The 65,021-nt window shown below is 46.2% G+C and overlaps 3 protein-coding genes across 6 annotated transcripts; 1 reads left to right on the top strand and 2 right to left on the bottom strand.

The window, feature by feature from the left end:
* Positions 1-6,046: 6,046 nt before the first annotated feature.
* LOC135264002 (G protein-activated inward rectifier potassium channel 4-like) lies at positions 6,047-34,681 on the bottom strand. The gene is made up of 4 exons (XM_064352556.1): positions 33,637-34,681; positions 13,208-13,290; positions 11,533-12,406; positions 6,047-6,529 (listed from the first exon to the last, which is right to left on the bottom strand). The coding sequence occupies exons 2-4, from the start codon at positions 13,268-13,270 to the stop codon at positions 6,171-6,173; spliced, it is 1,296 nt and encodes a 431-aa protein (XP_064208626.1). The 5' UTR covers positions 13,271-13,290; positions 33,637-34,681; the 3' UTR covers positions 6,047-6,170.
* Positions 27,079-32,762, top strand: kcnj1b (potassium inwardly rectifying channel subfamily J member 1b). 2 transcript variants are annotated; one of them, XM_064352557.1, is made up of 2 exons: positions 27,079-27,201; positions 30,248-32,762. In XM_064352557.1, the coding sequence occupies exon 2, from the start codon at positions 30,257-30,259 to the stop codon at positions 31,409-31,411; it is 1,155 nt and encodes a 384-aa protein (XP_064208627.1). In that variant the 5' UTR covers positions 27,079-27,201; positions 30,248-30,256; the 3' UTR covers positions 31,412-32,762. The 2 variants fall into 2 exon arrangements, with proteins under 2 accessions (XP_064208627.1, XP_064208630.1); XM_064352560.1 differs by lacking the exon at positions 27,079-27,201 and adding an exon at positions 29,050-29,249.
* A 176-nt stretch (positions 34,682-34,857) lies between the features above and the next one.
* LOC135264000 (Friend leukemia integration 1 transcription factor-like) lies at positions 34,858-56,730 on the bottom strand. 3 transcript variants are annotated; one of them, XM_064352554.1, is made up of 10 exons: positions 56,416-56,730; positions 55,867-56,100; positions 51,033-51,250; positions 50,527-50,678; positions 49,383-49,586; positions 43,902-43,970; positions 37,819-37,881; positions 37,438-37,497; positions 37,273-37,320; positions 34,858-36,952 (listed from the first exon to the last, which is right to left on the bottom strand). In XM_064352554.1, exons 2-10 carry the CDS (start codon positions 55,882-55,884, stop codon positions 36,426-36,428), a joined length of 1,359 nt encoding a protein of 452 aa, XP_064208624.1. In that variant the 5' UTR covers positions 55,885-56,100; positions 56,416-56,730; the 3' UTR covers positions 34,858-36,425. The 3 variants fall into 3 exon arrangements, with proteins under 3 accessions (XP_064208624.1, XP_064208623.1, XP_064208625.1); XM_064352553.1 differs by having other exon boundaries at positions 55,867-56,730; XM_064352555.1 differs by lacking the exons at positions 55,867-56,100; positions 56,416-56,730 and adding an exon at positions 55,768-55,818.
* Positions 56,731-65,021: the final 8,291 nt, after the last annotated feature.

Raw genomic sequence — 65,021 nt, 5'->3', positions numbered from 1 at the left:
GATGTTCTGTTCTTGTAACACGTTAGTTAATGACAAATGCGGTTTCCCGCGTCGTTTGACAGTCTGCATAATTTAGAGCAGAAGGAGATTTCGCTGTCGAGAAACATTCTCAAGAACAATATGACGTCCACGTGCCCCCCCGTCTTCCATTTGGTTGCTTAGAAACGTGTATTAACCTGTTTATATTATCTAAGTGCAGAATGGCTGTACAGTAAAATGTCCAGTGTTAATTCAACTCCTTAACAGAAAACATTTGATTTGGAATGTGGGACCAAATGTTAGGTTATCTATTAAGCGTTGAATTAACACATGTGTGGATGTGAATTGAAGATCTCTTCAATTCCATTTAATACCAGTTGCCTGGTATTAAAATCTTAGTGTCTGTTTTGGATATTGGACAATCAATCTTAGGGAAAGGTCTTAGGAAATGTCCACATCCAAGCATCTTCAACATACAGTATGAAGGCACAAGGATACCTCTTCTTACAAGAGTCATAGCAATTAGATTTAACAAGGAGTGTTGAGTCCTTACCCTTGATTGCGTTGGAAAAGCCTCAGCAGGGTATATTTCAATTAGCCTATAATTAACAAATTAGTGATTTGGCAGACATTTTAGGCTAAGCAACTTGCAAAATGGAAAGAAAACACCACAAAGAGCTAGAGATACAGGCTTACAAAAATGAGCACCAAAAAACTCAACTGATTATTTTACAATCCGAAAAATGTTACCAAAGTTAACAGGTTACTTGGGGTCATTACTAATAGTGTAATTTTTTGACAGTGCTGCATCAATTCATCTTTTAAAATCAATGTAAGTATGTTGTGTTTTTTCATCTACCACTTAATTTTTTTTCTGTTTGTATCATTACTCTCATTCAGTCATTCCATTTGCAACTCTTTTCATTTTGCAATGCATATTATGTAGTACTCTAACACAGTGCTTCGTCAATAGCAACCTAAGAAGACAGTAAAATTTGATTGATCAACTCTCTGACTGCATCGATTGATTACATATTGCTATTGAAAAACTCAGCCCGAGTCTTACTGGGCTACGTTGCAGGCTATTGGTGTGCTGGAACGCAACGCTACGGCATCAGTCCTGCGTGTAAATCTGTAATTTACATGCTCTGTAAACGAAGTGCAGCGTTATTAAGGCGTGGAAGGATGCCGGGTCAACCGGAAACCGACGCAACGCCCACGATTTTAAAACCCGAACGGCATCAGCGCTCCCTGAACCTAAAGCGCTGTTGCTTTTAATGGTTGCAGCCGGCAAAACACAGGACACGCGCGCTAGAAGGTCAGAGCAATGCCCGCCGGTCCGTTTCCCCGCAAGGAAACTCGGGGTGTGTGACGGGTCCAGATCACCAGCGGACCCGCCTCCAAAGGACGCCCACTGTTTCTGCTAACCGCGTAGAACACCCTCGAGAAAGACTGCAGCAGCTACGGCTAAGATTAGTCCACCGTTGCAGTTAATCACTCCACACACTCTCCTTCACCGCTCTCTCTCTCTCTCTCCCTGTCAATTTGAGTGATTCAATTTCAAGGTGCTTCATTGGCATGACATGCACTGTGCTGCCAGAGCAAGAGTTACACAGAACAACAGTAATAGCAAAACAAAAATCAGCTCTACAGCCTACAATCTCTCTCCTTCACTCTCTCTTTCTCGCACTCATTTTTACTATTCTACAGGCATTCCATTTGCTGTAAGACTCAGGGGTACTGCCAACATTGGCCCAGGACAGCCGCTGGGCTTCTGCCGTTCTGCAGTGACCAGTACAGACCCAAGAAATCGAGTGAGATTAGTCAACTGTGCCGTCAGCATCTTTAATTGATCAAGTAAAGTGCTGAGAAACAGCATCTCTCTAAGACCGGGGTCCCCAGCCACACCGACTCCATCAGCTGACCTCTCATCTTAACGAGTTCCCATATGAACTGAAAAAACACAAACACGCACATGCATGTAGATGTGGTGCAGCCGCCATGGCTAAATCCACCCCAGGGCCAGGGCTGCTGCAGAGCCATTGACCGTGCTCATTCCACCTTGATTCAGCACCTTGGAGAGCACCTGACCTTTGTCCTACACCTACAGGATCTGGCAACGCACCTGCTGGAAATTAACGATTAACCAACAGCAGGCAGCTTCCTGTCAGAGTTCTCAGAACTCTGACAGGAATATCAGAATATCCAGAGGGTTGCCAGTTCTGCCTACCTTGTGTCTGATTTTGCACTCACTTGCAGGATCAAAATGGCATTGAAATGTTGCAAAAAATAAAATAAAATGATAGGATTAAAAAAATTAAAATAGCATTAAGGACTCATAAGGTGCAGAACCTCAGTAATGTATAGACCTCAGTATTTGTTGAACGAAGCCATATTATTTTTCTTGGTTGAAATAACTGCCAAGGTTTTGTGATATTAAGGATAATTTTGGCCCATACTATTTTATGTCTTTGGCTTGTTTGCCGAGACGGATGATGTCATGTTGGCTTGGGACATTTGGAAATCAGCCTTGTAGCCTTGTTTTGGATACTGCTTAATTTTTTGGTGCTTTTTTCTGTTATATGTTCTGTAGAGCTAACTGTTAAAGAGGAGCATTTCTTAGCTGGCATTAATTACAGATACAGGAAGGCAGTGTGCTGTAAAGTCCTACTGCTCCCTTTTCATTCCACACTATAGCACTGCCCTCTACACACACACACACACACACACACACACACACACACGAGCACACACACAAATGCAAACCGACACATGTACACACACATACATGCACACACACAAACATATTCTGATCTTGAGCTTAGACATATTTTTCTTCAAAACTGCAACTATGTTTTTATTTCAGACTGTTTGAATGTATAACTTTTCTGACCTTAAAGCTGGAACCTCATGGAATTGTGAAAAACAAGCTTTCTTTTTCTAATGTGGATTTATGATATATTTATTAGTTTTTTTCTTTTTCTTTAATGAATTATACAAAATTGGGTTTTAGGAGTGTACTCTGGGCAATAATTGATATGCTTGGAGGCTCTTGTCTTGGGAGCCTTGTATTTCTGTACATTATGTGCTTATATTTTACATAATATCAGTGTACTACGGCTGAAATTGAATTGCCCCTCCAACCCTTAGACTACAAGCTCAGCCAAACGATAAATTAAATTCCACGAACAGTGCTTAAACGCATGATTAGCCTCTAACAAATGAGCAACGCTCGAAAGTAATCAATGCATTCTTGGTTACTAGAAAAGGGAGACGGACCTATAGAACTTAAATAAATCAAAAGTGTTTTACACGTGAGAAATGACGCGTCAAGTTGATCACGCCTAAAATATTTTATTTTATATATTTTATTTTATTTTTCCCAGAAAAGACGTAGCCTACTCTAGGTTCCCGTCGCATCATAAAATATGAAATAGTTTCATTAAAGATAAATGATCTTTTATTTTATTCTTCCTGTGCAGTGTCCTGAGAATTGAGTTGGAAATGAAAGAACGTCAGGCCTACACCAGGCAGCCTTCATTCTACCCGCATCCTTTCCCTTCATCTCGCGAGTTTATGGAGTGGAGTGGATTTATCTATACAGTATATCCAACGGTCGTGAGAGGCGCTTTTAAATCATTACAAAAATAGCATTGTTCTTTTTGCCTCTTATTTTCTCTAACAGTCTTCACTGGTCAACCCCCGCTTTGCTTTAACATTCAGTTTGTGGGCGAATCTAAATTGGCGATACTAGATTCTTTTTAGTTATACAGGCTGGCTGTTCGTCTCTTACTGCTGTGGCCCAGAAGTCTCTCTTTTGGAGAAGCCTCCTCCGCTCGACTTGATGTCGTGGCCCTCAGCGTCATACACTTCTCGTGTTAGACTTTTGCAATGAATAACGCGTATGTACAAAGCGCTGTAGACTATGGGCAAACAATGTTTCAAACGCAGCCGATATGCCTCGCTTGGCTTCATCAGCTCAGCAACTGCATCCATTTGTTTTACCGTTGCCCGGGGTTACGGCCTTGCGTGTATTCCACACGGTCCCGGTTTTTTAAAAATCCTGGCTGAACCGGACTTTCTTCAAATTAGAATGGTAAACGTCGTGATAATTTCGGAATAATTACAGCAGTATCCACTTAGCGCTTTCTCTGAGCTGCAAGCACAGTTGGAGAAGATACATTGCAAATCGAACCGCGGGTGTGGAAACTTCGTCAATCAGCTAGCTGCTTCTGGAAAACATCCCCTGCTCCGGGTACTTGCCTTCCTCATTATCACCCTCCAGATTGCGTATAGATTTGAAAGCCAGCATTTACGGCCGCCTTGCGAACGGTGCCAGGAATTCCCTTGCCATCGTTCACTGCCAAGCCCGCTCACGGCTTTCTGGTTATGCGGTCTACATCCAAAGCACCACCACTTTACGGCTACTTTGGTATTCATATAGAACACAGGGTCATTTTTTGGCACAAGGACAAAAACTATTTTAATGCCCGATGGAAACTGTACATTTTAGAAACATCTAAGTCATCTGCAAATTTGGGTCTTGCAATTAAGTCCCATTTACTTGTCTTTAATTGTTTGCCTGCATGCTTCTTCTTGAAAATTGTGGTTGTTCGGTCTTTAATACATTTATATTGGCGGCAGTGCGTGGCTGTTGTACATGAACTGAGGACATCAACAGTTTCCACTGAAATTCCGCATTAGCATTTCGATGGGGAAAAAAAGTCATATTGTTACACAGTGTTAGACGTTGACGCGTGTGAATCGATCATCTTTAATGAGCCAGCTAATTGGACTTTTTGACAACAGAAGACAGAGGAGAACTTAACCCTACAGTTTTAGGCAACATGTTTACTTATTGAGTGAAAGCTTATTTCTTTTTTTTTTGGCAGCCTGCATTTTTATGCGATACGGCATTTTAAAAAGGCATAAAATAATCTCTATACGTTTTTATTACCCTTTCTTTAAAACATATGTACATATAGTAGGGTCTTAGTCAACATCTTCTTGAACATTATTTGTAAAAAGCTTTCACTGGATATTTGAAAGCTATGAAAATACCCTGTTCTTTAAAATGGTATGCCAAACTTACCTGGACAGTGAAAACCGTTAGGAAAGAAAAGTCAAACATATGTTCCACAATATATAGATTAACAAAAAAGCATTGTGCATGACAGTAAACCAAAACTGGCAATGTCACAAACGACACGGATATGGATGTATAATCCCTAAATCGGAATTTCATCTCAGAGACTCACGCGGGGAAACTCAATTGTAATGCCAGGAAGCCGCCCGGGAGTGAAACTGCACAATAGCTGAAGCCATACGGACACATACATAAATTACATAATGTGATGACGAAAGGAACCTTATGAAATGTGACAACGAATCTACAAGCATATTTTATCCCCGCCTCCATCTACGCTACTTCCTGAAAGATAGACCAGCCGCAAGTGGTTGACAGGAGGCACTGAATTTCCAGGCCATTTTCTGCTGCGCGCGGATTTGCGGACAGCTGCGGCTGTGCCAATAATTTCACAATAAAATACCTAGTGACCGTTAAATGTCCGTCAGCACCATGTAGTCTGAGTCGTGTCACCGGCAGTAACCCGTGCAGGAACATCGCCAGTCGGTTCGATTCACAGTGGAAGTTTCCAGGCCTCTCCAGGAAGTTCGCCCACCAGTTACGGTCAAGCTGGACGTTTCCATAGTGATCCCACCGAGCACTATAGCTGGAGACCATCGCTTTGGAGTAGGAGTCCCTCGCTCGTGGTAATCCAGTGTGTGTGCGGCGTGGGCAAAATCCCACGTGTGGTCAACGGATACTCCGCTGAACGTTTCGGAGACGATTTTGTGCGTCTTTATTGGGAATCGGTTGCGTCACGTGATGGATCCTCATTCAGAAAGATAACTGCTCCAACTCACCAGCAGAGGTGCGCCCTTCTTGTCCTCCTCACAACCCTTCCAGTCCGTACAATTTGAATGGTCAAAAGTTGGCCAAGACCACTCGAACAGTTCAAAGGCCCTCCTCCCGCCCGTATATCCCATCCTCCAATCAGAGGCTCTGTAACAACCCGGGATCTCAAAACAACCAATCGCCGCCAAGTTAAGAATGAAGCTGCCTGAGGCTTTTCCCCCCTCTGTGATGGAGCCCGCCATACGCCCAGCGGTGCGTTGCCGCGGCGTCACGCCTAAAGCCCCAGCGTAGCGGCCGAACCGTTGGTCCCCTCCCTCAGGCCTCCTCCCCCCTCCCCGTCCTCCTCCCGCAGGGGGTCGGGGGTGCACAGCAGGTCCTGGTGGTGGCTTTTGGTGGTATGGGAGTGGGTGTGGGTGGGGAGGGAGAGGTGGGGGAGGAGCAGTCGGTCTCGCATCCCGCCCCCGGCCGCCAGCTCCCTGGCGCTGCAGGAGGGGGTGCTGGTCTCGTAGATCTCGTGGAAGTTGTTGTAGTCCACTTCGTAGAAGCCGTTCTCCAGGGAGAGGACCGGGGTGAAGCGGTAACCCCAAAGCACCTCGGTGTCCAGGTAGGAGCTCCGGGCCTGACAGGTCATACCTGCACAGAGATTGGGGGACAGGGAGGGATGAACCCCAAAAAAGAAAAATGAACAATTCTGTCATAGCTGAGGAATGAAAAAATGTTCATTCAAGACGTTAGGGAGTACTGCATTAAAAATGACCCATCAGCAAAAAACTTTAATCTAAATAGTTATTTTCATCACAATAGAAAAAAAAACTGTCTACACATCAAGGCAGCCATTCAAAGTCAGATCCATTGATTAGCCTTTAGATGTAAGTTTTATTTTCTTGCAGTTTCGCATTAATTCAACTCCCAAAAGAGTGCTTTAATTAGTTTCTAACCCACACAACCTTGAGAAGCTGTTTGCGTCAATGCAGTCTTACACTGTAAGTGTGGTGTGGGGGGGGGCGGGGTTGGATTGTGTTTTCACTCGATGCTTGCCAACAGTTCAAGGATACTGCGTAATCCTTTGTCTGCTTATGGGCAAGTGTTGGGTCAGGAAGTAAATAAAGCTGACACTGCGGAATCACAAAAAAAAGTTCCTTTTAAAGAAGGACGAGGCGACGAGGAACGGAAAAAGGAAAACTTGGAAAATATTGGAATTTTATTCCTGACTTTGGAAAATTGGAAAATATTCCCGATTTACACAAAGTGCACGGAGCACTTTTTCAACAATACAGTATTTAACGATGGATAATTAAAATGGGTTTAGCCGTGCCCAAGTGCACCGTCTAATTTGAAGGCAAACAATGACATAAACACTGAAAGGGTCATTCTCCCTCTATCGCCGCTAACAGAATCGCCCGCTTTTAAAAAAGCTCTCTTTGATGAGAAGTGGCAGTAAATGCGTTTTTGAAGAACACCTGGACGGTAAAGGTCAAGCTGAAGGACGTGTGAATACAGAGTTATTAACGAGAGACATTTTCAACCATTCATGTCCTTATGAAATAGGAAAAGAGAAAGCGTTCTTCCCCAGAAATACGCTTGTGAAATATATCTCTTTTTCAACCCGATTCAATCCGATTCAACCGCTCAATGATTCAAGGAAATGCCAGTGGATGGCCGTGTAATGCTAAGGGAACTGTAATTAAGTGTAAGGCTGTAGGTTTGATTCACAGGTTGGGTGCTGTCATTGTGCCATTTAAACAAGGTATTTTACCTCAATCGTTTCAGTAAAATATGCAGCTGTATAAATGAATTGTAATGTATGCGAAAGGATATGTCACTCTGGATAAGAGCGTGTGCTCAGTGTAACTAAGAAAAGTTGCACATGCTTTCCGCGCTACAGATGTAATGTACAGACAGGCATGTTTCAAACCCTATTGGTTTTGCGTCAGGAGTGTGCATGCCTTGTTATTTTTAAACTAATCTCGCACTTTACTAATTGGGTGTTTGCGTAGCACCTTGACCATACCATTCAGGGATTCAGTGTGTTCTTTTCTATTAAAAAGAAGCCACCTTTAGCCACCAAATCCAATTTAGTTTTGATCGGAATATGTAGTAGTAGCTAGGGGATTTTCCAGTTTCTAGGATATCTTTACTCAGATGTCTGAAAATACGGTATTTAGAAGCTGTCTGTGGATTTGACAGTTGCAGGCCTCCTCTCTGACAGGAATTTGATTGCCTTGTTTAACGAAAACATTTCAAAGTGTCAAAAGGAATGACGGAGCCTTACGAAACATTGGAAGCGGGAGCTGAAGAGCTGAAAGCTGTTGAAAAGTGCTGTCGTATGACGATCGTATTCCGTGCTGATCAAAACACGTTTTGTTTCTACTCATTTAGTATCCATTGCAGCATTTGTCACAGAAGCTTACTGAAGTAAATAATTTTACTGTGTGTTTGTGTGCGTGCGCGCGTGCGTGTGCGTGCATTCACGCATGCATTTGTGTGTGTCTGTGTGATGTGTGTGTGTGCATTTTTGTGTGATGTGTGTGCATGCATTTTTGTGTGTGCGTGTGCATGCATGTGTGTGTGTGTGCGTGCGCGCACGCGTGTGCGTTTTCTGGTTAAGCTAAAGCTAATCTCTTGATGAATTTTAAGAGGGTTGAAAACACATGCCATGTGTTCTTCCATATACTTTCCCCCTTGTACATATTTGAACGCAGCGCAGGTCTGGCTCACTGTCATATGCTTCTTCTTTTGGTCTATATTGAATGAGCAGGCATCCATTCTCCGGAATTTTGGAACAACAGTGATTTCACTTGTCAGTCTACAGGTTCCCCACATTAAAAAAAGTAAAAGACTTTCTCCGTGAATCATTTAGCGTTTGCAATTAATCTGAAAACGAAAAGCATTAGGCTATTTGAAAACTGATCAGGCTGATTAAAAGTCAAAGAATCTGAATATTGCTCGTTCATTCTCCATGGCAAGTGCAGCTATTTCTGACATAATGTGCCTCTAAAATGGTAAGTCCTCCCTCTAATTAGGAATAATTAACAGCTTGTTACAATTCAGGAATTTTAATTATGGTAGGGAAAGAAAACAGTGTGCCCAGGGGAGGGGGATACTGACCAAATCGGGAAAACCTTGATGTAGAGTCAATGTTCAGCTCAGGGAAATGATAAGCCAAGCCAGGTTTTTGTTAATGAACTTCTGTTGTTTACGCTAAGCAATGGACGCTGAGGGACTATTTGTGCTTTTTTGCAATAATATCCCCGCAGTAATGAATTCCCTGGGAAGGAGAAACAACGCATGGAAAAGAATATCGGGGAGTAATTTCATAGTCCTTTAGGGATTTGCACGCGGCAGAAGCCAACTCAATTACAGGCAAATAAACAAACATCACATAAAATGCAAATACATTGAATATTTAATTCTGATTACATGCCACGCAAACGTGATTAGCATTTTGTTGTAAGAACCAATGCGTTCATAGGCCATTCCAATTTCTTTGATGCAGAACTTGACACGCGAACGTGGCGACAAGTAGGACGTGATCTTATAGCATAGCCCGCAGGAAACTGACTCACAAAATAAGAAATAAATGAACTGTGGCATCATTATGCAGAGTCCAAGGCCTGTATTTATAAAGCACCTCAAACACTGTTCTATAATCAGTTTAGTCCATATTCTCATAATGGATAAGGTTAGGAAGTGCATTTGAATAACCTGATCCTAGGTCTGTACTCGTCCTCTTAGACGCTTTGTTAATAGGGGGATACCTTCTCTTCCTTAGTCTATTCGTGTAATATGCTAACCAGTCTCCATGTATCAAACACACGGCTTGTTCATAAATGCACAAAAAAGGTCACAGAATAAAAGTCATCGGCGAGAGCCTGTCACATATTTCTCTTTGAGGCCGAGGCTCCTCCTTTTTAATCTGTAGACATTTTAAGAGCCGGACGGAATGATTCCCAGCTTGCAAAGGCATCTGGGAAGGAAGCACTAATTGTGTTCCCAAAATTCCCAGCTGGAGTCCCCCCATTTATAAGGCATGAAGAGAGACCCCCCAGTGATTCAATCACAGGCAATCGCCAAGGTTACACAAGCCAAGCATGATGAGCTCGCGCTAATCAAGCGGAAGTTTCACGTCTATCTCAACCTCCAACGTCAATGGTTAGGGGAGTTAGGGGATTCCATTAAAATAAAATAAAAAATAAATAACGTTTCGGGCTGTAGCGTCAGAAACATTCGGAAGCATAAACAGTTCTCTCAATCCAAATTAAAGTTCTTGTAGACCTACTTGTTCCTGACAAATGTAACCAATATCGCACGGAATATTGAAGAGATGCATCATGCATCGTATTCAAATGAGAACAAACGCTGGCAGCTGGCTTCGAACAAAGACTAATAAATTGCTTAAACGGCATCTTTTGGCTGATTATTCTAATGAGTCCCTGACCGTGTATCAGAAACGCGGAATTAAAAAAGCAATTAGCGCACAGGGTTAAATCAGAATAGATTATCCTCTTCCTTTTATGCTCCTTGCTATAAATAAACAGATTCTCAGATCAATATTTCATGCACGCCAGCTCTCCAAGAACCTTGGGATCTCATGCAAGTAATCAATCTGTGTATTGGGCAGACGTCCCGACGCAAGGTGTTTCCTCCGCTTTAGTAACATCATGTTCTCGCGTGGTAACAGAACGTCAGTGGCAACACGCCCCTCATGCGTTTTGTTCTCTCAGAAATGATTTCAGGTTTGACGCGTGAATGAATTAAATAAAACCCAAAGCGCGTCTCATTAAACGTCTTCAAGTTTATACATTATGCACAATGACACACGAGTCTGTCTGTCAGGGATTTGCTATTAGCATTAACCCTTCGCAAATTTGCCAGCCTCAATCTATCCCACGCTAACGATGTAAGAACAAATAACTGGCTTCTGTAACGGCTTTGTCATTTGCGCGAAATAAAGCTGAGCTCTGGGTAGGCAACTGCTTTTCAGGAGGATTCAAATGACGAAAATACATTCTAAATTTAATAGCGCTTAAAAATGATTTGATCCAAAGTGAAATCGAGGCCCGAAGGACTCTTTACTGTACTTCACTGCACCTTTTGCCGCAAGGACTATTCATTCAATTTCACTGCAACTGGCAGATCAATACAGGTTTTACATAAATGGCCGTACTAATGTGACATCTCGATAGGAGCGCAGTTTAGGAAATAGGAATTGAGAAACAGTAAACGTATTTATCCAGGACAGAGGGGAGCGTCCATGCGTAGACCTCCCGTTGATTACATCTATACAGGCGCGATCAATCAATCTTTGGGCTGCGGTTGCGTCCGTGAAAACACACCAACGCTCCGCGAGTAACAGGAGCGAACTCAGATATGAGTCCCAAATCTTAGAGCAGGCTCCGTGTCCGTAAACCCTTAGAGAGCTGACAGGAGAGCCGGTTCAAGGATCAGCCTTTTAGCTCATAAAGGAGAGGTTATAACAAGGCTCACCAACCCTGGACCTGGAGAACAACAGGGTCTGCCAGAAACGTGATCCTAGATCACCACCTTCGTTCTGAGGTGTTTTCCTAATATAGACCCTGATCTACAGCCAAACAAATCAGCTGGTACTGTTATAAATAAGCAAAGGCCTAGCTTACCTGTGGCTTCAACCATGCCCTCCAGAATGACCACGATCTCAAACTCCTCCTTCTCCAACTGGGCCTGGGTCCACTCCCAGAAGGGGCTGTTCTCGTTGATCTCGTGCGAGATGATGAGGGGCGAGACCAGGAAGAGGCGGTCGTCGCCCGTGTCGAAGCCGATGTTGATGTCGGTCTGGTTGAGCGGGATGAACTCGCCCTCCTTGGTCTGCTGGGAGCGGATGAGCTTGGCCCGGATGGACGCCTCCACGATGTGCGAGTTGCGCAGGTCGCCCACCCGGAACATCAGGCACAGCTTGTCGTCCCGCAGCGACACCACGGCCTTGTGGGAGAACATCAGCGTCTCCGCCCGCTTCTTGGGCTGCGAGATCTTGACGAACATGCAGCCCACCATGATGGCGTTGACGATGGAGCCCAGGATGGCCTGCACCAGCAGCAGGATGATGCCCTCGGGGCACTCGTTGGTGATGACGCGGTAGCCGTAGCCGATGGTCGTCTCCGTCTCGATGGAGAAGAGGAAGGCCGAGACGAAGCTGTTGAGGTTCTCCACGCAGGGGGTCCAGTCCTCCTCGTCGCCGTGGATCAGGTCGCCGCGGAGATAGGCGATGATCCACCAGAGGAAGCCGAAGAAGAGCCAGGTGACGACGTAGACCAGCGTGAAGATCAGGAGGCTCAGGCGCCACTGGAGGTCCACCAGGGTGGTGAAGAGGTCGCTGAAGTAGCGGTAGGTCTCCTGGACGTTGCCGTGGTGAACGTTGCACTTGCCGTCCTTCTGGACGTACCGTTGCCGGGGTTTCTTCACCGGCTCGGTTATCAGGCGGGTGCGGTCGGTGGCGATCTTCCCCTCCCGGATGTGCCTTGGGAGTTTCTTCATCTAAAAAGAACGTAAATACAGCGGTTAGGGAACTGGGTACAGTGACAGCACGGTGGTTGCAGGTTTGATTCCCAGGTGGGTGCACTGCCCTTGGACCCTTGAGCAAAGTGTTTTGACTGAATTGCTTCAGTGAGTATTCTAAAATACTCACAGAAACTAGAATCTAGTTGAAATAACGCCAAAGAGAGGTTGTATTTGCTAAGGAGTACGGCACTGTCAGCACAAAAGCACAGAATGCAGCAAAAAAAAAAAAAAAAAAAGCTTGGAAAACAAAAATCAAACAAAAAACACCCAAACCTCACATTTCAGTAAATGTTTGTTGGGTATTCAAGGCTGTTCTCCCCTTTCCGCATGGCTTTTCTGTTTGAATGTTTGATAACCTGGTTTTTAATATAAATTGCTTCTATCCTATTTCCCTCTTTGATACTATCATGGTAATGGCTTTCAAGGCTAGAGAATATCTCTACTCTATTCAGGACTAAACTGCTTGTATAAAACACTGCAGGAGTTTCAAAGGATGCAAGGTATTCACACTTCTGATGATTTCCCCAAGTTATTTCTTTAAGCTGCTCAATTTTCTGTACAAATGGGACTCTGGATAGACACAATATACATGTCACACTTACTCACACAGTATCTCTCTCTCTCTCTCTCTCTCTCACACACACACACACATGCACACACACACACACTTACACACATACACACGCATACACACACGCACAGACACGCACGGACACACACACACACACAGGTTTTATAACCTATGTGTGGGAGACCTAGCAGAAGTTTGAGCCTGACCTCTCTCGGGAGCACTCCTATCTCCATACTGTGGTCCATGTGAGCTCGGGAGTCCCCAGCCATTCTCAGCTGCAGCTACAGACCTGGGGGGGGGGGCAGCGAGAGAGGCAGTAAGAGAGAGAAAGCATAGAGGGAGAGAGAGAAGGGGGGAGAGAGGGAGAGAGAGGGGAACGAGAGAGAGAGAGAGTGGGAGAGAGAGGAGGGAGAGGGGGAGAGAGAGAGAGAGAGGGGGGCGAGAGAGAGGCAAAGAGAGAGAGCAAGATATGAGAGACAGAGAGAGGAGGAGAGCGATATATGAGAGAGAGAGGGAGAGAGAGAGAAAGAGAAGAAAAAAGAAAGCAGAGAGAGAGAGAGGCAGAGAGCAAGATAAGAGGGACACAGAGAGCGAGATAAGAGAGACAGAGAGAGAGAGAGGAGAGACAGGGAGAGAGAGCAACAGAGAGTGTGCGCAAGCACAAATAAGAGGGGGAGGGAGATAAGATATTCTCATGCTCTATAAAATATGCTTCATTTACTTACAAGTTAAGCTATACAAAATGCATGGTATGCTCACATGCAATCTAAAATCAATGAGATCCACATTAGATATCCACAGTAACCCAAAGTGGTTACTGATTATGAAATTGTCAATAATTGTATGCTTTTATTAGAGAGAAATGCATTCCTTAAAAGGACATGTTCAGTTTAGCTAATTTCTGCATTAACATGTTTCAGCAAACCAGTGCTGATTCACAGCCTCTCTCTAACAGGATGCTTTCTGTGAGCTCTCAGCCGTGGAGGTGCTAATCTATGGGACAGAATTCAAGTTTGGGCTGCGAGCCTGGAGATGTGGGATTCTGTGTAGCTAGGCCAACACTGCAGGTTTAACCAGTTTTACAAAGTGCTACCCTCAGCGCCCCTCCACTTCCGTCTTCACCTTTTACAGAGTTAAGCACCGGAGTCGGTTACAACCCCAAACTGCTTACCAAAACAATTTCCCTTTCAAACGGAATCTTATTCCGCGTAACTCATGACTGGAGATCATTCCGCAGTTGAGTCACATCGACAGCTACCTCAGCAAACTGACAGCAATCTACAAGTCTAATAAAGCTTTGAGCGTAGCCTCCCAGTGGACAAGGCATTTGTTAATAAGCAATGGGATGCTAATGTGTACCCTCTAGCCGTGAACCATTCAGTCTTCACACTGCTGCTATCATTCAGATGTCTTTATGTTGTACAGTATAATGTCAAATAATAAGAGCATTAAAGCCATTATTATTATTATTAGTAGTAGTAGAAGTAGTAGTAGTGGTTGTTGTTGTAGTACTAGTGGTATTAGTAGGAGTAGTTATAGTAGTAGTAGTAATAGTAGTAATGTACATTAAGGCTTCACAAAACACCAGGGCTTTTGTAAATGTATGCAGCTAATTGATTCTAGTTTAAATATAGTTTTGTCTGATTATGAAACCGTTTTTAAAACTAATTTAGACAACAGCCTTGTGCACAAAAAGCATCCCATCCAACTTATCACAAATGTTATTGACTCTCATAAATGCCTAGAACTGGAGTTAGACTCATAGTCGCTTCTGCGGATAGCGTTGGTAAAAACGACATATTTGTTGCGTAAATCTCAAACGAATGATTCGATGATACAAAACTAATTTCGTTATGGAGACCTTTGTAATTTAAGTTGTACACATAAATCTCTAAAATGTAGAGAAAAAGGAGAAAGGTAAAAGGCTGCGGTGACATGGGGGAACTGTTTACGCACACAGATGCGCATGCAGGCCTGCCTCTGAAAACCGCAGCGCGCATATATCTCCGGTGCTCCGAACCAGCACAAGATGTTTGTGCTGGTTTCGCGGCGGTGACAGCGCCACCAATTTGCTAAGCACTCGGCTGTCACTCGTAAAAGACGGCGGACAAATAGCTCACAACAAACGCGATCCCCTACTCGAGCGATTAACGGCGGCTTTGCGGCGTGGCTGATACCCTAACCACTTTAAACGGAAACGGCGTGCTTCGCGTGCAGCACACGCTGGAAGCATTCTCTCTACATAACAATCCGGTGAGCCCTTCTACACTACCCTGCAGTTACGGAGGGGCGAAATATTTTGCTGCCACAATGGCTAAATGCCGTATCTTTCTTCATGCTACAACCTATTTCTCCTCATCCCAGGGAGGAAGTTTGAGTCTCCAGAAGCCTACGTGAGGCTGTCGTTGCTCTAGGAGTGATGCTAGCCCGCCCGGTCTCTATCGCTGTTGCTCACATAACTGATTAGGATGCAGTTATGTTCTCTCATATATTGGACTACATAACAGCATCTGCTGAACGATTTTCGTGCAGAAGTGCAAGGAACTAAATGAGCGCGCAGTTAAGTGTTCATGTTAAATGAATCCCGACAGAATATATTTTACTCTTATAGAGTGCAATTCCTCTTGGACTCATAGAAACTCCTATAAAACACTGAGCATTTTACTGTGTTCAAGAGGGATGCTGCCTATACTGAATACCCCTGACAATAGTCAGTATTTACACTCTGGATTACCTTTCAAATCTGTAAAATCATGAAATACTGATCTAGTTGAACACTGCAGTGCCATAATAGTTCAGGTGTAGGATGTTTAATACTCATAATTGGTGTACTTAATTTGAATTTTTTATACAGCAGTAACACCATATGAACATTATAGCGCTGTATGATTAACAGAATGAGATGATGAAGCATATTTTAATATGTATGAGTCTATTGATCCTGATGTCTGAGCTTTGGTTTTTTTTTTCTGGTTTTATAACGCAAGACAGGAGAGTCATCAAAACAAACTGCGAAAGCATGAAGCAAAGTGAACTCGCTGCGTATCGCGGCTCTGTATTTCCCACAATGCACCAGCCCACTGGTGAGTTTGCCCTCTCTGCAGTCAGACTCTGGGACACCGCTGTCACTGTACCGCCCCTCCCCCGGACACTACCTCCCTGCCGCTCCCCCCCCCCCCCCATCAACCCCCCCCCCGGCCATATATAACAACCATGCACCCTTAGCCACTGATCAAGCACAAACTGCACAACAGTGCTTGCTGCCCCCCCCCCCTTCCCCCTTCCCGATTATCGTGTTGCTGGGGGTTGCGTGGCGGCGCGGATGACCTCACCGTTTCCCAAAGTGCCCGTGGAGGCTCCCCCTCCCCCCCTCCCCCCCGCGTCTCTCAGAGATCACCTTCCCTGCCCCCGCCGGTCGTGTCCCGTCGACGCTGGAGCCAATCAGGCTAATGAAACGACAGGAGCCACATGGCTGACGGCACAGAAGCGCTGGCTAGCCGCCGTTACTCAGATCCGCTCTGTGGGGCTTCCCTGTCTCCGTCGTGCTCTCGTGTGTGGCTATGGCAGTGTGTGTGTGGGATGTCGTGTGTGTGTGTTTGTGTATGAGTGTGTTTGTGTGTGTTGTTTTGGTGTGTTGTGTGTTTGTGTGTGTGTTTGTGTTGTGTGTTTGTGTGTGTTGTGTGTTTGTGTGTGTATGTATGTGTGTGTTTGTGTGTGTGTGTGTGTGTTTGCGGGCGAGGTTAGGCTCGGGCCTTTTAAAGCGGCACTCACAGATTGTTCAGAGCCAGTGATGGAGGGACCAAGGGCCAGAGGAACCAGAAACATCCATATAATTCTGCTCACTACTCCTACCCCTGCGCTCTAGGTACAAGCGCACACGCGCTTTCTAAAAGGTCTCCTCGTCAGATCGTAATTGTGATTTATCTTTGGAGGGTGGGTGGAGGGGGGGTAGCGGTGAATGTCACATGACCTGATTTAGACCTCATATTCCCTGGCTCCATATTTATCAGTGAAGGTGGGCCAGGAGGGGGAGGGGCCCACACACAGGCCCTGCCGTCCAGTAAGGCACCCTAATTGAGTGCCGACTGTGACGCACGTGAACTTTTACAGGCAGCAGGGCTCCCGTTTTGGCTCCTTAGCAAGGAAACCACTGACGTGGATTCCCAAACCGAGCAAACAAGATTACAGTGGGAGACCGTCAACGTCAGAGTGTTTCCCCTCTTAAAAGGGCCGCCATTGGTGGAGCTGGTTCCTACGGTTACGGAGGGCTGGGATCAAACCGCTCACCGCGTGTGTCCTCGCACTCCCTCGAACCACGGACGGTCAGCCGTGATGGTCAGCAAACGGCAGCATTCGCCTGCTTATGATGTCACAATAGCTTATTGTCCTCATCACTTAAACAGGCAAGCCCAGAGAACGATAGCTGTAATAATCCAGGCACTCTGAGTTCCAAATGACCATAACACACGTGAAACTTGTTTCAGTGTGGTTTGAACAGCATGTACTCTGTATCGGCTGTGCAGTATAGTTACACATCAGCAGTGACACATTCATGGTTAAATAAAAGGTAGGAGAAGGGTAGTGGCAGTATCTTTGCTTTTTCATCCTCAATGTAAGCCTTTTTATAAGCCTCCTAATTTTTATTTTGTTTCCTGTTAACAAGTGCACCTAATCTGATGTGGCAGGTTATTTACTATTTGATAAGATCAGCTGCCATTGGTTTGCTGCTGTACCAATAGGAGTACAAGCTTTTATGAATGTTTTTACAGCTTTGTGCCTCATTTGACGCAATGTGTAATTAAGTGCTGCGAAACTGCAGTATGATGATCATTTAAGAAATTAATTGTGCATTGGTGTAAAAGAAGATAAATCCAACAAGAAATTACCAGAAATGAGTGGAAAAAAATGCTGTGGCAATGTTTGTTCTAAACGCTCGACTAGTTCCCTGACAACACTGCCGCACAATCGAGGCTACTTTTAAACACACTGTCCCCAGAGGATGAGCCATCCCTAAATAAATATCTGCGTTTACAGTGCCGAATGCTCTGATCACTTTGCTTCTGACGTTCAGCCACCGCTTCTCTTCTGTTCGTACGGGGAAAAACAAGCGCTCTGCGCCGATTTTGAAACGTCTGACATTGGACTCGAGCAAGTGTGACACGGAGAGAGAGAAAAAAGATCACAGTTTCAGTCGTTTCCACTACAGTAAGGAAACGAGCCTGCTGTGCAGATTCAATCTGCTCTAATGACAACGCGGCGCTGAAGACGTCTGGCTCTGTTTCAGAGCGAGGGAGATATCCCTCTTAACCCTGCGGTAATTACCGGGGACCCGCTTCCCCTCATCCTCAGTTGCCCCTGGCGTCGCATCGCCGCGGAGACCGTTGCCGAGCGCCACCGGGAATTTACGCCCGGCCAGGCGGCCGCCCCGCGTGCGCCCGTCACTCGGCAACTCCCGCATCGCTCCGCGTAAAAAAAAAAAAAAACTAAGCGCCATAAAAAAAACTTAAGCGTAACGGAGAACTGCGCAAGTGCCCGCCTTGCGCGCACTTTTCAACCGCTCGCGACCGTCTTCGGCCGACGCGACGAACGGCGTGCGGAAAGTGCGAAGGGGCGCATCTCAGCGACGGCAGGGGGGGATAACGAACGAACAGCAGCTCCCCGCTCATCACCGACGGGGAACCCGAACTGCACTTTTTACCCCCCTTCTCCTCGTCCACAGTCCCTTGTTTTTTTTAAGACTTTGACCCAAAGGCGAACACACAGGGTTTACACGCTAATATGATCTAAAGGATTATGCTAGCGAGGACCGATGCCAATTACCGACATTCAGTTACGGGACAAAAGGTTGAACAAAACACAGGAGAGTTACACTGCCACCCCCCACCCCCCCCCAACGCCACCATCAAGTCCTACCTTCAGTTTCCAGCAGAAGCACCCTCCAGGCACCCGGCAGGGCATTTCACGACTGCTTCCCCAGCAAACGGAGCTCCTTTCCTGGGTGTGCGTCGCGCTGCTTCCCCCCCCTCCCCGGGTCCTCTTACGATGCTCTCCCCCCGCTGCGCGTGTGTGAGTACGAACATGCACGTATCTACTCTCCCTCTCTCTCCCTCGCTCTCTCTCTCCCTCTCTCCTGCTCTCTCTAGTACTCCCTCACTTCCACATGGAGCTCTTGTCTCTCAGTGTTTGTCTGAGTGCTCGTGTGTGTGTGTGTGCGTGCGTGCATGTGCGCGCGTGTGTGTCTGCCTCGTAGCCTGCCTCACTCTGCAGAGAGAGAGCGAGAGAGAGGGAGAGAGGAAGAGGGAGAGAGAGAGAGAAAGGAAAGTACAGGGTAGAGGAAGTGATGGAGAAGGAAAGAGATACAGGGGAGGCAGTGTTTAATCGCTAATACTGCAGTCGAACGGAAAGGAAAATTCACCGGGCTGTGGGGGGGGGGAGGAGGGGGGGGGGGTTAGATGGGGTGAGGGAGGGGGGAATAAGGAATGAAGGAGGGACAGAGGGAGGGAGGGAGGAGGGGAACAGGTGCAGGAAGGGTAGAGAGCAGCCGAGGGAACAAGGTCATTTGAGCGATCAGCGCTATCCATCACTGCCCTGTCTCTCACAGAGGTCCATTAAGGAAGTGGGATGCTGTGTGGCGCACCCGCGTTAAACTCCGCTGCACCCTTGCAAGTTCTGCGTGCCGCCCGTTTAGTGATTTATGGCCCCGCGGCACCCTGTCACTGATAAACCCCACCCTCCCCCATTTGCTCTGTGAGACGGGGGAGGGGGGGGCAGTGATTGTGTCAGCTGGTTGATGGGGTAACTAATTGAATGTAACAATCGTCCTCCACTAGGTTCTATCAAAGGGATTGACCATAATGACCTGGAGACCTGGGGAAGGGGGTGGTGGTGGGGGGTGGGGGGGCATTAGGGGGGTTGTCATGAATCCAATTCTCTTGTTGCGAGGCCCCCCCCCGTACCGGTCCCCCGCTCTAATTACGTGCCTGTCGGTCTATTGATCGGACGGGCGGCTGTTTACCATAAATCCCGCGCGGGCCGGCGGCTCCTTCGCACGTTAGCGCGGATTAAAAAGCCCCGGGATCAGGTGCCGGACGAGGGGCGGCGGTTAATTACGGCGCGGGGCGGCGACCTCGTCTGATTGAGCGAGTCCCGCTGCTATGCTACGCTACGCTACACTACGCTACGCTACGCGACGCTACGTGCGGCTTGTCCGCGAGGGGAACGATCGTTCCTCGGTACGGCGGGAGAGAGAGCGCTGGATATGGGTACGACGAGTCCGTTTTTTTTTTAAGACCCCTCACGCCGTCCGTCGAAGGGCCGCCTCGCTGCTGGAAGTTTATTTGAACCTGTTAAAAGCGCCCGTCCCATTGTCGGCTGAGTGAGTTTTGGTCGGCGGGCGTGTGCTGATTGCAGCCAGCTCACACTGACTGGGGCTAAATGCTGTAGGGTATGGGACAGCGCTGCAGGCAGAAATTATTATTTGTAAAAAAGCCCAGAGAGGACTTGTATGGACCGAATATGAGGGAATACATATGGTGAATAATTCAGCATTCTGTTCACACACACACACACACACACAGAGACACACACGTGCTTGCATAGACACACTTAAACGCACACACACTTGCACGCATGCACACATAAATATGCATGCACACATGTGCATGCAATCCATACCCATTCATATGCGCATACAGAGAGAGAGAGACACATTTTTCATTTAGCCTCGCTGGTCCTACTGACTTCATTTACATAGACCCACGCTGATGAGCGTACTTAAACCTTGTTTTTTTTTTTTTTTTTTTTTTAAATGGCACATTTCAATTCAATCACCATCAGATCGCTGCAGTCCACTCGCCTGTCCGATCTGTCAGCCTGTCGAGGCGTGACTGACAGGTGACAGGTACGCTATTGCTCGCTGTGCTTATTCCGGAGGGGTCAGCACTCTGGTGTAGCAGTAGGTGTGTGGATGGCTTAGCGCTGCAAGGTTTCCTGCTACTGTTAGCACAACGGGCTTAGCCCTGTCCCCATGTGCATATCAGACACCGGCGAGGCTAATCAGCTAATGACAAATGGAGCACACATAATGACATGTAATGAATCTAAACATGTCTTTAAACAGGGAAACAGAAATGCTATGTGCTTATATGGATATATATATATATATATATATATATATACATATATATATATATATATATACATATACATATATATATATATATATATATACATATATATATACACATTGCTTTACATTACATTACATTTATTTGGCAGACGCTTTTATCCGAAGCAACGTCAAATAAGTGCATACTGAAGGTCATTGGAACAACTATAAAACACAGGTTCAATAAGGCGCAATAATCATTATGTAACAGTTATTCGTAGCCATGAACACATTAAGTCCAGTTCACACAGTAAGCATAGGCTAGGTCAGAGAGTAATGTTAGGAGTAAGTCAAACTAGGAGGCATGACAACAAGCTACAACATCAAGATAATGATATAAGTGCAATATAAGTGCTGGATGAGGTACATGTATGAAAGTGGTACAGGAGGTACATGTGTAACTTGAAAGCGCTACAGGAACAAAGTGGAAGGATATGAGTGATAAGAGTGATCCTAGATTGAGAGTGCCCTGCAGAGTGGTGATAGTCCAGTTATAGTCTGAAGAGATGCATCTCCAGACCACGGCAGATCCATCCATTGTCTAACCCACTATTCCTGGTCAGGGTCGCGGGGGGGTGCTGGAGCCTGTCCCAGCATGCATTGAGTGAACGGCAGAAATACACCTGGGACAGGCCACCAATCTATCACAGGGCACATATATCATTCACTCACTCACTCAAACACTCGTAATGAAATGCAATATATATATATATATATTGTTTGTTTCTTGCCGTTATGACGTTAATACACAATGCAAATCCTGTTTTAATAATTGTCTAAGCATGTTATAATAAAACCTCTCTGATATATACAGCTCATTAAGTGGCAGGCCTATTACGAGTCATTCCTTTCATAGGCCATATAGCGCATTTTAAGCTTATCTGCTGATCATTATTAATCGATTGACGGGCTTCAATGATCCCCGTATATAAAAACATGCACATTGAAATGTGGTTACAGTGCAGATTTCTGGGCGGCTCTTGTGGCAGTTTGCGCATGTCATTATCAGATGTCCCCTCCTCCCATTGAGCCACTCTTTCTGTGCTTCATTAGTCCTGATTGATCTTCCTGTCACTGCGCGTGACATCACAATGGGGTGCAATAAAGGAAGGGAGTGCCCAGGACTGGAGAACTATGGAAATGAGAGAGAGACAGAGAGGGGGAGAGGTAAAGTGTGAGAGGGAGAGATAGATAGATAGATAGATAGAGAGTTTAACTGTACATCTAATAGAAAAAACATATTCAGGCCAAAAACAAAAACAAACCCTGTATGGTTGAGCAAAGGTCAAGCCTCTTCCACAGATCTTCCCCCAGAGAGTATATGAGTTCCTGCATGCACAAGAAATGACTAAGATCATTAATTAATTGATTATATCTTGAGAGAGAGAGAGAGCGAGAGAGAGAGATGATTGCTTGAATTTTCCAATTAAGTGCAGAGAACTTGATCTGATGAATGGATCTGAGCTACTTCATGAGCTGCCAATTCTTTCCATGGGCTTATGACTAAGTGGGGGTAACATCACATTAAACTTTAAGCTCTAACTTAAAACTGCACTTATAAAATAAAATGGTGGTACTTTTTATTACGTATTAATTTATTAATTATTCATCTACAAAAAACAAATCTTTTAAACATATATTGCTCATGAATAATAAAAGAAAATACATATATGTCCACATGCGTAAAACAATAATGCATTAATTATTCATATATTTGAAGTACCACTATTTAATAATCAGAAACATATATAAAATTAGCGATGGGAACTGGACGTATTAATTATAAATAATATACTGTGGACTCTTAACTAGTACTTGGCACTAATGCATTATATATTATTTTTTAATATTTAATATATTCTGGCCAAATAGGTCAGAGTGCAGTTTTCCCAGTCCACTTATATAATATTAGGCTAAATGAGTGGTCTTATCGGCACACTCGGTGGTTTTATAAGTTTATTTTTTCCATTCAAGCAAAGAATGAACTTACAATGCTCAAACTTTTATTTCCAGGATCGGTCAGCGAAAGACAAATTGGTTCACAGGTATACACATAGCGGCAAGAATAAATCTTTTCAGAATGGCGGTACCCGTTCCACAGCACTATCTCGTACACAGTAAATTTACATTCAAGGTGATCTCTTCTATTTATTCCCTCGTGCATTCCGTTGGTCGTCTGCCAGGAGATGGCAGCATATTTATTGTGCTTTCCTCAAGCACCCATATTTTTCTTTTTCTTTCTCGTTCTTACTTTATTATTTGTTTGTTCTTGTTCTTATGCATACGTCCCGTTAAAATTGCAGCAATATTGACCACGTGTATGGCTATACGTCTTAAAGGGCTTCTTTTATATCCCGAAAGGTGTCGTCGTTCTGCCTTCTACTGTCTTTTCCGATCACACTCAGCTGTCTTGCTGGTAAATTACGCGCATTCTCACTTTCTCAGCACTTAACTCATTGATTAAAGTAGCGGATTGCACAGTTAGCTCAATTCACCTTGTTTCTTTGGTGCAGAAAAAAAACATCCAGGCTTGTCGAGCACCTCTTCCCATAACATCCTAAGCACATTTGCTTATATGGCGTTTGTTTTATTAGTCCATCTTCTTTACTCGTGTTATTGGTAATGTAGGTAGGTTGTCGACCTTACAAATACAACAGAAACATGACAGAGGAATGACCGACTCACAAGTAACTATAGGTTACGTCACTATTTTGTGTAATGTTATTATTTCTCTACAGTCCGGGACACATCTATGCAAACGTCGCATAACTGATGGTTTAAACAAAGGAGTGAAAAATTATGGACAATTTGCACAATAATTGCAACTGACGCTATGTACAGGATATATGTTGCAGTTGTACGTTTATGTTGGTTCCACACTTACGGTTACTAAGGGAAGACGAGATGTTGTCACCGAAATCCAATTTAAGATAATCGTGTGTTGCTATGGTCCTGCCATAATACTGTGCTTTCATATTTCTGTTTCAGGCTCTCCGTGATAGAATGAGGAGCCCAGTGCCCAGAAGACTAGCGGAGTAGGCCGGCAGTGATTATCCCTTTGCATTGCTATAAGCGGACCGACGAAAATCCTGAATATGGAAAAAATAAAATAGAAAAATTCCTAGAAAAAGAAAAGCTTCTTTTTGAAGTTTATTGAGCTTATAAATTATGTAGGCCCTACAGTGTTGGAAATACTTATGCTAAATAGCGAGGCCTGTTCGTCCCACAATTTGTAATGAACGGGAGGCATTTCGCTTTAAACCAGGACCTATTTGCGCCGTCAGCCCTCTCGGTGGTTATTGCCGCTGACAGATAGCTGGAGCTCTTTAAAATTATAATGTGGCTACGCAGTGGTTAGCTAACGCCTGTATTATTAGTGGTTTGGTGGTTCATGAATAATTTATATCACTTCGTATCGGCTTGCTCCTTTTTTTGAAGCAGCGCACTGACGGCAGGCACATTTTCTGTCTTTCCTCAATGCGTCAAACAACTGGCCGTTTCCTTTTTTTTTTTCAACGGCTCCCAGAACTTTCTGCGCGTGGAACGGTGCGGTTCTTCTTGATCAGTTGCCGGTTCGGGCGCGGGAGCTCTCCAGTGCTGAAAGCACTTCTCAATATTTGCCCTGATGCCTGGCGAATAACAAAACAAGTGAGTTTTACTGCTTCCCACGCCAATAGCAAAACGGAACTGGCTAAGGATTTCCCAGGTAGATAGACATCTGCGGCGACGTCGATATAGATGAAGATTGGAACGACTGCCGAGGCACACCACTTTATAAGCCCAATGCACGGCAGGAGCAGCCCTTTGGAAACTGCAGGCAGCCGTGCTGATTGTACTTTTTTGTGCTTTGTGCCGAGGGGGCTGATTCAGTTAACCCTAAACAAGGAAGTGTTGTCCAAGCATTGCAATTCTTTTTCCAACTGCTCTTTCCCAATAAAGCGCAGTATGCTACATGCACCACTAGTCTCCTGGAATAGGGGCACTCTGAGACTTGGATCAACTGGACAGGATTTTAAAATTTTACTTAAGAAAGGTTGGTCTGGTGTTGAAGCTGTGTTTCGAGTGGGCACCAAAAAAAGGAAAAAATCCAGTCTGCATTCTGGGGTGCGTTTCTGGTTTGAAAACTTGTGTCTGTTTCTTGTGATCAATATAATATACTCAACATCAAGAACTTACAGACATAGACTACCAGTAGGCCTACTTAATTCCTGTACACGAATATCCTCCCTCCTCACAGAATTAAAAACATCCGGATACACATGTAAGGCGAAAGATAATTTGCCTAGCTTCTCTGTGTTCATCAGGTTATACTGTAATTTCATCCACCTCCAATCAAATAATTAGTGTTTCAACAAATCGCTTTGAGCTGCAGGACCATTAAACGTATTTTCATAGTGCTGTGTATTTTACCCCCTACTGGCTTATATGATTTATCAGTGGAGGCAATACAGACACGTCTCATCAACGGCCTCTGAAATGAGTAAAAACGTGCTGTGGCCGATGTAGCGTATGGGCTACAATACACTGACTCTTTATTGAACTTTATCCTTGTCAGAACAGTATACATTTTTGCAGGTGTTAATGTAGGCTGCTTGTGGAGCAATGACAGAAACTGAAACATTGTTTTAAAATACAGTGTATCAACAAACGTATCTGGACACCGCTTAGTCTGGGGCTGTTTTTCATGGTTTGGTTCCAGTGAATGTAAATCGTAATGCCACAGCATACAGCCACATTCTACACAATTCTGTGCTTCCCCACCAGCTTGGGGAAGGCCCTTTTCCTGATCCAGCATGACAATGCCCCTGGGCATACAGCAAGGTCCATATAGAAATGGTTTTGTCCAGAACAGTTCAGAAGATTTTGATTGACCTGCGCTGAGCCCTGACCTGAACCCCATCCACCACCTCTGGGATCAACTGGAAAGCCAACTGCGAGCCAGGCCTAATTGTCCAAATCAGTCCCCGACCTCACTAATGCTGAATGGAAGCAAATCCTTGCGGCAATGCTCCAACATCAATGCTCCAACATCTAGCACAAAGCCTTCCCAGAAGGCTGGAGGTTGTTACAGCAGAAAATGGCAGACCACCTCCATATTAATGCCCATAATTTTGGATGCGATGTTGGATGCCAGGTTTCCACATACTTTTGGCCATGTAGTGTAGATCCAGACTTAAATCCAGTCAATATTTGTCCTTAAATTTTACTTAAAATTAAATGCAAAAGCTTCTTTAAAAAAAAAAACAAAACAAAAAAAAAAAAACATCACAGGTGCAGTTTAGTAAGTCCTACAATAACCAGATAAAATGGTCCTTAAAAAGAAATTAGAATCAATCAAAATTGTGCTGAAAGATTTGAGTGGTTGTGAATTAGAATATTTTCCTCTATTGTATCTATTTGTATGACTAAGTACATTCACTGGTTGTGTGTCATCTTTATGCCAATGTTTTTTTAAATTTTTTATTTCTATTATGAAAGTAGATTATTATTCTTAAAAGTCTGTGTGGTTTCTTTCTATTGTAAACCTGGTGCAGTTATGGGTTTTGTGAACTCTGTCAACCCAGGTCAGACAATAGCCTTGGGTGCCTTTGTGTAGGCTACTTTGTATCCGTTTTTTTTCCAACGGAGTGCAATAACATAGGCTTGCAACAGAAACACATATTTTCATAAACTCCCTTTTTTCCACCTCGATCTACTGATTTAGGAGTGGAACATAGACAGAGAGGCTAGGAGAAGACCTGTTTTTGAGTAGTTTGAGTCGGTGATGTGAACTGTGGACTACTTTGCACCTGAAAGGATGGTGGTGGGGGCTGGGGGTGGGGGAGGGGGGGAGAGGGTTTGCAGGTAATGATTGGCATGCAAAATGGTTTTAATTAACCTGTGATGCCTATAAAAGGTGGCAGGTGCCGTGGAACATTCCAGAGCACTTTCTGCATCACAGAGGGCGACACTTCACCTGAAACTGCACCCAACCGCACCGGAGACATCGCACCCCAAAATATATTTTGTTTCCAAGGCAGTGCTGTTAGCAAGGTAAGACTTACATCAGAATCACTTTCTATTTCGTTCAACAGGTTATAATCTAGTAAAACAACAACAACAAAAGTAAGGAATTATAATAATTGAATATTAATCTAATTATTAATGTCATTATTAAAAAGACTTTACTTAGTATTGACTGTATAAGACAATATGCTAAACATAAAGTGCTAGGCAGCTATAACAAAAATTTAATAGGCACACCACATCAGCATCGTCTACTCACTGACACATATGATGAAAGAAAAACGTTTCATGGCATCAGCCTCTCGTTTAAAAACAAAAGTAGAGTTTTCTTTTTCAGGGGAGAGAAAGAGGTGCTCAGAGCAAGTGGTTGTTTACATGATTCCTGATTTCACATATTGAAAGTTAATGTGCAAATATGTGTATTTCTGAAAATATATCCTCCACTAACAAAGTGGTGATAATGTGTGTCTTTTCCATATATAGAGACGTATTAAAATATCTTGGCAATATATTTAATTTCAACATAGGGAATTGTAATGCATGTCTGTTAAGGTATCTCTGGCACCCAGCTCATCTTTTAGCCACGCCAGTCACACACAATGATCTGCGCTGCTTAGCTAACATGGCCACATGCCGTTCACTGCTGTGCACTGTTGCCCCGGTTACAATGAGATGAAATCAAGACGCATCATTTCCCAGCCGTGCGGTAAGCATGCGGTGACATCACGGACGGGCCCGGAGCCCATGAAACCTGTTGAAAGGGTTTTCGGTGAACTCACAAGTCCCTCAGAGAGGCTGTGATAAGTGTCCTGGTGTCCCTGGTGTCCCAGCTCCCTGCCGCATTAGAGAGAGCAGGATGGACACAGCGGGAGCGTTACGGGAGCTTGGTCTTTTCATAGCCCCCCCCTCTCTCCCCCCCATCCCCCCTCCCCGCCCCCGTCCCTGGCTCAGCTGTCCGTATTGTCTCCTATCCTGCAGGTCTTTTGATTTCATTCGCAGTCTCCCTGATTTGCATAGCCCTAATGGCATCCGTGCTCGCTCAAGCACGGCCGAAGATTTATGTCTTATTCCGAACGCTTAATGTGGAAAAAAGTTCGCCCACACCCCCACCCACCCCTCCCAAGTTAATGAGCAATTGTTTTTAAATACACAGTTAACCACCTGATTTCAAGATATGTTAAGATCATAGTTTCAAACAAAGCTGTTTCACCTTTTCTCCAAATTTTTTTTTTTTTTTTTAGAAGTACACAGCTTCACTTGTCTTTTCCCATACACTATTGGGGTGAGAATTTTTGTTTTGGAGGGGTGGGAGGGGCAGGATAGGGGTAGTCGCCCACACACAAAAAAAAGGGAAATGTGATTGAAGGATTTCTTTGTGGGGCACGACGAAACATCTCAGTGTTCTTGATGAAAAGCCCCCCACCCCCACTGCCCCCCACCCCCAACACCCCACCCCCAACTCCACCGCGCCCCCCCCCCCCACCCCAGCGGGGTGCCGCGTTGTGTGGCGCTGTCTTCCCGCGCTCTGAATGGTCGCACCGCTGACCGCCCCCGCATTGTGTGCGTCCAGGAGTTGCCCTAGAGATTCCGGCATGTTCCATTCCTTCGGCTAATCCCCCCCCCGGCGGTGATATACGTCCGCCGCATGGGCTGAACTTTGGTGGCGGCGGGGGCGATGAATGCGGATCCCTGCGTGGGGGGCGGGGCGTTGGGGGTTGCCTTGTGCGGAGTGTGGGAGCTCGGAGTTTGGTGAGGTTTGGTTTGGGGAGCAGATAGATCAGAGACCAGGGGGAAAGCTGACGTTTGTTATTTTTTGTTTTTTTAAAAAGGCCTGCTTTTTGCCGTAAGCGGGAGGTTTGGGGTGGGGGTTGGGGTGGGGGGGTGGGGTGGGGGCAGCAGTGTGCGCGCTACGGCATGTGCCCGAGATTAAGGCATTGCGTTGGGGATTAAAACTCGCAACACATGAACAGAAACTTGCGGGAAACAAACCGGGACTGTAAAAATCGGAGCGACAAAAAAAAGCAAAACAAAAAAACGGCTATCTGCAGCGCCTGGCCAGCGGACTCAGACGGCAGGTATGTGCGCTGGATTCCGCGTGCTGGCTACTCACGGGCTGAGAGAGCGAAGCCCTCTCGTCCCTCTTTAGGCTGAGAATTACCCTTCACGCTCTCTCTTATTTATTTGTTTTTTTTACCGAATAAAGTTTTCGGCGGAACGCCTGAGTGTTAACCTTTCTTCCCTAGGTCACTAGGGAGGGTGCCACCATTTAATTCCATAAAGAGTTTTGGCTCATTGGTTTTACGAGAAGAGCAGTGACCTGTGTTAAACAGTTACCGAGATGTTTTCATTGTCATTTAAGCTAACACTCATAAAGCTGAAGGACATTTCTTAGGGAAACTTTTACGTCACTGTCCTTGTTGATTTGTAGGGGTGAATTTGGTTTTAATGACGGAAATTGTTAACATCTGAATGATCAGAGAATCCGTTGTAAAAAGTTAAACGGTTTGATTGAATGGGACAAATGTTAGTTTCGTGCATTCAAATTTTTCAGTATGATGATAGAAATAATTTAATTGGATAACTGAAAGCAACCAATAGAACTAATTTTACTAGCCAGTTAATAAAAATGTGTGTGCAGTTGCAAACTATCAATGTTCAATTTCATGCAGATGTTCTATAATTGAAAACTGTTTTCTTAAAGCTAATTTTACAGCTTAGTAAAGGCAAAAAAAAGGGGAGCAGTTTAACATTCTCAGTTTCTGACCTATGCAGTCTGGAAAACATCATCAGTGCTCCATACCAGAACCTTTCCTTTTTCTAAGAAGAGGGAAATATTACATTATTAGTTTCAGGTGATGGCCATTTCCAAAGCACATTAATCACACTAATCTATGAAATCTCCTCTCGGCTGCACGCTATATAAATGCAGTCCATTTACCATTTACCATGATATGAATTACATGTGACAGTTGAAATGTGAATAACCAAATTACACTTTCAGATCACATCCCTCCACAAAAAAATCTGAAGACGGGCCTGGCCCGTATCTGTTCTGTTTTCTCCTTCCCCGCAGTTTTCGGCAATGTTCCGGTTCATGCGCAAGCACATCCACAACCACCTGGCGGAGCGCAGGATCCGGAGGAGCCGCCTGGTGGCCAAGGACGGGCGCTGCAACATCGAGTTCGGCAACGTGGAGTACCACAGCCACTTCGCCTTCCTGAAGGACTTCTGGACCACCTTCGTGGAGATCCGCTGGCGCTTCATGATCTTCCTCTTCATCGCCTCCTTCACGGGCAGCTGGTTCTTCTTCGGCCTGCTCTGGTACTGGATCGCCAAGACCAACGGGGACCTGGCCGGCCAGAGCTACGCCAAGGGCCACGTCCCGTGCGTCAGCAACGTCAACGGGCTCACCACCGCCTTCCTCTACTCGCTGGAGACGCAGACCACCATCGGCTACGGCGGGCGGGCGGTGACGGGCGACTGCGCCGTGGCGGTGGCCCTCATCGTCATCCAGTCGCTCATCGGCGCCATCATCAACTGCTTCATGTGCGGCGTCATCCTGGCCAAGATCTCGCTGCCCAAGAAGCGGGCCAAGACGGTGACCTTCAGCGAGACGGCGGTGATCTGCCCGCAGAAGGGCGAGCTCTGCCTGCAGATCCGCGTGGCCAACATGCGCAAGACGCTGCTGATCGGCAGCCAGATCTACGGCAAGCTGCTGCGGACCACCGTCACCCCCGAGGGCGAGACGGTCATCATGGACCAGGTGGGCATCGACTTCGTGGTGGACGCCGGCAAGGACAACCTGTTCTTCGTCTGCCCGCTCACGCTCTGCCACGTCATCGACAAGTCCAGCCCCTTCTTCGCCATGGCCGCCGACACGCTCCACCTGCAGGACTTCGAGCTGGTGGTCTTCCTGGACGGCACGGCCGAGTCCACCAGCTCCTCCTGCCAGGTGCGCACCTCCTTCATCCCGCAGGAGGTGCAGTGGGGCTACAGCTTCCTGCCCATCATCTCGCGCGCCAAGGGCGGCAAGTACCGCGTGGACTTCTCCAACTTCTCCCGGGCCGTGCCCGTGCCCACGCCGCACTGCGCCCTCTGCTTCCACGACGAGAGCTACCACCCCCCGCCAATACAACCCCACGCCCAGGGCCAGGCCCACCCGGAGAAGAGGGGCATCGACAACGAGGGCTTCGAGGTGATCAACATCGACGACTCGGCGGACAACACGGTCATGTGAGGCCGCGGGGAGGTTTTTTGGGGGACATGAGATTGAGTTTAAGAAGAGGGGAAGGCTGGTGAGGAGCTCCTGTGCTTGTGCTGGTCATCCAGGGGAACTTTGGGCACCCAGGGAACATTTTAGAGGTGAAAAGTTGGAGAAAAACCATCTAGGCGTTTCCGGTGAAATCCCGGCTACGTTTGGTTGAAAAGTGAAAGTTTTCCAGCCGACTATGACGTAGCCAGGCTATATCGAGGTTAAACCTGAGCTCTATTGGGGTTAACCTGGCCCTTCTATGTTGAAACGTCTCTCAACCTAGATTTTCACCCCTCTAGATGGCTTTTGCTGGGACAAGACATCAGCCACTGAGCAGTACCGCTGAGACTCATCTGCCCACTCTGGTCAGAGCTGCCCGGTTGTTGAATATGAGCAGAGCTGGTAATGCCCGGCTCCATTTATGCAATTTTAGGAAACCTATGTGCGCCGCCTAGCTTAAACGAGGTCCGCATATGATGTCATTGCCCCTCCAGAAGAGGTGTAATGAACTAGCTGCTCGTCCCTGGACATCAAAGATAATTACACCTTGGAATGCTTTATTTTTTAAAGAAAAAACAGAAAAAAATGTGAGCGCAAGGTACTGTCCTGCTTTATCAAATCACAGAGCCTGTGGCATCGAGCTGGAAAAACGCCAGAAAGGCTTGGGCCCGAGCTAATGCTCACGTTTGACCTTAGCCACGGCTTGTGCCTCTGACTTTCCGAAGGGTAGACTTCAGTGGAAAACGGTCAGTGTTTCTTGTTCCCGTGACTACAAGGACTTACAAACTGACATCTATTAAGCAGGGGACAAAGTGCCTTGAATTTTCATGAACTGAGAAAAGGTGAAAGGTGACTTTGAATGGATTATGATTTAAATCTTTTTTAATGAAAAATTCAGGAGCTAAAGGGGTACCAAAATGCTTTGCCTCCAAGAGTACCTTATAAGCATTGCTGTTCCCGCATTATATTTTCACTGCAGTAATAATGATTGCAGCCAAATTTTGTGAGCACAACAGCTTCAGTAAACACACGAGAACAAGTATTTGTAATGATTTTACTATTCTTATAAGAAAATTGTGTTTTATTTTATCTCAGGGGAATCTACTTGGTGCAAAAAAGGTTTTGTAAAACTCATTAAATGTGCTATATTTTTATTTTCTGGGAAATAAAGACATTGATTCACCACCACATAAATAAGAGTAATAAGGAGTCATAATTAAACCGAGGTAAACTATTAGCGACAATGGCTTTACATTAACCTGATTAATGGCCTAAGAAAGTTTCCAGCCAGTAGTCAGTAGTAGTCGGGTACTTCCGGGACAACAAAGCATCTGATTTCAAGTCAAACAGAAGAGAAGGCAGCTACAGTTTCCCCCAGTTACCACAGGAGGGCAATGCTGACACACCGCCTTTCAAATCTATAATTTACAAAGCTCTTTCCCCCCATTTATATTATTTTATTTTATACGTGACATATGATCACGTGCATAAATGTAATCCTAGGTTGACCTCCTGCATCTAATAAAATGGTATGGAAGTTTTAATGGACTCAAATAATGCACCAACTTTAAAGATTGCTGTATGTTTTATGGAACACAGATGCTATAGTGATGAGTAAAATTTCGAGAGGTAGATGGCTTAGTAGACAGTTCCTGCAACAATGACTCAGCCTTGCCTTTTTATGTTAGAGAAGGCCAAACTTTATGAACTGGCCTTTAAGAAATACACATTTTCCATGCGCGAAAGCGCTCGCTTTTCCACGAGCGATTTCAAATATAGACCACAGGATCAAAGGAACTTTGTGCAATGCTATAAAAAGATAGGTATGTAGTCAGACGTGGGTTTTGTTGTTGTTGTTGTTGTTTTGTTCATCACAGGGAATGAAGTTCGGGAAGTTCTACCAGCGCGAGCGTTGGCAGATAGCCTATTTTGGCACTGTTGCAAGCGAACCCAGGACTACGAATGGCTTGTATTTCAAAACGCCGATTCAATGTCATTTAGGGGGAAAAAATAAGAGATGTCACTTCCACCGTGCAAATTTGAACTCAGAGCATTATTATAATTATTACCAATCCACCATTAAAAAAAAAAAAAATTCAAACGCTAAATGAATCCAGCTCGAGTCGAAAAGCTCGCGCAGAACCGTGCGTTTTACGGTCCGCACACACCGTGCTTTGTACTCGGGAGAAAGGAAAAACCTCAAGACTTACAAGCTGGAAATGTGGTTCCACTCAGCCATCAAACGGGCCCTGCCGCGACAGCGCAGCTCGGTCTGAAGAAACGTCTGGGGCCGAACACAATGGGGAGCTTTCAATCTATCGGCCACGGCACTTTGTTCTTAACTACGGGTGACGCACATGTGAATGCCGTTCATTTTCCCTACGATTCTCGCGCAGTATAATTTGCGACTTCGTGTGAGTGCGAGGCTCGTGACGCGTAAGAACTGAAGCTATGCGCCACTTGCTAAGATTTGTGACCCCAGGTTCCAGACAAAGGGCAACAGAGCGCTGATGAATGCTCCGCAGTGCTTTTTTTTCTCTGCGGTTTTGAGAGAGAGAAAAACACTCTCGGAATCAGCGGAGTCTTAACTCTCCTTCTGCCAGAGGAACAGGTTTGTTCCTCAAATATACTGCTTGAAAAAGTAAACCAAGGACAATCTCCAGGTTAGAGCTACAGTCGCCTTCCCCGGTTGAGATCATTGTATGTACGGTAGCAGTTGAAGGCTTAAATGTGATGAGATAATCACGAAAAACGGTGAGCGAAAAGTCAGACCCACAACACTAATGCACAACAGATGTCTTGGAACATATTGGAACATTGATGCATTCTGCACCATATGCACAGCAATGTACTAATTTTCTTACACTACTGCTAATCTTTTCATCATAAGCACTATGAAGTTTATTATAGTAGTCAGCACAGCCAAACGAAGTGACTAAGATTAACTAAATAAATAGCTGATTACCATTATTACATTTTAACATTTTAATAATACATTGTTAGGAACAATGTATTAAACTTATTTGATAATCGCAGAAGACAGAAAATTTATTTTTTCACCTTTCCTATGCAATAACCCTTTAGCAACAGGAAATATTTAATACTTTGCAGAAACACTAGCGACAAAACAAAGAACTGCAGACCGATGCATATATCAAAAAGTACATTATAGACAAAGAGCAGTGAATTCCACTTCAAACTGAGGGTCAATGAGTGCAGGAAGTAAGGGGTAAGGGTCTGTCTAAAATACTGCAATCGTGCTATATTTCACATTTTAGGAATTTATATAACAACAAGCCGTAACCAAGTGAAGACTGGTTTAGAATCGTATTTAATTTCACTGCTGACTATGCCTGGCTGTGTGACATATTGATTCAAAGACAAGAACAGAACCAGACGATTTATGGGTGGGGAAGACTAAGACTATGGGGAAGAGGCCACAATCGGTTTATTATAGAATAAGATTGTCTCCATGGCAAACACATGACTGATACAAGCAGGCATTGTTTCATAAAAAAAGTACAATAAAAGGCAGTTGGGATGATATATTTGGTTGTCACCGCAAGGCACTAAAAGTAAGACCTGTTTACAGTATACCATTCTGTAAAATCAGTTGTCCAAATGTACAAACACAGACGAAAACACACTGTGCATATTACACATCACAAACAGATAATTTCCTCCTTTTTGATAGTTACAAAACAATTGCATCTGTGACCGAGGTCAACTCGTATTTAATTCTCTGGATTTCTTATTTAATACTGTCACATATGAAAATAAATCTGCATAATTTACACACTAAGTTCCTTTAATGCTTAGCTGACCAATGTTTATATAAAAAAAGAGAAAATATGTCTAACGAATGCACAGCATTCGTGAATCTGAGTACGACTTGCGTTTCCCTTAAGAACCTTTATTTATTTATTTATTTATGTATTTATTTATCTTTATTGATATTTCCTTATAACAAAACTGTAGTCCTTGTTCTAAGTGACGCTTGTAAAAAAAAGTCACAATCGTTATGTCCGCTGTGATCTGAATCTATGAGCTCCAGATTGCTTCGCATGTCAACAAAACACGTCAAGAGGATACTAGTGCGAGATTCACGTTTCGAGGGGTGTGGCTGAAACGTGGCAACCCCCCTGTTTGAACGCATAAACCCGAAAGGGGGGATTCCGCAGACAGGAAGGAGGAATCTCCGCAGACATGGCGGAGGGGTGAGACAGGATTCAGAGGGTGCGTTCGAACCCCATGCTGGGCGTCTACCCTGCAAAATCTTGCTTGTGGAAGGAGAGGAGACACTTATTGAGGCAATAACGCGGTCGCGCCGAATTCCGGTCTGGTCCAGCAGAACATCCTGGATACATTTTAGAAATCCCTCCCGACCAAAATCATCCAAAAAAAATAAAAAATCCCCCCCAAAAAACCCTGAAACAGAGACAATCCCTTGGTTTCCTCGTTTTTCTATAATTCCATGATTTCGGCGATTCCCACATCTAGACCTGAGCTCCAAGAAAGGCAGTTGCAGATGGATTCCGTAATACAAAGCAAAAGGACGCGGTAAATACAGAAGAAATGTTGGGGTGGAAAAAAAACAACTGCTGCTGCTAGACTATAAACCCAAAAATAAAATGTAGTGATAAGGCGGTATTAGGTAGTGATGTCATCGGAGACCCAGAGAGCCTGGGTCTTTGTCTGAGAGGAAGCAGGAGGCCTCACGTGTCACACAATGCCCATAATGCACCTCTTCGCTGGTGACTCCCTGCAGAGAAGCCTCAGTGAGTAGAGCTGTTACAGGGAGCTGAAGTTTATAAACCACAGATGCCAACAGAAGGGAGAAAAGCAGGCTAATAGGTAGTACTCCATTAATACTCCATGGATGATTAAATCCAGTTTATTTTTAAATTCCCTTTGCAGAAGACTCCATTAAAGGGGTCCTAACTGTTGTTCTTTGTGGGTGTTGGTGGTTTGGAGTCAGAGTGAAGAGGTGGGCGGAGCTTTAATAATAGCTCCCCAGGTGGGACGGGGCGTGGGCGTTGGGGTGGCGGGGGATGCCGGGGTTGGGGTACATCCCGCCCGCCGGGGAGTTCCAGTAGGGCGGCGGCCCGAAGAAGCCGGAGGAGCCGACGGGCACGGGGGAGGGGTGGGAGGCGACGAAGTTGACCTTCTGCTGGTGGGCGTGGTAGGGGGGCGCGTAGGGCAGCTCCGGGGGGTACTTGTAGACGGAGGAGTCGGCCGGGTGGGGCTGCAGCGCCTGGGCGATGCCGTGGAAGTCGAACTTGTAGGCGTAGCGCTTGCCGTGCACCTTGGTCATGATGTTCTTGTCGTAGTAGTAGCGCAGCGCGCGGCTCAGCTTGTCGTAGTTCATGTTGGGCTTGCTCTTGCGCTCGCCCCAGCGCCGCGCCACCTCGTCCGGGTCCGTCATCTTGAACTCGCCGCTGGTGCCCTCCCAGGTGATGCAGCCGGCGTTGGCGCTGTCCGAGAGGAGCTCCAGCAGGAACTGCCACAGCTGGATCTGACCCGAACCTGAAGAAACACACACACACATTACACATGCACACATATGAATTACACACACATATTACACACACACATACATGCAAACACACACACACACGTATACATATGCCCAAACACATACACACACACACACACACAAAACATACGCACGCACACAGACAATTCAGAGCACGTCAGACCAATATTATTACACCTATCCATTACATCTCATTTATTCCTTTATGTTAATGCAAGTCCCATATCTGCGTCCCATTGGGTAATCGTTAAAGTGACATGACACACAGCTTCGGTAATCGCGCACACGGCGGATCTGAAGCGTGCCTCACCGGGGTTGGCCAGGCGGCTGCTGGTGGGACCCAGGACCTGGTACGGATCTGAGCGGGACGAGGAGAGAGAGAGAGAGAGAGATGGCGGGTGAGTTAGCGTTAGCGCACTGAGCCTAGCGCAGACGAAACGGGGCGGGGGTGCGAGCGCGAGAGACGCTGCCTCACCTGGCTGGGGCCTCTGCGGCTCCGCGGTTTTGGGAACGCTCTGCGGGACCGCCAGGGAGCCTGCGAATGGGAGGGGGGGGGAGGGGGGAGAGGGAGGGAGAGGGAAAACTGAGTGGGGCTCAGACCACCAAAAAAGCAGGCTTTTTTTTTCGCGGCACCGTCGCGCGGTTCCAAGGAAAACAAGCCTGCGCGGCGGTCGCGCCGCTAAGTGCTTAATGGAGCTTAAGGTATGCGGCCGCTCCCGGGACCCCAAAAAACGCTTAACCCCTCGGGCGCTGCCGCCGCCGTCCCCAGCTTCCGCACGGAGTCCAATCCGGGCGTCCGAATCCCGCCCGGGTCGTAACGCTCGGACGGATTCGTCTCTCTCTCTCTCTCTCTCACCTTTTCCCCCGGCCATGCTGTTCGACCACCCGGCCCGATGCACAGCCTCGTAAGAAGAGGATTCTGGGAAGGAGGGAGCGGGGGTGGAGGAGAGAGAGAGAGGGAGGGAGGGAGGGAGGGAGGGAAAAAGAGGGAGAGAGACGGACGAGGAGAGAAATTTAACAACACTGGCAAGAGCAAGCGCAAAATAGAACGTTTACGCACCTCAAGTCTAAAGAGGGGGAACACTCCCAAGGAAAACTAACAAAGAAAGAAATGTTGGCACGTCGAGCCGCTCTGAGTGGACTCCAGACACCCTTCAAGCCACCATTTCTGAGCGTGTAATTAAGTGCAGTCTGGTTTTAAAAAATGCAGTAACTGTGTATAATATGACACCTGGAGCTGAAAGCAGACAGCAACCACATTACTCATAAAGTTCTATAACTGCAAAGTGCTGCCTAAGATCGGCTGGATATTAGACACTTTAATTTCTGTGCATTTTCCACAGTTGTCAGCACACCGTGTCACGACCAGAAGATCCAAAATAAATAATTCACAAATGACTTTTTAGAAGAACATAAAACAGTGCCACCTAGCTGCTGACGAAGCAGTTTCGACTGACAGAAACAGTGTCCTTCGCCACCTTGAATGGAACAGAAGCGCTCTGGAGTTCTCCCTGTGTGAGACCCAGCAGGAGGCCTCAGCGTGTTGTGTAAATTAGGCTGTCATTTCCCTTCAGCTGTGTTTGCCAGGGTTTATGACCGACCCGAGCAGCGATGCTGAGACACCTGCGTTCATTCTGGCTGTAACCACATACACACACACACACACACACACACACACACACACACACACACACACACACACACACACACACTCACACACATACACACACACACACACATATGCACACACAGAGGTATGCACACATACACGCACACATATGCACACACACACACACACACACACACAGATGCACACACAGAGGTATGCACACATACACATGCACGCACACATATGCACACACACACACACACACGCACGTCCAAACACATGCAGTCACACACACATTCAAACACATATGCACACACATGCAAACATATGTAAACACATGCGCTTACATAGACACACATCCACAAACACACGCGCACACATACAAACACACACACACACACACACATACAAACACATGCACTTGCATGTAAACACAAACACATGCACTTGCACACACATACAAACACATGCACTTACACACATACACAAACACACATACAAACACATACACCTTCAGCGACCCAAAACCTACAGGAAAAAACAACTTTGCGTTCTCATTTCTGAAGCAGTGTCGCCTCCTGGACCGATTGCCATAGCGACAGCCCCGCTGCGCCCCGTGACCGAGCCCCACGTGTCAGACGGGAGTCCGCCCCCCACATCTGCTCCGCGCAGCTGTTAACGCCTCTCTCCGCGGGACGTCCCGGGGCTGACGCGTGACACTCCGCAGTCCCGCCCGCGACTTTGGGACGGGGAACAAAGCCGTCCCAGACCAGCCAGCACGGGCCGTCCTCCCAGAACTGGGGTTCGAGGATGTGACGTGGCGGTTCTTTGAGGCTGCGTGATTTACAGGAAACAGACAGGCCGAGGCGCGCCGCAGCGACGGGCAGAGAGAGGACGCGGCGCGCACTGACCCCAGGTCAGTTTACACGCCTGCGCGCATCACGCCACGGCAATGGCAGGCAGCCAGGTAACGTCACGTACCCCTGATCCCAGATCAGTATACACGCCCAGACGGCATGACCATGAGCTGTGCAGCTGAAGCCTCTGTGTGCCGCGGTTAATTCAAGCGCCCTCAGGCTGATAATCCACTTCCAGCAATGATATCCTTGGCACTCTGCAGTCTAAGCACAGGGCTACACTGCCCCCCTCTGGTGAACAGATGCATTACACAATGGCACGGTTCAATACTAAACGGTATCACTTCAAGCCTTAATGAGGGCTTTAAATCAGGGTAATACCTGGCATAATTTGCTCTGTGGAGTTCTTTATATATAACTACGGAAAAGAAGTCCCACAGTTCCGTAATTGAAAAGAAAAGAGCACTTCGAGACTGAAAGTGGTGACTGAGTTAAACCAGCTCAAGAGCTCTGAGAAAATGAGAAGGCATTATATTCGTTCCTTTAATAAGCCCTGACAGATGAGGTCAATAGAACCAGACGAGAGGAAAGCTAGCAGCGGACCGGTGCCAAAAAAAATTCCGCCATTTCACTGCGTTCTCCTTCGCTTCGCAGCCGATAACGCAGCAACGCAACAGTTCATACTGTTTATCGCTCACGGCGACGTATTCGACAGACCCGACAACGAGGACAACGCACGCGGTCTAACAGAACGCACAGGAGAAAAACGGTTAGCGAAGTGCGACAGCAACCTGTAGCATCCTGCCAACAGCGCAAAACCGAGCCAGTCTGGCAAAGCGAAATGCAAATCTACGAATCACAACAACTCCGATATGTAAATAACGGCAATAAAATAACCAACTGTTCCCGATCGGCGCGACTGCAAGGACGATAAAACTACCGTCAAGATTAGCTCAGGAGGAATTCTTTAATTCCTTCCTTTTTCTTTGATTCATATGCCTGAAAGCCTCTCTCTGTTTTTACTGCCTCCATCTCCCTCGCTCTCCATTTCACTGTTTTTTTTACGTTTTACATTCTTGAGTCTTGCGTTGTCGGGTCAGTTAGAAGGCACCGTGCCTTATGTCTGTTTTTCTGAGGGGGGGTGGGTGTCCCAGGAGGGGGGGTGACGGGCGGGCGGGCGGACGGTCGGCGTGAGGCTCAACCTGTCAGCTCCAATCTGGGGTGGGCCGGGCGGAGGGGGTTGGGGGGGTTGGGCCGGGCGGCGGCGGTGGCTGGCCGGGGTCCTGGGAGATTTGGGTTTCCTGCCCGGCCCTGGTCTGCAGACAGCCCCCTCTTTGTTTCGGGACCCCCACCCCCCCTCCCCCCTTTCCCCTTCTGTTTCTACTCTGCCGAAAAAACACACGGGCACTGCCCCCATCCTGAGGGTGCCGGGGGTCACAAAGCCAGGGGCAGGGGGCAGGGGGCACGGGGTGGGGGGGTGAGGAGAGCGGTTCTGTTTTTGGGGAGGTGAGGGGGGGGGGGAGAAGGAAAAAAGGAAAGCCTTATCATATGAAATACAGCTTCACAGCCAGGCGGTTGTAATGAGAGGACAGACTGGCTAGCGGTCGTCACGGGGACACATCTGAAACAACACGGGGCCCACACGGCGAGGGGGGGGCCAAACCGCAGGGGCCCATGGGAGAAAGAAAGAGGCCTGTGTGACAGACTCTGGCCTGGGGTGGAAAAAAAAGGGGGGGGGGGGGAGCACGACGAGGCCGACGCAAAACGCGGGATAGGCTCGTCCCTTAGCCCCGCCCATCTCGGTTCGGCACTCAGGGAAAAGCAAGAGGCCGGAACGATCCGGAAAAGCCTTTTACGAGCGAGCCGCTCCGCCAGCTACGCGGTATTAAGACACCGCTCTGTAAACACGCCGCCGTTTCCGCGCCGCCGCTCTGGACGCGCACCGCGTGCTCGGCTTTCACGGGCGTAGGGCCCGTCGTATATCACAGCCTGACGCGGGGAGGGGCGAACGCCAAAAAAGAGAGGGGAGAGGGATTAGCCACGAAGGGCTAATAAAGCCATCGGAGCCAATGAGCAGGAATCCGAACTGGCGGTCCAAACTCGCGAAGACGGCCCCCGATTCTCAAGCTCCTTCGCGCGTCGCCGTCGGGAGTCTCGCGTTGTTAAATCTCGCCCTCGCCGCTACGCACAAACGTCCTCACTTCCCTTTCTGCTTCGCCCGGCCCGGCTGGAAGACGTTAGCGATCTCGCCCGTCAGAAGCAATAATCCCGAACCGAGTTTGATTTATTCGTCGCGTCTGCGAGGAAGAGCGCATTTTAATGTGGAATTACGGCACCGCGAGCCAGCCCGGTAAATCGACGCGAGCACACAATGTAATTTAGACGCGCGGTAATAAAAAAAAACAATAACAATAACTAAACAGTCGCAAGTAGAGTTCTTCTCGTCCTCGGTTAAAAATGTCAGAGCGTAGCATATCGAGTGCTTTCGAGGTTCCGGCCTGGAATCCCCCCCCCCCCACTCCCCCCCCATTAAATGGCGCAAGCTGTGTTATTATTAAGCAGGTCTGGAGGAGACGGGCTCTGTTAAGGCTTTACCGCCAGGCAGAGTGCAGGTTGTTAAAGCGCTAGTGCTAGGCTAGCTCACCCGCGGCAGCGCTAACGGAATCTCTCGCGCGGTTAGCGCAGAGGTTAGCGGGCGCGGCGGTGGGCGCGGGGGTAATCGGGTTTAAATGGGAGCCGGGGCCAGGGGCCCTGTGAGGTGGTGTGGGGCCGATGGGGGCCACTGGGGGCCGAGCTCTTATCATTACAGGCCTTCCTCTTCGCTCACCTCTGCAGTACTGCTCCCACACCCGGCACTATCACTGTTATTACAGCCCTGCTCCAGATGTGTTCAAGACAAAACACACACATGCTCTCTCACACACAGGCACACTGACACATGCTCACACACACACACACACACACAGGCTCATCCACACACACACACACACACACAAACACACAATTTACACCACCCTTGTACACACACACACACACAAACACACAATTTACACCACCCTTGTGCACACACATATCACACACACACGCACACACACACACACACACACACACACACACACGCACCCACACACACACACACACACACACACACACACACACACACACACACACACACACACACACACACACACACACGCCACCTCTCTGGCGTAGCTTCATAAGAGGCCACTTCCCGTCTCTGTCTCTCTGCATCCTCTCCACAGCACGCAGCCCGCCCTCCACTTGAATCAAATTTGGGAAAACAAAGGCGCACGTGCCCCGGCCTCTTCAGTGCCCCGCTACACCTGCCCCTCCTGCAGCTTTCTCTGTAAACAACCCCCCCCCCCACCCCCCTCCCTCAAGAAGGAGCTCTCTCTCCCCAAACACCTCCTTCTCTCCCTCCTCCCTCCCCAGGTTTAAAGAGGAGCGTTCATCTGCCCTCAGTGTGGATAATGCCCTCGGTTCCATACGCACAGCCAAGGCCAGCAGGGCACACGCAGAGCACACAATGCCACAACCGCTTCACACGAAGGTTCAAACTGAGACAAAGAATCAGCCTCCGAGCTGAGTGGGCTAGGCGCGGGAGAATGAGGCTGTGAGTCTTAAGCCTCACGTCTGAAGTCTTGACCTGGTTTAAGAGAGCCGGTTGCGGCTGCCTCTCTGGACGCGGCCTGGAACTGAATTCTGAAGCCGAAGTGCGGGACGGCGAAAGCCTCTTCCCTTCAGCTGTTCTTAACCTGAATGGGGCTGAAGGGGCAACAGGAGCGACCGCGTCATTAGCATCGCTACAATGGAGACACCTGGCTCTCTGTGAGGCTCGGGTCATATCTGCGGCCACTCGACTCGGCCTCTGCGTCCCCGGATGGAAAAGCTGAAGGGTCGCGAGCTCGGCACAGCTGACCTTGCTCGGCGAGATGAGAGGAAATCTGCCCGCTCATGGTAAATGGTAAAATGGACTGCATTTATATAAAGCGCTTTTATCCAAAGCGCTTTACAATTGATGCCTCTCATTCAGCAGAGCAGTTAGGGGTTAGGTGTCTTGCTCAAGGACACTTCGACACGCCCAGGGCGGGGTTTGAACCGGCAACCCTCCGACTGCCAGACAATCTGTCTTATCTCCTGAGCGATGTCGCCCCCATCTCGTTTTTTTTCTGATAAACCGTTCCAGGACCGGGTTCATTTCCTGGAAAGTTTAGCCTCCGGCGCTAAAATATTCTCCATTTGTCGATCGCTCCCCTTTTTTCAAGGCATTAAACACGTGGACAAAGTCTGTGCTCGTCTGAAAGTCTGTCCTCGCAAAATTCCGTCCAGGATTCTTCAGCGTCACAGACTGAACAGACCCCATAGTCAGAGAGACACCCAAGAGACCACACGCCATTAGAGAACATCAGTGTTCAGCAGTGTCAGGAGACACAGGCGAAAAGGCTGTTTTACCTTCTTTGGCAGCCAGACGAGGAGACTGCTCCGTGTGAGATGGGGCGCTGTACGATAACGTTGAACTACCTGCAGGAAGAAGCACGACAGGGTTAGGATCTTAGATCAGATATACTACCTAGACCCGACTACTTTTAGACTACTATCAAGACTACTTTTCATAGATCTCTCTCTCTGTCTGTCTCTCTCTCTCTCTCTCTCTCTCTCTTTGATCTTGACTACCACAGTTGCATTCACCTGTCAAATCTTTCTTAAAACATCAGCTCATGTTATAATTATTTAACCTGTGTTCCGTACTCATTACGAGCAATTAATAACATTAATTTGTCCAAAAAAAAAACCCATCATGTTAAAACGATCTCTTCTTCCATTTCAAGGGTTACTGCCACAGTGAAGCGAATCGCACAGACAAAACAAACCCCCGGAAGACGGCACTCTCCGGGAATTCGATTTGATCCGAGGGATTAATCTCCGATCATTTTTTTCGGCTACGTTTCAATTACGATCCATCACTCGCCCCCCCCCCGAGTCACCTGCGCCGTGATCCCTGAACACAGTACAGCCCATTTAGCTCGTTACCGCGACTTTAACGAGAAGGTAATATCCTCGGGCTCGATCGCCCGCGCTAATAAACGCCTTTCATTCCCGATAGCCGCGGCGGAGAGACGCGGTCGTCGCGCGCGGCTCCGCTTTTAATCGAAGACCGAGGCGGTAACCACGGCAATTAAAAATCGACGACGCGGATCGCGTCCTTCGGCGTAAATGAAGAGGTCTCCCGGTCGGTCTAGACAGCGGCGTGACACCGCATTGTATCCGTTCAGCAGACTCTCTCTCTCACACACACACCCAGAGTAACTCACAGATGCAATGGAACATAAGCACACCGGGCCTGATTTATATGGGAAGCAGCGCCAGGGACGGCGGCTAACGCTAATCCTAGCCTAGCGAGTGTGTTCGCAGCATCGTTAAGGCATTGAATGCTGTGCCCGTCCTGATGTTAATTACATTAGAAAGACTGCGGGGAGCTGTGGATAAGAACGGAACGAAGACTCAGGCCTGTATTCACAAAGAGCCTCTGGTTCAGGAGTGCTGATCTGGGAACAGTCGTCCCTTGTCCACGTCCGACTCATATCCATATAGAGCCGGATGGCTAAAATGATCCTAGACCAGCTCTCAAACTCGGTGAGCCTCAGTCAGAAGACGGGCACGTGTTCTGCTTACCGTGACCTGTTTTTTATTTTCCCGTAAGAGCGTAAAGGAAAAAGCAGAGAAAACACCAGGAAAAGGAGGAGAGAGAAAGGTAAAAAAAAAACTCCACACGACAGTCTGAAGAAGGGGGCGGGGGGGAAGGGGAACAAGAGACTAAACGTGACTAAAAGTTGAGTTTCTGGGGAGGGAGGAACGGCTTTTCCGAGAGGGGGGGCGGAGGCGCATAATGCGGTGGCTGGCCGTTATTTCGGGGGGAACAGAATGCCTTCAGTTCATCTGGATGGAGGAGAGAAGCGGGCGAACGAGAAGGAGAGAGAGGCCGCCCCACCGAACGACTGTTTGTGTTGGGGGATGGGGGGTGTAGAGTGGCGGGGGCGGTTTTGGGGTTTTTTTTATGCATGCGCTCATATTTTTAAACCCCCCCCACCAGACTTGCGGTCCTGCCCCAGCCCCGAGGCAGCCGAACAGGGAGGCCATTGTAACCCGGCGCGTTCCACCAACCGCCGTTCACCGCGCGGTCTGAGGAGCGCGGAGCGAGCCGACCGGCCCGGTCGCGCCTCGCGGGCCGGCGGTTAACCCTTCCCGCCGCCACTACCCGCCGCGGACGACCGCGCGGCGACCGCGCTCCAGACGGTCGGACCGGAGGAGCGGTGGGGGGGGGTTACGCGGCAAACGGCGGTGAGCCATCGCGGTCGTCACGGGGACGTTTGGCAGCGGCGCCCGTTTACTCGGTTCCCGGAGAACGAAGGAGCTCGAAAAACAGAAACCCGACGTCTCTGTGGGCCGACGTCAAGATGGCCGCCCATTTCAGCCTGTCCCGCTCGAGCCCGGCCGGCGCTGACTCTGCAATATTTCCCTTCGCGATTTCTACATGATTGTGTACATGGAATTTTTAAATAAATATATATATATTTTTCCCCCTCAAACTGAAAGCAGAAATGTTGATAGAAGGCCTTGCAGAGTGTTGGGGGATTATTAGCGCTGTTTTAGCGGTGTTTTCGTGCGGATGGACTGTGGCCAAGGCCTGAAGGGTTTGGGCTGTGTGCTGGGGGTGAGCCCACAGGTCAGCCCCATGCCCTGGCACTGCGTGCACAACACATGTAACAGGTGAGGTTTTTTATTTGTAATTCGATTGGCTTAATTTGAATGTCAACTGGAAATCTGTTATATTCCATTTCCACACACAATCCACCTCATCTCACCCATGACCCGCCGGTGGGTCCCGACCCCCCAGTTTGGGTCAGGAGCCAGTGTCAGGCAGGCTATCCCCTCCCCCTTCTCTGTGAGTGTCAATCTGACTAAAGCAGGGAACTCCATTAAACTGAGAGACTGAGAGAGACAGAGAGAGGGAGAGGGAGGGAGAGAGAGAAAGAGAGAGAGGGGGGGACAGGGAGAGAAAGACAAAGTGAAAGAGAAGAGAGAGAAAAGAGAGAGGGGGAGAGAGAGTGAGCAAGAGGAGAGAGAGAAGGACAGCGAGAGAGATAGAGAGAGACAGAGGGAAAGTGGGAGAGACAGAGAGAGACACAGAGAAAGAAACAGAGGGAAAGAGGGAGAGACAGAAAGAGAGTGAGAAACTGTTAAAAGTTAAATTCGTAAACTTAATAGATAATAAGTATTATGTTCCTGTCATTTATGCTGTTATTGTTGTTGCTGCTTGTTTTCTTTTTTCTTTTTAATTATATATTCTTACTGTGATTGATTATTGTTATAACTACGCTTTGGCAATATGTATTTTTAAATATGTCATGCCAATAAAGCATTTGAATTTGAAATTTGAATTTGAACTGACAGCGAGAGAGAGAGAGAGTGAGTGGGAAACAGACAGAGAGAGAGAGTGAGGGAGAAATAGAGAGAGAGAGTTCCAGTTTCTGGCTCGGAACGCACGCATATGGTCTGCAGAAACCATTGAGAGCCTGAGAATGTGTTCAGTCTGAGTAACGGAGCACAGGACAGTTATCACTTCCCCCAGTAGAGCACTGTTATCTGCACGCCTGATTGAGAAAACAGCCTCCCCTCCGCACACAGAGCCGAACAAAATGATGAAACTGCACGCAAATCGAAAGCACACTGACAGAATCCCACACAAAACGTCTGGCCATGTGACTGACATACAAGTGGAAACAACGAATGGGCAATCACCACATTACAGAAAGAAAATGGATGTGCGTCCTCCACAGAGAAATGCTCTGCTGGTGCTGCCAGGGCTAGACACCTAATATCCATGTACTTTACCCTCCCGCCACAACCCTGATTCTTCCGTTAAGTGTGGGAAGAAAAGAGTACTGTGACATCACCAAACGCTAAACTATGTCACAGCACGGATTGTATAGACCTGCCAGACACCCGTATTTCTTAAGACAGAAATCCCCTGTCTCCTTCGGTTGAAAGCAATATAATGTAACGAGATGCCTTTTCTGAAGGTTTCATTGAAGTGAGATTAAGGACAATATCGCTGCAGAGGAAGCTTCGTACTGCAATATCGCACGGGAACCTCCTGCTAAGAGGCAGGAAGTAACGAAAGGAATGCTGGAGCTGGGTATCTGGTGTGCATAAAGAATCTGCGGTTGGTCTAATAAATAAAGCAATGCATTCTGGGTACAATTTTGGCAGTGATGGCTGCCTTTTCTGTGCTGCATACTGTCTTACCACAAGAACCAGAGACAGACAAAATTAGTCTTCCATAACAGAAATGGAATAGAAATGAAAATAAACTGAAATATAAACTATCGAGACAAATATACAAATATGTGCAGTGCTAAAACAAATATACACATTGTTGTGCTATATATTTATGATCATTCTTTACACAAAGTCTGCATGTTTACAATATAAATATTATACCATATGTAACCATAACTATAACTATATATAACCTGGTTTTTCAACAGGGGGTCCACAGACCCCTGGGGTTTATTGAAGGTTCTGTAGCGGGTCCTTGGCCAGACTTGACTAAATATGGATTTGGGAAAATATTTTTAAAAGTAAAGCCTTTTTTTAAACATAACCCTTTTTAACTCGACAGGATGCCTTTGAGTCTGGGTGTTGGTCTCTGAATCAGAAAAAGGTTGAACACCCCTGATATATAATAACATAATACACACACCATAATCCCTTTCAGAAAACCTTGCAATGGACAAACAGTCGGTCTGTTCTTCCATGTTTGGCCTCATCGCCCTAAATGGGACGTCACAAGCAGGCCCCGCCCACAGGGGCGGAGATGGAATGGCTTAGTCAGATGGCCCCGCCCCCCCCCACCTGGCAGCCAGAGAGAGCCGTCATCTGAATTTCGGAGAAAGGAAACGCGCTCTGCTGTTCCAAATCCTCCACGTGCACCAGAGGCCCTCTCCAAGTTTTCGCGACCGTGTCATGAACTGCGTTCAGAACCTCTAATGATGTCTCTGCGACCCCCAGATTTCGAGTGCGTGAGAGCGGCCATTTTCTCAACCGGTCCCTAGCGTGCCGACTCAACCGCACTTGGCGGGAGAGGAACAGAGTCCCCCTCCGGCATTCTGGAACGGGCTCCTGAAAGCGCCTTAAGAGAATTCCTGAGAATTTCATCTTTTTCTCCAAAACACACAGCGGATAAATCAAAAGGGCTGCGTGTGCCCGGACGGTCCGCGCCGTCCCACCGCGCCGCGCGCCAGGATAAGCTCGCCGGCTACCGCTACCTAACGAAGAATTTGGCTCCCCGAAAAACCAAACGGAGCCGCCAGGACCACGTGGGCCCTTCCCGCTCGAGGCACAACGGACCCATTATCCCGCCGGCCCGAGCGGACGTTTACGACCCTGGCCTTCGAGCTCCCTCCCTCCCTCCTTTCCGTAAAAAAAAAAAGGCCTGGCCTGGCGTCATTTTCCAGGGGGGGGGCCAATCAAAAGGACCGTCTCCGTCCCCATTCCGGGGCCCCGCCTTCTGACAGCTCGTGACACGACACTTGGAAGGTCGCGTAGGAAAGTCAGGAAGCTGTTGTGAGCGATGGTGCTTTTTCAAATCGTACACAGAGCCCAGAGCAGTGCACGCTATGGGAAACTACTTTTAGGAAACACTTCTCAGTCTTTTTCAGTGCTAACCATTAGCTTTAAGAACCTCACTGATACAGCTGCTCATCTCAAATACCTATATGTCTGCTACATTCGCAGATCAACACCCGTTTATTTCACGAATGCAGGTTTTCTTGATTATTAACGTAAATCATGCACGGTAAACCCCTACTACGTCTTCAGACAGATCTTTTTCCGGGCAAAGCCAGCCAATGGAGAGGGGGGGTAACTCACTTTCCCTGAGGTAACTGAGATGCGACAGGAGGACGTCTGCGTTGTACACGGAGGTGAGCCTCAGGAAGTCCTCCTTGCTCATCTTGCAGAGCCCCTTGCCGTCCGTGTCCTGGAAGGAGGACGTGTCGAGTTCCAGCAGGCCGTACTCCTTGATGGCCCACTCCAGCCACTGCCGAACGTGGTCCTGGGTCCACAGGGAGGGGTCTGCGGGGAACAGGGCACGGTCGCTCCATGAGAACCACACTTTAATTACGGTCGCTCCACGTGAACCACAAATCAAACACGATCACTCTACATGAACCACACTTCAAACACGGTCACTACATGTGAACCACACTTCAAACACGGTCGCTCCAAGTCAACCACACTTCAAACACGATCAGTCCACACTAGCCAGAGATGAAACACACAGCAAGGACATTCCTCATGGGCAGAACACGATTACACCGTTTTGGCCAGATCTCAAAAACGGAATAAAAACAACAACAGTATTGTTATACTTCACATTTTAAGATGATGGGCTTACAGTCATTCACTACGTGCTCATTTTACGTATTAATAAGCTAATCTGAATTTTCATGACGCCCAAACAGATGTCTTTATTTACTCACACAATGAGTGGCAGCAAACAAAAGATCAAAGACTGTCCAAGCAGATGTAGGAGCAATTCATGGAAGGACATTATTTCAAATGCAGTGTAAAATGATGCCCATTTGGATCGTGATGACTTACTAATTTCAATGGATAAAAGAAAACAAAAGCGAAGAGATCAATGTGGGGTGGGGGTGGGGGGGGGGGCTGTAGTGTTTTCAGTATTAAAATACTAATTTGTTTTCGTGCATTTTTGCCCATTTTATTGTAGAAAAGGTTCTGCTTGCACACATGCAGTTCTGTCGAATACTACATTGCCTCTCATAATATACTGTATATAGGGCAATGAGTACATTTGAGGTCACTGTGCTGTAACGTACATATGTACGCTCATACACACACACACACACATACAAAAACACACACACACACACAAGCTTGCAGACACACTTGCAGACACACACACACAAACACAGACACACATGCACACAAGCACACACACATTCACACACGCACACACACACACAAACGGCAGGACGTGGTACTCTCTCACCTGCGGGGACAATAACTCTTCTCTCATTGGTGGTCATGTTAGGGGGCGGGCCGTTTTTCTCGTCCATGTAGGCCCCGTAGCCCATTTGGGAGCCCTCTGTCCCGCAGACAGGCTTGGCGCATTTCCCCACGCTGCAGTCCACGGGGGACCCCCTGTCCAACAGGAAGAGCGGAGTCAGAGAGAGGGGGGAGGACGAGGACACCCAAAACACACTGACCTCCCAGAGAGTGATTCAGGTATACAGGTATCACCAAACTGGTACTGCAAAAGGAAAACTATGGCTGTTCTGATATCAATATACTAAAACTAATTTATAGTTCTGTTTATAGATTTTTCAAATTTACTCTGTCTGTTTATCCTGGGGCTAGTATCACGAAGCAGGGTTACAGAGTTAGCTGGATAAAGTAAAAGCCAGAACCCTCACAAATGATCGAGAGCAAAGAGGGGACGCAGGAAAAGACAGGGGGGGCAGCAAATAAGAACAGGAAGGCGGACTGAGAGAGGACCTGGATCCCGCCCCGTTGACGTGGCTGTACTCGCGCTTGACGTTGACGCGCAGCGGGTGTCCGAGCCAGTCCTGCTGGGAGGGCAAGGGGCTGATTTTGTGAGGCTGCCCGTAGTCCGGCGGTCCCGACGCCGTCATGTCCGACTTGGGGAGGGGCGCCGCCGTGGCATATGGAGGCTCGAACAGGGACTGGTCCTCGCTCACAACAGACAGCGCCTCCTAGGGGCCAGAGCAAGAACCATTTCACATAATCATATACAAACGGTTAGCTACAGTAGCTACTTCGCTTTGCCATGTACCTATAAGAGTAAGATTCAAAAGAACATTTTAGTCACATAACAAAAACTATTGTCTAGTGTCATGCAGAACCCTGTTCAAGATTCACAATTCCAGTAATAAAATGTACTATTTGACTAATGATGACCACAACAGAAATCAGTATTAACGTGCCATAAAATAAGATTTAAGCAAAACCAAACTGAGACACTAAAGAGCTGTACTTTTTAGCCTACACCGAAAGCACCCTATAAAATAATGCCCTTCAATGGAAGGGTGGAGGAGGACTGGAAGGGTAGAATTTTAATCAGGCACAAAGGGCCAGGCTTTAAAGGACCCCGCACAAGTGCTCGCAGCAAACAGCTTTCGCCCGCCTCAGGAGCTCCGCTTACAACGCGCACATCTGCCAGCTTTCTCTCCCCACCGCCAGTCGCGTGCGTCGAACAGAAACAGAAGTTCGAACCCCGGGTCCGGGTTGGGGGGGGGTCGGCTGGAACAATGCGACTTCATTAAAGAAAACAAACACAAAGGGGCCACAGAAGTTTCCTCTGGAAACTCTCCTTTTGTTGTGTCAGGGTATCCTTCCCCTCGGCACAAGCGCAAATATTCAACCCAGGGGATCTCCTCGCTTTTAAAATTTTTTTTTTTTTTTGCCGCGGTAACGAATCCCGTTCCCGTCCTGCCGGCGGGTCAAGTGCCGCCTGATCCCGCTCGCGGCGCGCGGCGCGGAAGCGCCCGTCTCGAAAAAGGAAGCCGTTCCGCAGACCGGACGCCCCGCCGAACATCCTCAAAAAGCCGCGGCTCGTTCTGGCTCGCCGAGGCGCTTCCCGAAAAAAAAACCTGGCGGACAGAACCCCGCGCTAATTGAGTAGAGGCGTGTCCTAATTAACGAAGCAGGATTGCCCGCGTTAACCGCTTCAGCGGTTTAGAAGACTCCATTGATCGGACACAATGACTAAAAGAAGCACTTAATAAAGTGTGAGAGCTCTGGATAATTTAGTCGGGCTCCTGTTTTACCCTCTCTGTTCAAGATGAGAAGGGTTTTTGTTTCCTTTTGCCATAGGCTATTACGATTTTGCAATGCAACCTTCAATACACCAACCAAGGATAAATATCCAGTGTTAAAGGAAGTCGAATAGAATACTTTTAAATCTGATAGAGTATATGTGGTCCCGCCTGGACCCATATAAACAATGCTCAAGTCCATTTAACACTGAGAATCTTAATGTGTAAAAGCTCAGTTAACAACACAACACAGTCGTGTTCATGGAGATTAAAGAACGTAGATTACCAGACTTTAATCAGTTCTGCACACCTCAAAATTCCAAATAACGCAACATACGTTCACTTTGTACTCATCACTATAATGGGTCATTCTGTCCTCTGTCTATTTATCTCTACCTCTCCGGTTGTGATTTCCAGATTCTGTCCTGCCAATCAGCAGTTGACGGACAGCTTTGGGGGTTGAGACTGCTGCTCACACACTATTAAACACTTGGCACTCGCCACGCCCGGCCAATGAAAGCGCTCAGTAGTTGTCAGAGATGTGCCGAGATAAATCTGACGTACAATCAATTTCAAGAGCGCTGCCAAGTCACGGTCACCCCTGGGCACTATCTGGTTGGCCCACGCAAACTGGCTGGCAGTTGATAAATGGTAAACAGTAAATTAATGTGTCAGTCCGGCCAGATAAGTGCAGCTCAACCACGGACAACTGTTACACGTTAAGCTCTTTTCTCGGTTCATATCTGCCTCGACCACACACTGTCATTCGTGATTGCCGTGTAGAATGTTGACTGAAGATTACGCAGGCCGCAATGTGTTTTCAAATAAGGTTCGCCCAAATATGCACGTACTCACAGAATCAATACGAGTTCTGCAGCACAAAGAGAAGGTCGCTACAATAGCACGGTGCATCAACGCAAAATTAAAAGAGTGATGAATCCAGGAGGAGGAGTGGCCTGAGTTCTTACTCTCCTCCATTTAAACCTTTTTTCACCACAGGGCAAGCAGACCATCTACCTTTGAGAAAGCAAACCTTTATCTGTCTGCTGCTCCCTACAGATTTATTCATTTTTAATTGTTTGTGAAATTTGGAAAATTGACAAACAAAATTGGGGGACCAAGAGTATAAAGCCTCTTGTTCAGTCCTCCCACCTCATGTCCCTAATTTAGAGGAACAACTGTCAAGTTGTGCTGATTTTGATGTTCACGCACATTTGTCAATCATTTCAACTGTCACGCTATGCGTTATGTTGATGTGGATTCAAAATAAGACCACAACACTTTCTTAAACGCATGTTCTAAAACAGGAACAGTGTAATGACTGTTGAATGAATGGACACCCAATGTTGATGGAAACTACATTAGCAGCCAGAACAATAATACCACCACAGTGACCCTTGACCCTTTGAGGAAATGGGTCCCTCGTATTTTTCTATGCGCAGATGTATGGCTAAAAGGTAGCATTCCAGTACCAACCACAGCTATGGCCAGAGCTCTGGTCTGGTATGAACCAAAGAGCGGAGGGGGAGCGGGGGTGTTTGGAATGACTTTAGGTGTACCATTCCAAGCAGGACAACTCATGTCTGCTGGAAAACAATGTCCACCAGTCTGTCCGCTGTGTTCATCTCTCTGTTTTTCTACATATGTGAGTGTGTGTGTGCGTGTGTGTTTGGGGGGGGGGGGGGGTAGTCTTTTGTTTTAGGAGGTAAAGGAAGCCTGACAGGATGCCAGATTGTGTAGAACAGGAAGTCTACCAGGGCTTCATTAAAAACCCGAAATGATGAGCTCCTTTAGAAACAATTATCAGTCAGTCAAAATACTCTCTACAGTTCCAAATAGAATACAATACTTTTCATGGGACACCAACAAAGTATTAGCACTTCTTTGTAACGCTAATAACTGCATTCAAAACCATATAATCAATGCAATTAAAGAACAAGATAGATAATTTATGCGGGTATGCGTACAATATTGAACTAAACGAGTATTCATTAAAACTACAGAAAAATGCAGTGCATCAATACATAATTTTACCCATGTCACTGGCTAATGAATCTATGTTCTTGTTGATATTTTTTGTTGTCTGTTGGACATTAATTCGCATGAAACTATACTTAGGCTAATCTATAGAATAAGCAGGTAATGCAGGTTCTTTCCTTATGTCCTGTTGTGTTATCATACTGTTTTGCTGATCTTTATTTTATTATTTAACAATGAGAAGCCCCGGTTTTTCCCTCCAAGAGTCATTCTGAAACTGATGCAGATGACGATGGGGATTTTTAAAAATATTAGCAAAACTTCAGGCCCAGTGCCATAATGTAGCTTCCCCTTCTTGTACAGTGTTATCTGTAGCGTAAACTGACCATCTCCAAAATAAACTTTAAAACAAACATATTTCAATTAACAAAAATGCATCTGTGACAGAATAAAGTTATTGCAAGAAAAGGCTTTTTCTAGGAATTCAACGCTGAATTTTTGTTTATTTATCTGAATTTTGGAACCTACACTAAGCCAAGGGCTACAAGTAACGAACGGAATTAAATGAGAGAAATGCACCTCTTAAACGCATTATCTGGCTACTCACTAAATAAGGCATTTGGTAAACTACAGACGATTATGAAACCATAGCTGGTGTCTCATATCATAAAAGTGTCCGAATGAACTGTATTAAGCGCACTCTAACTTAATTACCAGTAATATGCAAAACTCGGGGGTTCTAATGCGAGTTAGCTACTACCCAGACATAACACTCATTTAACCACGATCTTATAATTAATGCCTGAACTGCACAGCTGACTGAAGTCACAATTCAGCGTCTTTCGGTGTAGACTTGGTTGCTGGAACAAACAGCTGTGGATGCTATCATCTTTTATCATCGCGCAAAATAATAATAAAAAGTTAAGCACGCACTGTTTTTTTTTCCTGGTTAAAACAATACACACCATAGACATGGGCTTTTTCAACTTCCTCAAGTTCGTAGCGGATTTCGAAGATTTACATGGTTTCAGAATTGGCAAGACGCAAAAGTTCTGGCATAGCCTACGTTCTAAACACTTAATAGCACGACGGTCCACGGGGCGCCGTGCCACGATGATTGCGCAGCCGTCTAACCACTTAGAAGAAACGGAACGTCAACACATCTTTTTTTTGTAAGTGTTTCTTAAAAACAACATGAAATTTCATCCTACAAATCTATTTCAATTTCTGAAACACTAACACAGTTCTTCGGGAAAATTATCACTTTCCAGACGCGCGTCTGCGCGCTCTTTCCAACTTCATATATCGGCGACGTATGTATTTTATTTTATTTTTTAAAAAAGTGTTTAAATAACCACATCCTACCACAGAGTCTTTACCATTTCTATAAAGTTGCGCTGTAAAGGAAAGGGGAAACAAAGGAGATCTGGCTACTACTTACAGAGCAAAAGAAAAAAAAAAAAGCACTCAACCAGTACCGTGTCTACGCGTAAGCACGATGAGCAGCCCAGCTGAAATGAAACGCAGTTCGAAAGCGCAAGCTGCCCTGAACCCATCCAAAAAAAAGAGACCCTTACCTTAACGGTTCCGTCCATTCTGGGCAGTTTTCACAGTACTCGAACAACATTCCAAACATGACACGCCGCAGAATTAATTCCAGCCCCCGATATGTTGCGGAGGGAAAAGACGGTTAACGGGACGATTTTTTCTTCCAAAATTTGGGAAGTGAAGTCACAGCTTTTGAGAGGGAAGCAATGTGTGTCACATCTAGCCCTGCCTTCATTACAACATCGAAGAGCAGGATACTTGTCCTGGGGAGATAAGCAATTGAAAACAATGGAAGTGTTTTCCTTTACTTAATTCTTTTAACGCGGAAATATTTAGTGATACTTGTTTACATACGCTACTACACGGAGAAGAGTGTATCAGGGGAGGTTCCTATGCTTCGTATTATTATTGAGAATCATCATTATTATTTTTTTTTAAAACGACGAGATAATTTATAAACTATTAATTAAATATTATTTTTATTTTTGCTTAGAAAACGCTGGATTGACAACTAAAAGAAAATGAACCAAATAATTCCGTTTAATAAATATAAATAGTTCAAATGAATGCCGTCATACTTTAATCACAAGATGTGTATATACAATTCATCATATTCTGTGACTCATCGTAAAACTTGCAGTTTTCTTGAAGACTCGTGGTTTCTCGTGGTCCCGTTGCAGTCTGGTGAGATTATAAAATCCAAACAGCTAAAACCTTGAAAGCAGCTGCAGTTGATTAAAATACCAATAAACGTGGTGTAAATCAAACCGGAGAAAATGCGAGGTTAACTCGGTACTACCTGCGATTGGGAATTCAACGATATAACTTCGCGACAGTTTCCCCAGACCAAAGTAAGGACACACTTAAAAAAAAGAAAAAAAAAATCCAGAGAGGCTGCGCTTCTGACGCTCAGTTCCTGAAATCTGCTCAGCACGTGCGCTCCTTCCCGACGCCGTAGTAAGAGATGGAGTGCGTGTCTCTTACAGTGAATGGAAGGAATATCTGTTGGGTCTTGTGCTCGAGGCCCCCCTGTCCCGATTTGTCCACCCTCCCGAATCCCTACCACCGCTGACATTGGATATTGGACAGCTTTTTACAAATAATCTGTTAAAATGCAACTAAAGCAACTGTATTAAGAACTGGTGCACTGCAAGATTTGGGGTAATACAACAAAGAAAATGGCATAAAATAGATTGCATATTAGTATTTTCACCTAGGTTGCTTGCTGGATTGTACAAAGTTCCTTGTAGTTGCAGTAGTAAGAGGTGGAGTAGCCTATGAGTAATAATAATTGTAACATGCAAAATGCTACAAACTGCTTTTCTTCATGGGAGAGAATAACAGTCTGGTGTGTCCTTCCTCCTTCCATGTAATCCCGTGTTTTAAATACCCTCATCAATCCAACCGTACACACTTCACATAATCCAGACGTGGAGTCAGTTGAGGGTGACCAGACCGACCGGACCGTCCCGCAGGGAGATGAGGAAACCGGGCGAAACTGACACGGGGTGGATTGCCCTCCGTTTTCGGGGTCCTGTGCGGGGAGAGGCCCCCCTCCAGTGAGTCACATCTGGATCCTGCTTAGGGTCAAGGCCTCCCCCTAGCCCGCGGCTAATTCAGCAAAGTGTAATTAAGGGGGAGACTTTTATTGTGCACTTTAGCAACAGTTATTCCTTCGCAGGTTCGCAGGTAGCCTGCACTCCGAATAAATATCAGGGTTTAATACGTCGACTAGTACAAGGGCTCAGAGGAGGACTGCAGGTCCAACAGATCGGCAGCGAAAGCTTAAGGAGTTTTCAAAACGAATTCAACAGAACATTTTCTACGTCCGACCATCGATCTCGGGGTTGTCAGCATGAGGTCATTTACCTTTGGGCAGTGCGGGATGATGGGATAGTCATGTATGCTGTGCTGTGCGCGTGACCCTTATGCTCCAGAAAAATTAGCCGGAGCTTTTTTAAAAAAAAAAAAATGAAACAGAGTGATTTGTAAATCTGTGGTGAAACAGAATCTTAGTTGATTTTTATTGGCTAGTGGTAATATGGAGAATACTGAGTGTAGGCTATATGTATTTACAATAGACTAGCTAAGATTTTCATATTTGAAATCAAGTTCAAAGCAAAACACAAGCAGCTGCATCTCCATTGTTTACAGTTTCGCAGGAAATTATGACACTGTGACAATGACCCGGAAGCACATATGTGCTGTTTGTGAGATCTTGAAAAAGTTGTGTGAGGGAAGTGCAAAAGTTTTGCATGGGAATGCAAAAGTAGTTTCTTTTTTTTTCGTCACCATGTCCCTTTAGGGTTTCCATACATTTGGGCTGGCAAGTGTTGTCCTGACCCAAAGAGCATTTGGGCACCTGCCCTAAACCTGCTGAAGGCACTGGAAGTCACCAGCGGAGATTCTCATGAGCAGACTTTTTTTTTTTTAAATATGCAAAGGCATGGCAGAAAAGTTATTCAGTGATTCAGGCCGGGTTCTGGAAATCCGTGAGTCACTAAACCTCACTGAAAGCCAGACATCGTTTCGCGTCTCTGCACATTCCTCGCCTCCCTGCCTGGTCCCTCTATCAGAAATGGCAGTTCAGAATCACTTTTTTGATGCTGTTAAGTTTTGATGAACATAGCTGGGTGGTGAAGTAATGGTCAACTGTTAATCCACATCCATTTCAATACGGGGGGTGGGGGGGGATAGAGGCGTTTTTTACTTTGGGGAAATTTCCAAGCGTTGCACTCGAGATGAAGCTGCACCAAACAATTTCAGGAGCATGTAAACAAAAGCAAGTTGGTTTACACAGCAGGCTACAGAACATCTGGACTGGCCCTGAAACTGATCTGATCATATCAACACACGCCTTCCTACTACCAGCTTCTGCTGAGAGATAGGTGAGAATATTAATGCAACACACACGCATGCAGGAACACATGCACACTCACACACTCAGACATCAATTAAATTAATTTCCAAATTGAGAAAGGTAAGGACTTGACTCCTTCCTAAGTGAAGGCATATGTATGTGTATGTTTAAATCTGCCACTCGAGTTTATCATTAAAACAATAACAGACATATTTCTAACATACTGTTTCAATAAACCGATGAAATGCACTGATGTGATTAAGTGGTGTACATGCGGCCGTGTACGAGTAATCAGAAATGGAGACGCTGCTATTACAAATTGTTTTATTCCATTTCTCCTGAACCACAAATCCCTTTTCGTCTGACATGACTCTGCACTTTCATTTCCATGGCACACATTCCCACAGTTAGGCCCTTCTCTCTCTCAAAAAGGAGAAGAAGAAGAAGAAAAAGGAGAAGAAGAAGAAATCTGAACTGGCTGGCCTCTTTCTGGGGGCCATAATTAATTTGAGATGTATTTTTATTGGACAGAGGAGGTCTCCCCTGACCTTAACCAAACAAAACTGCAGCCTGACTGCGGATTCGCTCCAATAAAGAGCAGTTGGCCATTTGTTTAAATCCTGTTTCTAGGCATTTCTTCTTCATTCTGCAAAATATTCTGATTTACTTTCCAACATTTTTTTTAGCTGTTAAACACATCTAAGCACTGTATTTAATATGACTTCAACTTACATCTCTCTCTCTCTCTCATTTTTCTGAATGTCACAGAACAGTAGCAGCTCATCTACTTCGGTGCTATAGAAAATTATTGAGCTACACTCAGTGGTAGCAGATATATCTGCATGACTGCAGTCTCTGCAAAAGAAGTTGGATATCTGGAAGGTTTTAAGACAAGAGAAGCACCGCCCATTAATGAATCCTCAATGTTGCCTGGCCTGCAGTTCCTCCCTGTCCTCAGTAAAATGTCCACTGTTAGGCCAACTCACTTCATTTATCTAGTGTGGCCTTTTTCCCTAGAATGTTTTAATGATCAGGGGGAAACAAAAAAATCGATATAACAAAACAAACAAACAAAATATCAATATTGTGTCTGTTCAGATTTTCAGCCAATAAGTGCACTTTATTAGAAATGAAACAGTACGATCAGCCGAGCGGTTTAGGTTTTCAGATTAATTCATATTCCAAGTGGTCCGATGCACAGTGCAGTGCTGTGAGTAAGCCAGCTGTCTCCTGTGTGCTTTGTTTATATTTGAGGCTGTGGGGAGGGAAAAGGAAGAATATGCCTAAAAATGGTGTCAGATATAGTTTTGCATTGAGTAATAGGGGCGACCTAATTATGGACCAAACTGATCATTACAAATATGTACTTGATTTGAACAAACCAATTCGATAGGATATGACACGTGCCTGCAGTGAGACAAGGCACGTTTGTAAGCTGACTTTTAGAAATATGGCATGTTCTGCGGTGCCATTGGCTTGGTTAGTTGTCCTGTTCTTGTTTATGGTCCATTTCAAAGGCATGGGGAGAATTGTTGTGTAGCCTATATCGTAAAACTGTAGGTCTACCTGTTATTTCAGCGTTCAGGCAAATTTGGGTGAATGTCGGGGTTTTAAAGAGGCATACAATTTCGCATCTGTACCAAATTACTGATTCGAGCAACAAGAGGACTGATACATCCGCTACCTTCCTCATTGGTGGGCCATATGTAAGTGTAAGATAAGCTCTATATTATAGCTAAGCAACAACCTTTGCCGTGGTTACTACCCACCATGAAAACACATCGGACTTGTACTATAATTAATATCATTTTTCTGCTTGCAATTACGGAGACGTAACATTCCACCCTTCAAGCCTGTCATCAATTCAAGGCAGAAATTACACGGAAAAGCCATGTGAACTCCCTCAATTGAATTGGGCAAACATTTTCAAAAGTGTAAAAAGTTCTCATAAACCCAGGTGACGCGATAAAAATACTAGGAACGAGACATCAAACATATGTTAAGCAAACATAAACGATATTTGCATGTTCATGACGACAGAGGGGACAGAAAATTACGATTGTACGCCAAACGTGAATGATTGTGTTTTAGCAAGTAGGCCTATCCGTTATTACAGTAATTAATTTGGTCGTTTCAGTTTGCAGATGGAGTTCAAACAAGTTTGATTTTTAATCATTCACTCAAGGAGAGTCTCCTGTTAGTGATTAGATAATTTGTCCAGAGGTAGTCTATAGGCTTTGCCTTTGCACTGTTAAGATATGTATACCAGGCGGGGGGAAAATAGCCCGGAGAGCAGGATGTATGAATGGACAGGTTAATGAAGCTGGCACCATGAAATCAAAGTAAATGAAAAAGGAGGGAAAGGCTTCCTCTCACGTCACACGGGAGGAAGGGAGCTCGAGCAGTTAGCCAACTCAACCGTGAAATAAAGGAAATATGGCAATAGTATCGTAAAACAAGGGGGGGGGGGGAAAGACGCGAGGTCGTGTTTTACATCCGAAGTCAACCGGCCCTTTCAAGTCCCAAAGAAACTTAACGACGAGGAACAAAATTAAATTAAACTGCACAGTGGTCAAATAAGGAAAGCGCCAAATCGGTTGCCGTCTAAAATGGTAGGAATTATTTCAGGGCATGCATATGTCGGGGGTCAGGAGCAGCCCCGCGCTGCCTCCTGCCACCTAACAATGGTTTTTTTTCCCCCCCCGGAACCCACCCACCACCAGGAGATCAGGACAAAGCAGGTAAGGGAAACTTTTATTTAACATTTAATTCATAAAACAGAGCACGCCACAATCTCGCACCAACCCCGCCCTTCCTTCCCCCCGGCTTCCTCTAGCACTCTTCCCCTCTGGCCCTCCCCTTCCCTTCCATGGAGCCCCCGACGCAGGTAAGAGCAACACCTCACACACCACACACTTATGCCGCTGGGGTTCCCCTCACACGTGCCCACTCAGCAAAAAAAAAAAAAAAAAAAAAAAACAGTGTACCCACTCTGGCCCCCCTGCGCCTCAGCCCCGCTGCCGGAGGGGGGAGACCTCACCCTGCCGTCTCACGGGGGGGGGGGAGCCACTAACACAGGCGGGGTCTCACACACACACACACACCTCTCACTCCCACACGCACACCACAAACAATCATCCAAATCAAAGAAAGGATGTAGTTGGCCCACACCTCACTGCTGGGCCACTATACATCCAAAAAATAAAAAATAAAAATAAATCAAACCCCCAAAAGTCTGCCGTCTCCCACTGTCCACGTCAGTCTCTAGGCTGCTGGGCAGTGCCCCGGCCCACTCTGCCTCTCAGAGTCTCCCCTCGCGGCGTTGGTCCTGGCTGACGTAGCGCAGTGTCCTTGCCACAGGACCAGTCCGGTTCTGCACAGCGCCGCTCCTCCCCGGATCCCACCACGTTTTCCACCTGGTCTGGGCGCAGCTCGCTCCTCGTGGCACCAGTGCAGCGTCCGGGACCGCCAGCCCACCACCGTCAGGACGGGAGACAGCTCAAACAAAGAGAAACCGAAATAATAACAAAAGAAACGGAAACTCACCCAACAAAACTAAACTAACTTAAAGCGGAAAAAAAAAGGAAAAATCCTCTTCCGAGGAACCAAACACCCTCCCCGGCGTCTCTCGTGTTCTTCCTCTCACCTGCCTTCTTATCCCTGCAAGGCTGTTAGGACCAAACACAAAACAGCTGCGCCACGCCCCCAACTCCCGCGACCGGCGAATCGGCTTAGGCCCCGATCCGAATGTGCACCCAGACTCCAATAATCAATCCCCCAGTCAATCAGGCACAGCTGTCAGGCTACCTCCTGACACATACAAGGCACCGTTTGATGCAATCCACATTGACCCATTTTAACCGCCTTATATCTGTTGCTAAATTAGGATCTATTCTTCCTTACCTATATACTTCCTAAAATACACTTACCAATTGCATTTACATTGTCTCTCCCCCCCTCATATTCATATTAATAGCTCATTATTAATCTGCAGGCCGGTCAGATTTTGTCCGTGTTGCATTTGCAATACCCCCCTCTTCAGTCTGATTTTAAATAACTCGCCACAGTCATATTGAGGCAAACGTCCAAGCTGGTGAAGGAGGGGTCTTGGCTTTTAAAAAAAAGATATCAAAGACAGACATATATTATGGTTTTATGCACCACCAGCTTTTATTGTGTTTTTCGCGCACGCTTCAGGAAATCACGAGCCACTGATTGTACCCCGGGCTCGTGACACGCGTCTCCAGCGCGCCCGCTTTCCGGCCCCATTGACCCGACCGAGTTCACTGACTCTGCCAGGCTTTTCCGTACAGCGTCTGTAGGCGTCCCGACCTCGCCACAGAGATAACGAATCTACAGGGAGAAGTAGCCCAGGCGTCAGTGTTACAAAAGTTATATTTCTTCATTTGACACTGTCAAAAACATTTAGTTTGAACCCCAGACACTGCTGTACACGGATGAGAGTTGATATAGAATATGACAATTCATTAAAACGCTGAGCTCTCTTACCTTAAAATATCAAGAGAGAATTATAATCAGCAGTTGCATTACAATTTCATTTTTATTTTGATAAACCTGTAGCCTGTCTATTAAACAGCAAAAGTACAATTTATCAGGTCTGTTCCCAGAGCATGGATCCATAGCCTGTACAGTAAATATGTCCAGTGTTAAGTTAACTCTTAGGCATTATAAGATCTTACCCCAAATTTAACATCCATGCTCTAACTACAGCAGGCCTTTATTATTATTTTGAAGCTAGCTGTAGCATACTCTGGGATTTCCACTAGCAAGAGTCATCCATATGGAGCTGTCAGTGTGTCAGCTAAAATAGTCAAATTTATCATCATTATTCTTTGTTATGACTCATTCTTACTGTATACACTAGTTAGTCATTATTTAGCGATTTTTGGCCACAACTCATCACCATAGAACTTTCCTGAAGTGCAAATCAAAGCACAAAACTGAACCATCTGTTTAAGGGAGCTGTTGAAATGTCAACAAGCAAAAAATCCCATTTAGCATAAGCTAAAAAAAAAGAGGGACATTATTTCAACCAATATAGCCTACTTATCCAAATTGTGTGACAGACATGAAGTCAAAAAATCAGCCTTTGATCAAATACACATGTACAGAGGAGTAAAATAAGAGATTGATGTTAGTAATGCTACAAACAATAACATCACATTGACAAGTTGAAATTTATAACACAAAACAAGTTTAATAAAACAATACTATAAAAAAATATGTAACCACAAGTTATCAGCTGGGTTATTTGAAGCAACGGTCTTGACGTTCTCTTTAACATTGGCTGCAGTACAAACTTTGTTTCCTGTTGCCTGCTCCACATCTAAAGTATTCAAATGTTTAAAGTGTTTCACATTCTCTCTGGGGATTCCACGGTAATCTGGGAAATCTTTTTTTTATTTAAAAACTTGCGGTGCTGCACGCCACAGACATCTACGATCACATCGACTGGAATAATGAAGGCACTTTTTCAGAAGCATAATTTGCTATTTGTTTAGCCCAAAATAATTGCCAAGAGACATGGAGACGGAGATTGAGGTGACCCTTTCTCAAAAGCTTTTTCGAGAAAAGAAAACTGGCTTGCAGCGCAAGGGAATGCAGGATTTCATTTGGAATGACAGTTATATAGCAGGAAAACAGTGGGAGCCAAGGCAAAACTCACTGCTCACTGCATTCTCACAAAACAAGTCTGAAGCTTTTATGAATGTATCTTAACTTGCATATAAAAACATTACATTGCACTCATCTATAAGATGATCTTAAAAATAGTCACCTACAAAGTAGGGAAACACAAGTAAGTTAATTCACGATTAATATGTGCATTGATGCCATACCTGGCTCACAGTATTCCCAGACCAGCAAATACAGTTGCAATGTCAGCGCTAGGTCTAGTTAGCTATGCTAACCAAGAACCAAAAACAAAAATTCTGAATACATACAGACCACAGCCATAAACACATAAACACAAAAGCCATAGAAATGCCACAACCTGAATTAGTGCAATAGGTGTGAGTGTAGAGGGTGGGGACCGGGGGCAACAAAGTTGTAGTGCAAGCAGGTGCTGAATGTAGAACAGTTCTACGGTCACTTGCTGTAAAGCGTTTACAAAGGTAATGCCATTTTAGTAAACTGCAGGCAGGTTCTTTCCAGGGTTCTGTGGAGTTAAGGAAATGAAATCAACATGGCAAACACAAACAGGTTTACAGGGCTGGTACTTTTGGGGGGGGAAATGTGCTGGTGGATACGTCAGAGTAAAGCGAAGTAATATTGCCTTTGCAGATTGACATGACCCTACCCGTG

Source organism: Anguilla rostrata, chromosome 9, assembly GCF_018555375.3.
Source record: "Anguilla rostrata isolate EN2019 chromosome 9, ASM1855537v3, whole genome shotgun sequence".
Taxonomy (NCBI): domain Eukaryota; kingdom Metazoa; phylum Chordata; class Actinopteri; order Anguilliformes; family Anguillidae; genus Anguilla; species Anguilla rostrata.
Note: the sequence above shows the minus strand (reverse complement) of the source record. Positions and strands in the feature narration are given on the sequence as shown.

Coding starts and splice junctions, on each gene's coding strand:
- kcnj1b (XM_064352557.1), top strand. CDS start 30,257: ATGTTCCGGTTCATGCGCAAGCACATCCACAACCACCTGGCGGAGCGC.
- LOC135264000 (XM_064352553.1), bottom strand. Junction 49,587..50,526: donor AAGAGTTATTGTCCCCGCAG/GTGAGAGAGTAC, acceptor TGTTCCCCGCAG/ACCCCTCCCTGTGGACCCAG. Junction 37,498..37,818: donor CAGCATGGCCGGGGGAAAAG/GTGAGAGAGAGA, acceptor TCCCATTCGCAG/GCTCCCTGGCGGTCCCGCAG.
- LOC135264002 (XM_064352556.1), bottom strand. CDS start 13,270: ATGGCTGGGGACTCCCGAGCTCACATGGACCACAGTATGGAGATAGGA. Junction 12,407..13,207: donor TAGGAGTGCTCCCGAGAGAG/GTCAGGCTCAAA, acceptor CGTTCTTTTTAG/ATGAAGAAACTCCCAAGGCA. Junction 6,530..11,532: donor GGGCATGGTTGAAGCCACAG/GTAAGCTAGGCC, acceptor ATCTCTGTGCAG/GTATGACCTGTCAGGCCCGG.